Source organism: Triticum aestivum, chromosome 7D, assembly GCF_018294505.1.
Source record: "Triticum aestivum cultivar Chinese Spring chromosome 7D, IWGSC CS RefSeq v2.1, whole genome shotgun sequence".
Classification (NCBI taxonomy): domain Eukaryota; kingdom Viridiplantae; phylum Streptophyta; class Magnoliopsida; order Poales; family Poaceae; genus Triticum; species Triticum aestivum.
In genome coordinates, this window is record NC_057814.1 from 579,495,641 (window position 1) to 579,567,729 (window position 72,089).

General features: G+C 43.5%; 1 protein-coding gene and 3 long non-coding RNA genes across 10 annotated transcripts; all 4 read right to left on the bottom strand.

Annotated features, from left to right (window-relative positions):
• Positions 1–12,226: 12,226 nt before the first annotated feature.
• Positions 12,227–14,876, bottom strand: LOC123166814 (uncharacterized). The gene is made up of 5 exons (XM_044584623.1): positions 14,499–14,876; positions 14,050–14,412; positions 13,648–13,821; positions 13,025–13,078; positions 12,227–12,911 (listed from the first exon to the last, which is right to left on the bottom strand). The coding sequence occupies exons 1-5, from the start codon at positions 14,784–14,786 to the stop codon at positions 12,366–12,368; spliced, it is 1,425 nt and encodes a 474-aa protein (XP_044440558.1). The 5' UTR covers positions 14,787–14,876; the 3' UTR covers positions 12,227–12,365.
• Positions 14,877–20,217: 5,341 nt separating this feature from the next.
• On the bottom strand, positions 20,218–21,772 carry LOC123166815 (uncharacterized). The gene is made up of 3 exons (XR_006483707.1): positions 21,733–21,772; positions 20,888–20,994; positions 20,218–20,243 (listed from the first exon to the last, which is right to left on the bottom strand). It is a non-coding gene; the product is annotated as an uncharacterized lncRNA (long non-coding RNA).
• Positions 21,773–60,538: 38,766 nt separating this feature from the next.
• LOC123166351 (uncharacterized) lies at positions 60,539–65,662 on the bottom strand. Of its 7 annotated transcripts, none has more exons than XR_006483446.1 (9): positions 65,256–65,662; positions 65,053–65,177; positions 64,282–64,373; positions 63,968–64,022; positions 62,557–62,650; positions 62,372–62,445; positions 61,959–62,053; positions 61,266–61,371; positions 60,539–60,794 (listed from the first exon to the last, which is right to left on the bottom strand). It is a non-coding gene; the product is annotated as an uncharacterized lncRNA (long non-coding RNA). The 7 variants fall into 7 exon arrangements; XR_006483447.1 differs by adding an exon at positions 62,159–62,217 and having other exon boundaries at positions 61,266–62,053; XR_006483448.1 differs by adding an exon at positions 62,159–62,243 and having other exon boundaries at positions 61,266–62,053.
• Positions 65,663–68,521: 2,859 nt separating this feature from the next.
• Positions 68,522–69,182, bottom strand: LOC123164987 (uncharacterized). Its single transcript, XR_006482731.1, has 3 exons — positions 69,087–69,182; positions 68,929–69,000; positions 68,522–68,660 (listed from the first exon to the last, which is right to left on the bottom strand). It is a non-coding gene; the product is annotated as an uncharacterized lncRNA (long non-coding RNA).
• Between the last annotated feature and the right edge of the window lie 2,907 nt (positions 69,183–72,089).

The following is a 72,089-nucleotide window of genomic DNA, read 5'->3' on the forward strand; positions in this document are numbered from 1 at the left end:
AACCCTTGTGTCCTATCAAACGTTACAACGTAACTGGGTGATTATAAAGATGCTCTACAGGTGTCTTCGAAGGTGTTTGTTGGGTTGGCATAGATCAAGATTAGGATTTGTCACTCCGTATATCGGAGAGGTATCTCTGGTCCCTCTCGGTAATGCACATCACTATAAGCCTTGCAAGCAATGTGACTAATGAGTTAGTTGCGGGATGATGCATTACGGAACGAGTAAAGATACTTGCCGGTAACAAGATTGAACTAGTTATGATGATATCAACGATCTAATCTCGGGCAAGTAACATAGCGATGACAAAGGGAATAACATATGTTGTTATGCGGTTTGACCGATAAAGATCTTCGTAGAATATGTAGGAGCCAATATGAGCATCTAGGTTCCGCTATTGGTTATTGACCGGAGATGTGTCTCGGTCATGTATACATAGTTCTTGAACTCGTAGGGTCCGCACGCTTAACGTTTATTGGTTATTGATGATTTGTATTATGAGTTATGTGTTTTGGTGACCGAAGTGTGTTCGGAGTCCCGGATGAGATCACAGACATGACGAGGAGTCTCGAAATGGTCAAGAGGTAAAGATTCATATGTTGGAAGGTTGTATTCGGACACCGGAATGGTTCTGAGTGATTCGGGTATTTTTCCGGAGTACCGGGAGGTTACCGGAACCCCCCGGGGAAGTATTGGGCCAACATGGGCCTAAGGGAGAGGGAGGGAAGCCCGCGGGGGGTGGCCGCGCGGCCCCCTCCTAGGGAGTCCGAATAGGACAAGGAGGAGGGGGCGGCGCCCCCTTCCCTTTCCCTCTCCCTCTCCTTCCTATTCCCTCCGGTTGAGAAAGGAAAAGGGGGGCGAATCCTATTTGTACTAGGAGTCCAAGTAGGACTGCCCCCTTGGCGCGCCCCTCCTGGTCGCCGGCCTCCTCCCCCCCTCCTTTATATACGGGGGCAGGGGGCACCCCAAAGGCACACCAAGAATTCTATTAGCCGTGTGCGGTGCACCCCTCCGCAGTTTACGCCTCCGGTCATAGCGGCGTAGTGCTTAGGCGAAGCCCTGCGCGGATCACATCACCAAAAGCTTGAAAACTTCAATCACACAAAACTTAACGGAACTTCGTGAGATAGGTTAGTATGATAAACAGTAAACCATTCACCTTGGTACTGTCAAAGACAAGGTTCATAATTGTTCTCACACAATGCCTACTGTACCATTCATTTCTACATTTATATTGAGAAATATAAGCCATAGAAACTAGAAAACAAGCAAACTATGCAATGAAAACAGAATCTGTCAGAAACAGAACAGTCGTAATGATCCGAACAGAAACCATACTTCTGCTACTCCAAAAATTATGAAATAAATTGGTGGACGTGAGGAATTTGTCTATTATCTTCTGGCAAAAAGAATCAACTCAAAAAGCATCTTCTGTAAAAATGCAACTAATTCTCGGTGAGCGCAAAGTTTCTTATTTACAGCAAGATCACATAACTTTCACCCAAGTCTTCCCAAAGGTCTTACTTGCATTATTGAACAAAGCTATAAAACATGATTACTACAGTAGCTTTAATCATGTAAACACACAAAAACAGTAAGGGTAAATATTAGGTTGTCTCCAACAAGCGCTTCTCTTAATGCCTTTTAGGCTAGCATGATTTGATTTCAATGTGCTCACATAAAAGAAAGAATTGAAACATAAAGAGAGCTCATGAAGAATATGATAGCATATTTGAATCTAACCCACTTCCTATGCGCTAGGTGAAAGATCGAGGATGTCGCCTAGAGGGGGGGGTGAATAGGCGCTTTAAAATAATTACGGTTGAGGCTTGAACAAATGCGGAATAAACCTAGCGGTTAATTTGTCAAGCACAAAACCTACAACAACTAGGCTCACCTATGTGCACCAACAACTTATGCTAAGCAAGAAAAACTACTTAGGTGATAGCAAGATATATGACAAGAAACAATATGGCTATCACAAAGTAAAGTGCATAAGTAAAGGGCTCGGGTAAGAGATAACCGAGGCACGCGGAGACGACGATGTATCCCGAAGTTCACACCCTTGCGGATGCTAATCTCCGTTTGGAGCGGTGTGGAGGCACAATGCTCCCCAAGAAGCCACTAGGGCCACCGTAATCTCCTCACGCCCTCGCACAATGCAAGATGCCGTGATTCCACTAAGGGACCCTTGAGGGCGGTCACCGAACCCGTACAAATGGCAACCCTTGGGGGCGGTCACCGAACCCGTACACTTTGGCAACCCTTGGGGGCGGTCACCGGAACCCGTCAAATTGCTCGGGGCGATCTCCACAACCTAATTGGAGACCCCGACGCTTGCCCGGAGCTTTACACCACAATGATTGAGCTCCGAACACCACCAACCGTCTAGGGCGCCCAAGCACCCAAGAGGAACAAGCTCAAGGGTACCAAGCACCCAAGAGTAATAAGCTTCTCAACTTGTAACTTCCACGTATCACCGTGGAGAACTCAAACCGATGCACCAAATGCAATGGCAAGGGCACACGGAGTGCCCAAGTCCTTCTCTCTCAAATCCCACCGAAGCAACTAATGCTAGGGAGGAAAATGAGAGGAAGAACAAGAAGGAGAACACCAAGAACTCCAAGATCTAGATCCAAGGGGTTCCCCTCACATAGAGGAGAAAGTGATTGGTGGAAATGTGGATCTAGATCTCCTCTCTCTTTTCCCTCAAAAACTAGCAAGAATCCATGGAGGGATTGAGAGTTAGCAAGCTCGAAGAAGGTCAACAATGGGGGAAGAACATGAGCTCAAAGGATAAGGTTCAATGGGAAAGAAGACCCCCTTTTATAGGAGGGGGAAAATCCAATCGTTATGTGCTCAGCCCGCACACGAGCGGTACTACCGCTCGGGCGGAAGAAGCAGTGAAAAGGAGCAACAAAACAAGAACCTTGGGGCGGTAGTACCGCTTCGGTACTACCGCTCACCCCAGCGGTACTACCGCTGGAGGAGCAGAACACGGGACAAAAGGAGGCAGGACAGAGCAGAGTACGGTGGCAGTAGTGCAATAGCGGTACTATCGCTCGACCGGAGCGGTACTACCGCTTATGGGCGGAACTACCGTACCTTACTGTCGCGCGACTACCGCTGAACCAGACACGAAAAGAGCAGACCCAAAATCGAGGCGGTAGTAGAGCGGTACTGGAGCGGTACTACCGCTTGACGCTACAAGCGGTACTACCGCTGCCACCGCGGTACTACCGCAGGGAGAAAAACAGAACTGCCAAAACTTCTTCATATGAGCTCCGAATTGAGCAAACTCAAGCTTGTGGATACAAGACGACGAGTAGCATCAAAACAGCGACCTCAGTATAGTAAGAAGAGGCAGGGGAGGTATGCCAACAAATAGAGGAGTGAAACCTCCAACCGAGAAGAACCGGCATAACCTCCAACATCGAAAACATCATAGAAGATGCGAGTGAACTCCGTTTTCGATGAACTCGAGCTTGTCATCAAGATGACCATAAGCTCCAAAACTCACAAAGAGAAGAACCAAACAAGAACCAATAAAGATGATGCAAGGATGCAATGGTTTGAGCTCTCTATGAACGATACGATCAAGCTACTCATCGAGAGCCCCCCTTGATAGTACGGCAATCGATCCTATAACCCGGTCTCCCAACTACCATCATGAGACCGGTAAAATAGAAAACCTATCAAGAGCAAACCTTTGCCTTGCACATGGTCCACTTGAGCTAGATGATGACGATCTTGACTCCCTCAAGATGGACCACCTTTCTTGATTGCGTTGGCTCGATGAAGACTAGTTGATTGCTCCCCCATACTCCACTATGGGTGAGCCACCCTTCCGCACATCTTCACAAGTCCATTGTCACCACAATGGCTTCAAGCATTTGATCTCTTCGTGATGCTTTACTTGAACTTGCCCGCTTCACTTGAACTTGCACACCGCAACCTAACCCCACAAAGAACTCTCACGAAGACCATGGGTTAGTACACAAAGCGTAATTGACAATGCTTACCATACCATGGGATCGCTTGATCCCTCGGTACATCTTGTGCGCTTTGTGTGTTGATCAACTTGATTCACTCTTGACTTAGTCTTGATCAACCTTGACTCTTTCCAACTCTCTTCATTTGGATGATGTCTTGAAGGTAAACATGAATGATCACACAATCTTCTTCTTCAAGACATGCTTGCAATAAGCTCAACTCTCACATGACCAATCTTTGGATAATTCCTTAATAACACCTTGGTCACCACATAAACTCCTTGAAACCAACACATGGACTTCAAGAAATGCCTATGGACAAATCCTTCAAATATAACTCAAGGCAACCATTAGTCCATAGAGATTGTCATCAATTACCAAAACCAAACATGGGGGCACCGCATGTTCTTTCACTAGGGATTTTGTGAACACATAATTTATAGGAACAAGAATCAACTAGCATAGGAAGGCAAAATAAGTATAACTTCAAAACTTTAAGCACATAGAGAGGAAACTTGGTATTATTGCAACTCCTACAAGCATATATTCCTCCCTCATAATAATTTTCAGTAGCATCATGAATGAATTCAACAATATAACCATCACATAAAGCATTCTTTTCATGATCTACAAGCATAGAAATTTTCTACTCTCCACATAAGCAAAATTCTTCTCATTCGGAATAGTGGGATCACTAATTCCTAAAGATGACACTCTTCCAAACCCGCTTTAGATGATAGTATTATTCATACTCCAAAAGATATAAGTGAAGTTCATGGAGCATTATACAATTAATATATACTAACCAATATCCAAGCTCAAAATATATAAGTGAAGCACACGAAGCATTCTATAAAACCATACTCAAAAGATTTATGTGAAGCACAAAGAGCAATTCTATAAGATCATACTTAAAAGATATAAGTGAAGCACATGAAGTATTCTATAAATCAATGAAGGGCTATCTCATGCTAGCATGGTTCTTAAAGGAAAAACAAAAACACAAAGGACACAACTCATGTGAACAAAACAAAAACCGAGGTATACCGATATTTGTTGAAGAAAAAAGATGGGATGCCAACCGGGGCATCCCCAAGCTTAGATGCTTGAGTATCCTTTGAAATGTTTACTTGGGGTGCCTTGGGCATCCCCAAGCTTGAACTCTTGCCTCTCTTTATTCTTCTCATATTGATAGCTCCTCGATCTTCGAACACTTCATCCACACAGAACTTTAACAAAAACTTTGTGAGATCCGTTAGTGTAATAAAGCAAATCACTACCTTTAGGTACTGTTGCAAACGTATTCCAATTTCATATTAGAACTATATCTACTGTATTCCAACTTTACCATGGTTCATACCCCCCGATACTACCCATAGATTCCTCAAAATAAGCGAACAACTCATAGAAAACAGAATCTGTCAAAAACAGGACAGTCTGTAGTAATCTGGACGTTTAGTAAACTTATGTTACTCCAAAAAATACTAAAAATATATGATAATTTGAAAACATTTTTACAGAAGTAATGTGCAAAAAGGTTCAGACCCATTTGACCTTCCAGTAAAAAATGTAAAATCACGCGCTACAGCCAAAGTTTCTGTTTTTGTACTGCACATAGTAAACAAGCAATCTAATCATCCTAAAAACCGAAGCTTGGCACATTATTTTTATAATACAATGGATATATACAAGGGGATAATTATTTTAAGAGAAGCTTCCATGAAAAGTTTTACATTGTTTCCATGAGCATGAACACAAGTGTTCAAGGTCGACCCTCACTTCTCCAATGCATAATCTTCCAATCACTTCTCTTATTGAAAAACTTTTTAGGCATGAGAGGCAAGTAAATTTTTTTTGTATTTTCATTCTTTTAAATTTTTTTGTATGTTTCACCCACATCTAAACAGAAACAAAAAGGTAAAACAAAATCTACTTAGTGAAGAAAGCACACACGAGAATATCAACCCCACGCTATTGCTCCCCGGCAACGGCGCCAGAAAAGAGCTTGATAATCCCCAAGTGCAGGGAATCATCGTAGCAATTCCCAATGGTGGAAGTGATAAGTATGAAGTGTCGAACCCACAAGGAGCTAAAGGTAAGATCAATATTCTCTCAAGTCCTATCTGCCACTGGTACGACTCTACGTACACCGAGCGTTTGCTTCCAACTAGAAACGAGAAATAAAATTATGTTATGGGTATGAACAGGATAACTTTGCATGTTATGGGTTCAAAAGACGTAAATTTACTGAACTTTTTCTAATTTTGCTACTCTATTCTACACTTACTATTATATTCTATTCAAAAGGCCTACATTTACTAAAAAATATATTACTAGTTTTTTACCAAAAAATTATATTACCAAAAATACCCTAGTTCTAACCCTAACATCTATCCATCCATCTATCTATCCAAGCATTACTAAAGAAAATCTAGTTCCATCCATCTGTCTATCCATCCATCTATCTATCTATCTATCTATCTATCTATCTATCTATCTATGTACCCATGAATTTATGCAATGCAGGAGGGAGGGAGAGGGCCAAAGGAAGACGGAGGGAGGGAGGAAGGAGGGAGGGGTGGAGGGAGAGGGTCGGAGGAAGGGAGGGTGGAGGGAGGGATGGAGGGAGAGGGTGGGAGTGAGACATACCGGGGGAGCGACAGTGGCAGCAGGCAACGGCAGCAGCGGACGACAGCGGCGGAGCAAGGCAATACAGGGGCGGCACGGGGGGAGATGGAGAGGATGGAGAGAGTGGACAGGGAGAGTGAGGCCATGCGCCCGGAGAAAATAAGGTGGTATTTGCAGTAGCGGGGCACCAACCCACGCTGCTGCTAGGCCATTTAGCTGTAGCGCGGGTCTATAGCCCACGCTGCTGCTAAGTGGGGCCGGTGAGCTGGGCCCGGGCTGGCCGCGGTAGCATCGCGTGTAGGGTAGCCTACGCTACTACTAATTGCCTTAGTAGTAGTGCGGGCTCATGACCAACGCTGCTACTACAGGTAGGCCCGGTAAGTGAGGAGGGGACCACTTAGCAGCAGCGGGGGGTCACGAGCGGGCGCTACTGCTACACACTTACATGTAGCACTCATACAGGCCCCCCGTGCTACTGCTATATAGCAGTAGCGTTGCACCCTTACCCCGCGCTACTGTTAAGGTTCTACCTATAAGGTTTCTCCTAGTAGTGAAAGAACCTGAAATGGAAAAGTGCTCAACATGAAATTTCTTCATTTGTCGAGACGAAATATTCATATTTTGGAATAATCTCAATCAAAGGATACAGGCAAATTTTACATTCAAACAAGACCAACTTGACTATAACCAAAACAGGGGACCCGTCCCTAGACACCTATCGTCGATATGAACAACTTTTAGTTTTAAATCATTTTATTCTGGGGTCGTATGCGGCTCATGGGTCCCAAAAACTGAATTATTGTCTCAGACCCCCAAAATCTAAGTTACTTAACTATGGTAAGATTTGGAGTCCTTTTTTCTTATATGGGAAGTTCGCCCACTTCATAAATAGATGAGTGCTAATGCCTGATTAAACAAAACACAATCAACAAACACAGATATAACTTCCATGTTCTATCTTTTAGACCTAAGTTCCTTCTTCCTCGCTCTTCTTGTTCTTTATTTTTGACGACAATGATTCACGAGGCCCTACGTACAATCAGTTAGACCTAGGGTAGCCCATACCTTCCGTGAACACTGATGAGGTCATTTCCAGACGTGTGGTTTAACGTTCATTCTCTTGTCTTATCTTGATCGGAAACCAAGTTTATTTTCATGATTGCGATTCGTTAAACGTTACAGCATTCATTCCACAACAGGCATAGAGTGGATGAGAACCACACTAATGATACGCTGACATCAGTAATTACTCCACCGATGACAAGATTGTTGGTGAATGCACGAATAACAACAAAGCAACACCAGTATTAACTTATTTATACTAAATTTTTTACTTATTTTTCACATAGTTCTACCAACATATAATTTGAAATAATACATTTTCTGCTATATTTATCATAATTAATCACATTATAATTTCATGACTTATTAAAAAAATCTGCCTTAAATTTGAACAATGTCGAAAAGAGAGTAGTCATAATCTAAATTACAATGATCGTTTGTAAATTAGACTGAATCCTCTTATACTAATCAAATGGTTAAAACCGCATGTCTCCACTAATGAATTGGTACCTCTTAGATGTATTAGATCATTTGTTTATGTATGTGTGTATATGTGTGTTCTCGCCTATTTTATTGAATCTTAAATATCCTAGCAGAGAACACTATTTTTATTATCTCGTAAATATCTAGTGCATGATTGTCTATCTTAGTTGACAAAATATGAAAAAAAATCTAGAGTATAAAATGTGTCAACAAGAGGTATTTTTTAAGAGAGAAGGCCTTTGGCCTCCATATTGAGTGATGCACAGAGGCATATATTATTGTTTTCTAAAAATGAAAAAAGGCTTATAAAGAGGAAAAAGGTTGAGGTCATCTGAATAAGACCATAGTTTTAAAACCTTAATCGGCAGGCTTACCGGTTCGGTCACCGGTACGGAGTTGATCCGGATGAATCTAAATTGCAGCTCGTTTCGTCTGGTTCAACTCCAATTTGGTAGTTTTTTTTAAGAATAAAAGTCAATTAGGATGATTTTATCCATTTGTACGCCAACCAAGCATACCTCAATTGGTTATTGGGTCCGGTTTAGGTGATTACGTGCCTTGGCCCATAACCGGGGCCACATGTTTGAATGCCACCAAGTAAGCCCAAGCATTCGGTCTTTTCGGCTTACTCGGCCCAATCTTTCCGGTCTTCCAAGATTTTGGTCCTTCATAATCGATGACCAATCTTATCCTTCTCGCTAGGGGGTTTCCGACCAAAACTATTAGTTGGATCAGAAAGCTACTGGTCTCTAGCAAGACAGCACTCCTCCTAAATGGGAAGCCGGGCCCTTGGATCAACTGTAAAAACGGTCTCCGACAGGGAGACCCCATGTCCCCCTACCTTTTCATAATCATCGCCGACCTGCTCCAGCGCTTAATCTTACGGGCTTTTTCTCCGAACAACCTCTGCCACCCGATCTACATGGATCGTCCGCCTACTGTGCTCCAGTACGCTGATGACACTCTAATCATAGCCCACACCTCTACCCAAGCCGCGACCACCCTCAAAGATATTCTGGATAAGTTCGCTCTCGCTACCGGTCTCACCATCAACTTTCACAAAACTACCTTCGTCCCCATCAACACGGATACCATTACTGGCCACAACATCGCCGCCACCTTTGGTTGTGACCCCTCCTCCTTCCCCCTAATTTACCTCGGCCTACCACCCTCACACACGCGCCTGCCCTCCTCTGCTTTCGAACCTATCATCCAACGCTTCCTAAAGTACCTATCCGGTTGGGCGGCTAAACTGCTCTCCCGCGGAGCCAGACTAACACTTATTTCCTCTACTCTCGACGCCCTTGCCACTCACTTCATGTCCGTTTTTAGGATCCCAAAGAAGATCATCAAAAGATTAGACGCCATCCGTAGATCCTTCTTTTGGGCTGCCGACGAAACTTGCTCCGGGGCCAAGTGCCTTATTGCTTCGAAAAATGTATGCACACCCAAAATTCCTGGGGGTCTAGGTATCAAAAACCTGCTTCTCCAAAACAATTGCCTTCTAATGAAATTTGCTTTCAAACTTCTCCAAAAAAACAGACTTACCATGGGTCAACTGGTTTTTCCAGCACTACTCTCTAGACTTCGAAAACAAACCTCACAGCCCTTCCTACCTATGGAGAATCGTAAACGAACAAATTCGAACCCTCCGCAAAATCTCCTTTGTCCTTACCAACAATGGCACATCCACTTTCTTCTAGCTCGACGCTTGGCTTCTTCCGACTCTGCTAGCTGACACCTACCCACACCTTTTCTCCCACTCCACCTCACCCTCGGTCCTGGTTTCATATGTCATGCATTATGGTTTACTCACTACTCTGCGGAACCGCCTAACCAATGTTGCTTCTGTAGAGCTTGCGTCTGTTTTGTCTATGTTGCAGGATGTTACCACCAACGACGCGCCCGACGACAAGTTCCTCAACCACGGCTCTTCCTTCTCCTCGAGGTGCGCCTACTCGTTGCTCTCCTCCGACCATGAGATCGATCTCAACTAGGGCTGCAAACGAGTCGAGCTCGAGCGAGTTGGAGTTGGCTCAGCTCAACTCATATGAAAATTTGAGCGAGCTCAAACTGAGTGAAGCTCGAGCTAGTTTCGAGCTAAATGAGATGGTAAAAAATATGAATCTATGGATGAAAAACTAAAAAATTAAGGTGAATATGCTGGGAACTTTGCCAAAAATATAGGTTATTTAACACATAGTCGACCACGTGCCATAATGAGGCCTAAATTTTCTCTGCACTTAGTTAAGTTTCCATGTTCGTTGGTAAATAAAATGAAGAAAAATTATGGACAACATAGATGGTAATAAATTATTGTATTTCCATTTAATATAAGGCATGATTATTTAACATAATAATATTATGTCAACCTATCAAGCTGAAATCGAGCGAGCCAACATTGGCTCAAGATCGGCTCATTTCTTGATCGAGCTACATAAAGTGTTCAAACTCAACTTGTTTCTTTTCGAGTCGATCTCGAGTCGAGTCAAAAAACGAGTCGATCTCGAGCGGCTCACGAGCCTCGAGCTTTTCTTGCCGCCCTAATCTCAACGCATGGTACATCTGGAGTTCCAAGGCACCTATCAAGGTCAAGATTTTCGGCTGGCTTCTCTGTCGTGACAGGTTGAGTACGAAGGCGAACTTACATCGTAAGACCATCACCTCTGATTCGGATTGTCCGCGGTGCGCCCTCACTCATGAGAACGCAACGCATGTCGCCATCCTTTGCCTACGCGCGGCACAGGTTTGGTCCCTCATAGGGCTGCAACCCCCCCCACTCCATCGACCTTCTTTGGGATACTACTACGCCGGTCGGCCTCGACATCAACATTTGGCCTACCGTAGCCCTCGCCATCCTCTGGAAGCTGCGGGACTCCAGGAACGCTCGTGTCTTCCGCAACGAGCTACACACACCCCTAGATACTCTTCGGAACATTATTTCGGATTTTACGCTTTGGGCCTTCAGATTTAAGGACCCCGTCAGTAGGGAGGCTGCCGTGTCTTGGCGCCTATACCTCTCCTCTCGTTGTAACCCTTGATATAACTTGCCCGTTGGGCCTTTGAGTAATATATTCAGGTGGGGACCCCCCCCCCCCCCCCCCCGCCCGGTGATTGTTCAAAAATAATCGATGACCAAAATTATTTTGGTCTTCTCCATTCTCCACTGTTTAATCTTCAGTCTTTATAGGATGGTGTTCGGTTCCGACCAAATTCCATGGTACAACTCAGATTCATGTATATTATAGTAGTGATGCATGTAAGCGGAATTCAGACAACAGATATGGGTAACAGGTGTATGCAACCAAAAGTCAGATGTTCAGACAACATGTGTATATCATGTATTCAATCAGAATTGTGCCATAAACATCTGGAGAAGACCGGGGATTGCGCCACTTATGCCACAAATAGATAAAGAATTGTACGAATGCGATCTATCTCGGTTATTCGGTCATCCAGGGAAGAAGACTAATCCAACCAAATAATTTGGTCTTCCAGTTTGATAACCAATTTTAGTTCGGTCTTTATGGATTTGGACTTTGATCTTTGGATTTTATGCCCAAGCTTAGAGCATCTACAGATACGTACCTCTAATTCGACCCATCAAACGTCTGCGGACGTATCTGGTTAGTGACCGGGTGTGTCTGTTTTGAGTCCCTACTTATCCATTTGCGCAGCCACAATCCTCATTTTCTTCCTCATATATCCGGTCACTTGCACGTGATTGGTGGAGATGAAGAGAAAGAAAAAAAAGAATGAATAAAGAAAGAGAAAGAGCCCTCATATCCTCCCTACATTCATTTGAGATGGATATGAGGGTTCGCAAACAGCCCGGACATATAAAGATGATACGAGGGGTCGAGTTGGGTCACCTTTTTTTCTATTCTCTCTTGTTTGGTCACTGACCAAGCGCGTCTGCAGGCGTATGAGGCGTCCTGAGATACTCTTACCGTGTAATGTTTCAGAAACAACGGCTTCAAAAAGGAACTTCCTTTGTCAAAATTAGGCTCGAGCTCTGCAATTGCGATTGCTGTTGTGTGCGGGTACAACTAACACTAGAATTAGCAAGACGTCGCTGATCACGATCGGCTGAGTGGTGAGAGCGATCAAGTCGCCGAAAAGCAAGGCAAAATGTACATCAGCATGCATGCGTGCATGCATATGCGTGTCGTTGTTGATTGTTCTACACCTCGGCTAAGGCTAGGGGCAGGCCGGGTTGTGTCCCGGGCCACCGTAGTAGAAGTGCGTGCCCCACCCGTCCCGCTCGTCGTAGGCCTTCTTGATGTCGTAGCACCCGCCGTCCTCGGCCAGCGTCTGCACGGCGTCGAGCGACACGGGCGCGAGGCTGTTGCCGGCGTCCACCGTCTCGAGGTTGCGGAAGTAGCTGGCGCGGCCGAACCCCTCGGCGGCGAACCTCCCGGAGCCCATCTGCGTGGCGGTGTGCGCGCCGTCGGGGCGGGTGTTGACCACCTCGCCGCCCCACTCGACCATGCTGGCGTGGCCGGAGAGGTGCGTGAAGAGCTCGGCGGGCCAGTAGCCGACGAGCTGGGAGGCGCCGGCGTCGCCGTAGCTGAGCCACCAGTTGCCGAGCTTGGGGTCCTTCCAGATGAGGAGCGTCATGTCGTACTGCTCGCCGGCGAGGGAGGAGACCGGGGAGATGGCGGCGCCGATGGCCACGCGGGAGCTGGTCTGCACGAAGCCCGGGCACAGCGCGTTGTAGCAGCCCGTCGCCTCGTACGCGTCGCTCTGTCAGTCAGAGCAAGAGCAACATGCATGCAGCTGTCAGTTACTACTAATTGATTATTATGAGTAGTAGAAGGATTTAGTGGGATGGAAGAATCCTTTGAGATTTGACTCACCGTCCAGTACGTGAAGAGCCTTGGCCTGCTGTCACCGTACAGCTCAGGGCTGACCTGACTAGAAAGAAACGTAAACTGTAAGCTTTCACGCATGCAGATCGATTAAGCAGCACATGTGCATGCATGCAGTGCTTATCATGCATGTTGCTAGAGTAGATCCAAAGTTAGCGCTGAGCTGAGCGTGTCCATTACCACAACTCATTAGCACTTTTTTGAGCGATTTTTGTCTTGCACTGCAGCCAAGTGTACAGTCCCATTATATATATTTCTCCCTTTTCTGCGGGGACTACATATATATATATCCCTATATATATTTCCCACATGCATGGATTCTTCTATAGTAGTACTATATCAAGTTGGGGTACTTCTCCATATGAATGGGTTGACCTCAAATGAAGAGAAGAGGATAAACTATAGCGGCCGTCGTACACAACGGAATCGATCTATCGAGTCGAGATGTGCACGCATTTATGGCGCCATGTGCCCGCGCTGCAGATCTCAATGATTTTTTACCGTGCATGCAGATGCAATAAGTTACTACAACGGTTAATGAACATGTCAAGCGAGATGAATCATCACTGAGAATCTGAGATGGAAATATGGGATGGAAGAGTGGGAGTGACCTGCCACCCGGCCTCGATGCTGTTGAGGTCGGAGCCGTTGAAGGAGCCGGAGAGCAGCCAGAGCTGCGAGAGGCTGAAGCCGTTGGGCTCCTGGATGGCCGGATCCCAGACGTTGATGGTCGCCTTGGCGCCGTACACCTCCTGCTGCCCCACCGCCGTGTACGCGATCGCGTGCTGCACACCCGATCCAACTCACGCAAATTAATTGGCTGCAACGGACCAGTACTACCAGCAGCAGCTAGCGGCATGGATGGATGAAAGCCATGCATCATTCACCACCCAGGGCAGAGCATGGCAGCGCTACTTATTGCGCGCCACCCACCCCGGCTAGAGCTAGCCCGGATCATTCATGCCAACCAAGATCATTGATGGAGAAGAAACGATGAGGTCGACTGAGCCTACCTCGTGGCCGTTGCCGGTGACGACGTCGGGCGCGTTGGCGGCGCGTGCCGCGCGGTCGCGGCGGTGCCGCTTGCGGCCGAAGCGGAAGAGCGACCTCCCGCCGCGCAGCACGTCCTCGGCGGTGGTCCGCCGCACGGGCACCGTGCCTTTCGGGCAGTGGCCCGCGTGGTGCCACGTCTGCCACGCCGCCCTGGCCCTGGTCGTGGAGTTGCCCGACGCCGCCTCGCTAGCACGGAAGGTGGCGGTGGCGGACGCGGGCATGCGCGGCGGCGCGCTCTGGATCCTGTGGTTTTTCAGCAGCGGGTGGTCCAGCGCGTGCTGCTTGTGCCGGGGCACGCAGTCGATGGTGTCCCCGTCCATGCTCTGCTCCCATCACCAGTTCACCACATACATATTAGGGAAAGTTGTGATGGGAGATGGGACTGTGTGGGAGGGAAGTGATGGAGTACCTGTATGGTGCGGAGTGCCGGCTTGTTGGCGCGGTCCAGATGCTGCTGGATCCTTGCCATCTTGGGCGCCGACGGTAGAGCCGCACAGGTGCAGTCGAGGAGGGGGAGGAGGAGGAGGAGGGAGACAAGGAGGTGAAGATGATGAGGCTGGCCATGCCGCCTCCTCCTCTTCATGGCCGTGTGCGTCATGCATGAATGTACGCACCGGGCGCGTAAATGGGGGGCAGGGCCAGGCAGGGGATGGGGGAGGAAGATGTGGACTAGAAGAAGATGTGGGAGTGGGAGCATATCACTCACTCACGTACCTCTCCTTGGATCCGAGCCATGGTGATGATGAGCGCTCAGCAAGTGCAAGTGGGTGGAGCTGCTGCGGAATAAATTGGTTTGGAGGACTGCATTTGATGTTGACCACCTACCCTGCTGCGCACGAGTTTAATATCCTGGGCTGGGCGGGACACCGCCTCCAGTGACCTCTCTACTGTGCTACCTACACGCAACGTCCACCTCACAAGTATTTGAACCTCAGGCCATCCTGCCTCGAACATTACTTGTAATGACAAACACTACTGTTGTTTTAAACGAAATTAACAACGCCATCAACCGGTCAGAATTGTATGATAATAACTTAACGAAAAACGAAAGTAAAGATACAAAATGCTCAGTAGGACAAGTCAAAGGTAACGTGTTGTGGCCCAGAGCACACAACCCGTTGCCAACGATGCCGCTACGCCAACACCAACTACCTTACTAAGGATACGGGAGGAGGGCACCACCGTTTTTGTATTATGCTGCCGACTACCACCAAAGGACCAAAACCGGGACAAAAAATAATTTCACTCCGCCGCCGCAAAGGGCCACTACCGTTTCACCTAGGGTTGACGAGTGCCGCACCGACGGCCGGCAGAGTGGTTCTCCCTAGAACCCAAATCTAAGTGCCCAAGTTACCAAAGGAGAGACAACAGGAGCAGACCCATGTGAAACGAAAAACCGACCACACAAGCAACGTCGCATGTAGTGGCAAGGTAGAATGTCAGACGGGAGCTGTCGAACGAAGGTGATGAAACCACGGAGAATGCCAAGAGGGGGCAGCACCATGCGTCGGGCGAGGATAGGAATCACTGAAGCCCAAGGCATACTACCGGCACCGAGGAAGGGACCCCGATCCCCTCGCACCAGCGACAGGGACCCTCCGCACTTGGATCCCGGGCAGGCTATCGAAGATGAGATCAGGCCAACTCACGTCATCGTCGAACCACCACCAACTCGTCCACCACTCGAGCATTCCCCGGACGATGCCTTCAGGAAGGATCACGCACCAAGGTCTCATCGTGGGTCGGAACAGGGGACTTGAGGCTTTAATCCTAAGCTTCTTGGCAGGGTGGGAGGGAGGGGAACCCCATTGAAGCCTCCACCAAGGGGATCGACACCCAAACGCGATGTATTCGGCGTGGCCGCAGCGCCAGCTAGTAGTTGCTCCCAGAACCGCTCTAAACCACCACCCGAGAAAAGGCAACCTCAGCCACAAGGACCGGATCCGGGGCGAATCGGGGTTGAAGACCGAACTTCTTCATTGCAAGCCGACCAACCTACGAGGGACCGCCGCAACATAATTTATTTAATTCATGCACCCGTCAATTATTCAAAAGTCTGAAATGATGGAGACATGCAGGAAATATATTTTAACACTCCACCTCACGACTAGGCCTTTTTTAGTCCTTAGACATGGGATAGTGTAGGCAGCAAAAACTTTATTGAATACTTTGTCGGCGGGTCTTGAATTAGAGACTGAAGGAAATATGCCCTAGAGGCAATAATAAAGTTGTTATTTTATATTTCCTTGTATCATGATAGATGTTTATTATTCATGCTAGAATTATATTAACCGGAAACTTGATACATGTGTGAATACATAGACAAAACACCGTGTCCCTAGTAAGCCTCTACTAGACTAGCTCGTTAATCAAAGATGGTTAAGTTTCCCAACCATAGACATGTGTTGTCATTTGATGAACGGAATCACATCATTAGGAGAATGATGTGACGGACAAGACCCATCCGTTAGCTTAGCATGTTGATCGTTCAGTTTTATTGCTATTGCTTTCTTCATGTCAAATACATATTCCTTCGACTATGAGATTATGCAACTTCCGGATACCGGAGGAATACCTTGTGTGCTATCAAACATCACAACATGACCGGGTGATTATAAAGATGCTCTACAGGTATCTCAGAAGGTGTTTGTTGGGTTGGCATAGATTGAGATTAGGATTTGTCACTCCGAGTATCGGAGAGGTATCTCTGGGCCCTCTCGATAATGCACATCATAATAAGCCTTGCAAGCAATGGGACTAATGAGTTAGTTGAGGGATGATGTATTATGGAACAAGTAAAGAGACTTGCCGGTAACGGAATTGAACTAGGTATGAACATACCGACGATCGAATCTCGGGCAAGTAACATACCGACGACAAAGGGAATAACGTATGTTGTCATTACGGTACGACCGATAAAGATCTTTGTAGAATATCTGGGAACCAATATGAGCATCTAGGTTCCGCTGTTGGTTATTGACCGGAGAGGTGTCTCGGTCATGTCTACATAGTTCTCGAACCCGTAGGGTCCGCACGCTTAACGTTCGATGACGATTTTGTATTATATGAGTTATGTGATTTGTTGACCGAATGTTGTTCGGAGTCCCAGATGAGATCACGGACATAACGAGGATTCTCGAAATGGTTGAGAGGTAAAGATTGATATATAGAACGATGGTATTCGGACACCGGAAGTGTTCCGGGAAGCACCGGGTACTTATCGGTTCACCGGAAGGGGTTCCGGGCACCCCCGGCAAAAGATATGGGCCTTATGGGCCAAGAGGGGAAACACACCAGCCACAAAGGGGCTGGTGCCCCCCTCGCCGCCCCCACATGAGCTGGTAAAATTGGAGAAAGAAGGGGGGAGGAGGAAAGGAAAAGGGAATAGGATTCCCCCTTCCCCATCTTCCCTTCCTACTCCGAATAGGAATAGGAAAGGGGGGAGGCCGAATTGGGAGGTGCCCAAGTAGGATTCCTCCTACTTGGGGCGCCCCCTTGGCTGCCTCTCCTCCCCTCCAACCTATATATATGAGGGGGGGCACCGCTAGAACACACACCGACAATTGTTAGCCGTGTGCGGCGCCCCCCTCCACAGTTTGCGCCTCCGGTCATATCTTCGTAGTGCTTAGGCGAAGCCCTGTGTGGATCACTTCACCATCACCATCACCACGCTGTCGTGCTGACGAAACTCTCCCTCGATACTTTGCTGGATCAATAGTTCGAGGGACATCATCGAGCTGAACGTTTGTAGAACTGGGAGGTGCCGTACGTTCGGTGCTTGATCGGTCGGAACGAGAAGAAGTTCGACTACATCAACCGCGTTGTCAAATGCTTCTGCTTTCGGTCTACGAGGGTACGTGGAAACACTCTCCCCCTCTCATTGCTATGCATCTCCTAGATAGATCTTGCGTGAGCATAGGAATTTTTTTTTGAAATTGCATGCTACGTTCCCCAACAGTGGCATCCGAGCCAGGTCTATGCATAGATGATATGCATGAGTAGAACATAAAGAGTTGTGGGCGGCGATAGTCATATTTCTTACCACCAACATCTTATTTTGATTCGGCGGTATTGTTGGATGAAGCGGCCCGGACCAACCTTACATGATCACGTTCATGAGACCGGTTCCACCGACAAACATGCAACTAGTTTTGCATAAAGGTGGCTGGCGGGTGTCTGTTTCTCCAACTTTAGTTGAATCGAATTTGACTACGGCCGGTCCCTATTGAAGGTTAAAACAACAAACTTGATAAATAACCGTTGTGGTTTTGATGCATAGGTAAGAACGGTTCTTGTGAGAAGCCCGTAGCAGCCACGTAATACTTGCAATAACGAAGTAGCAGACGTCTAACTTGTTTTTGCAGGGCATGTTGTGATTCACTACAAGAAATATGTCAACTTGTGACCCTCACTATTGGCCGCTGAAAGGTCATAGTTTTTCATTTGCGACCTTTTTGTGACCAAAAACAGAAGGTCAAAAGCTGGCGGTCGTAAACTGAAATTAACGACCTTCTGTAAAAGGTCGTTGGTTCTTCGACCAAAATTTTGGTCACTAGCAGCCTCCCCAGACCACGTAGGATCCAGCGTGGCAAGCTGACGTGGATAAGAATCAGCCCGGTCCAGTTCGGTGTTTTAAACGGGCCGAGCCCAACAATTTAGCCCATTTAGTACATTTATTTCTGTTAATTTTTGTCAGCTACATGGGCCAAGCCCAACTATTCAGCCCATCAATTTTTATGCACGTTTGGCCTTCCAAGAATATATGTACTATTTTGTGCAGCGCATTTTTTGGTTTACATTCAGCCTTTTTATACAGTCAAATAATAATTCAATCTTGGGAGTTGGTCCAGTACACTTCTCAGCCCATTCACATATATGCGGCCCATATTCATACAAATGATTCTCAAATCATATTCCTATACAGAACTATAAATCATATGTACAACAAACATAATAAAAAAATAAATAGTTCAACAAAAATAAATTTTCTTCCTCTTCCATCTTCCAGAACACACAACACCTGGCATTGGAAGGATCAGCCATTAGAAGCATATAGAATACAAATGGAAACAATCAAAATAAAGAAATGAAAGGCACACACTATGAAAATTACGACAACACCAATATTTTTTATACTACCATAACAAACAGAAATGTAATCTGATTGCATAGGACATATGGCATTATCAACAAGACAAAGCAAAATTTATAGTGCCAGCTCATGAAGAAGGCAAAGCATATTTTACAGTGCAGGCTCAGGATGCCACCATGCACACTCCAACAAAAACTAAACGGAGGGCAAGAGAGCAGGACACAACTGTACCTGGAAATGCTGCTACCAGCGACAAAAGTAAGTTGGTCGGAGCCAAAGAGGGGTCTGCCAAAGGAGCCAACCATGCCGACGAGGATGAGGTAACCGGTGATCGTCTCCTGGTTCTCCTTGATCTTGTCCTCGAAGTTCTTCCGCTACAGGTTGTCCTGCTGCAGCTCATCCTACACCGCCCAGAAACAAACAATTCAGATCAACAACTGCATAGATCATACCTTGTTTGCTTATCTAGACCAGACACTACTACAGTACTTGTTTGCTTATCTAGACCAGACACTACTACTATTTGTGAATATAGCAAATGTAAAAACAATGTAAATGGTAAACAACACTTGAGAATATAGCAACAGATTAAGAGCGTATTGTTTAGCATCACACAGATAGTAGCACAATGCTACATGCAACTGTTAGGATAAAGTAGAGCTTCTACATTACATAGTCAGATATGAAGGACCAAGCAAACTGTTCCGGAAAAGACAAGTTACAGAGCAATCATGTATAGACCATTGTACTGGTAGCAAGGGCATAAAGATAATCACTTAACAAGCAGTACCAACATGAGTAAATCACATAAAGAAGTGCAATCTAATATCCCAGCTGCCAAAACACCATATCAAGATTCCGTATAGACCGAAAAGAGCATGCGCTGCAGGACATATAAATATACCATGAGCATTATTTCTACAAGTAAAATCCCTGTAAATATTACAAACATGCCACTGGGTACTAATCAGCCAGAGTAGTGTCATGGCTACCCGAGGAATCACCTAAACACAGCCTCGAAGAGGATGGCCAACGATGCCTGTGCTAGATTCACCATGTTGCCTATAATTCCATCAAGACAAATACAATCAGTATCAGGATCAGAGGTTCAGAGCAAGAATAGTGAAGGCGTTTATGCTATAAACGACAAGGAGATGATGCAAACTGTAACGAAGTAGGCATAGAGTAACAAAACAGCTCCATTACACTTAAGCTGCTACTACCTGCATATACTAAATGGAACCAGAAGTATGTCGACTACTAGACAGCCATGAATGATGCCCAGGAGTATTGATTTGGAAACAATCAATCCTCCAATACTGATAAATTTTGGAGTATTAATTCGAAAGATGACCTATATTATAGTACAGTGCAGTGCGAAAGAAGGAATGAATCCATTTTCACAATCTGAGGAAGAATAAGAAGGAACCAAGCATATGAAGGAGTATTCAGTTTACTCATGTTGCTGCTACAATACAGTACTGCTGCTATAGTACAGTGCTCCAAGAATAATATGAAATGTGGACTAATCGGAATAATCTGGTCTAATGTTAGACAAATGTGGACTACCCTACTCCAAGATGCTACTCTAACTATCAGTATTGGAGTACGTACTGTTTAGTCTATTGGAGTACAACAATACTCCAAGATGCTAATCCAGTTTCAAACTTGCAAATACAACAAGACAAGATATGTACCCATTTTACCTTTGATGTTAGATCTTGGGATAACAAAGAGTGCTCCCAGTACAAGAAGCACAACAAGTGAGATGAGAACTAGCAGTACTGGATAGTGTATTAACTGAAGTAGTGTTCTGCACAGCAAAATTGGCTGCAGTCAGGAAAATTCACAAAAATATAAATATCTTCTGTCTAGAAATGATAGAAATCGAGCCGGAGCTTCCAAAACTACACCAAATTAATTGGGAACATCACTAATCCTCACTGTCAAACTACTCCACCAATGACAAGTACTGGCATGCTTTGTTGTAACTGGATTCACTATTTAGTCACAGGAATACAACACAGTTCAAGAAATACTCCACCAAAGACAAATCATAAATTAAACTACTGCAAGCAAGAAGAGATAAGAAGAGGGAACTACTGCTTGCAAGCACTACTGCTTGCAAGTCCCAACTTAACAACAGCTATCATCAATTTAGTTAATCGAAGATGCTACTCTAACTACTCCAGTTTGCAAGATGCCACAGTAACTATCAGTACTGGAGTAATCGAATGTGTTGCAAGATGCTACTCTAACCAGATGCTCCAAGTTGATACTCCAAGATACTGCAAGCAAGTTCATACTCCCACAAGAAGAGAATTCAGACAAGAATCTGTTCCACACACACTGTTCATTCGAGCCTGTGCTCTCTGCAAAACTTGAAACAGTACCACACGGACGTCCAACTAGCGGCAGAGAGGCCAGCCACAGCACAATAGACCTAGAGCTACAACCTGACAGTAACAATAACCGCACAACACAGCCATTCCTCACGCATGTGACTGAAAAAGTAACAGAAATTCGTTTAACGGTGCTATGGTAGGCGTACCTCTCGCCTAAGCTCCTCATCTGTGTCATCGCCATCTACCAACTGTTGGTTCGGCAATGTGCTCTCTACAAAACCTGAAACAACCAGCAGCAGAGAGGTCAACCACAGGTACACAGCACACCAAACCAATACCGCGAAATCACAAATCTGACCGAGAAACCCAGGGCACCTTTCTCTTCGTCCGAGGCCGGGAGCGCCTCCCCTGTCCAGTCCTTGGGCACGAGCGGATCCTGCACAGACACGAACGCACCAAAAAATAAAAACATCACCGCCTGGGATCAAAGAACGAACGAACCAAGGAGTCGGACGCGAGGGAGAGGGAGAGGGAGAGGTAGGGTTGGCTTACCCGATGGGCGGAGGCGGGGCTGTCGGGGCGGCGGCGGTGGCGGCGGAACCAGAAGAGGAAGCAGTCAACGAGGAAGGCGTCGAAGAAGGCCACCACCGCCCTCACGAGCGCCTCCGCACACCCGCACATAGAGCTCCTCGAAGGAGAGACTTCGACACGGTGCTTGATGGGCTAGATCTTGGGGATGCGCTTCCGCCGCCACCCCTTCCCGTGCGCCCGCGCAGCGGCGATCCGCCCTCCCTGCTTAGGGTAGGGGCCGCGCCCGGTTGATCTGGCCGAAGAGGATGAAGGCTCGGAGCGAGGGGAGCGTCGGGGAGAGGAAGGGAGGGGGTTGGGGTGGCGATGCGGTGAGGAAGGGCGCGGGGGAGGCCATGGATGCTGATGGAAGGGCGTGGGGGATGCCATGGATGGGCGCGGGGGTGGCGATGCGGTGAGGAAGGGCTCGCCGGTGGAGCTGATGGGGCGGCGGCGGCGATCTGGAAGGGGAAGGGAGGAGGGGTTTGCGGTGGGGTGGAGACAGGTAGGGGTTTGCGGTGGGGAATGGATGGGTGGATGGATGGATGGATGGATGTGGGATGAGGAGATGGATGGATGGATATGTGCCATGTCATCGATCCATGGCACAAACGTCTCCACCAATCGGAATTAAGCGCATGTAATTGTATTTCTTCTTTAGTTTCTCTTATATATTTTCTCATCAATACAAAGAATCTATCAAATATTTACTGCAAAATGGCACCATTTTATTTTTCAAAAATATTAGACCATATTTATGTCCAATTAACCAGATGATTGTGTGTTAAAAACTTTTCATCAACCTCCCATCAAATTGACAAATTTTTGCCGATTCAGCAGGAAACGGGTCAAATTTGAACTACCCCCATCACACAATTTGCTATTTATTTTTTTGAAAAATCATTTCTAGGTACATAAGTATCTATTTAATCAGAGAAACACAAAAAAATTTCCAAGATTCAACCACTACCTAGGAACGGTCATGCCCGCCGTTTTGACCGCATTTTGAAACGGACATAAAAAATTCAAAAAATTCAAAAAATTAAAAACCTTCGCATTGTGTCATTATAAATGACCAAGTTACCAGGAAAAATAATAAACTTGTAATACGGTAATTATTTTTAAAAAGTGTTCTCAGAAATGAGCTATCATGCGTGAAGATGCATGGCTTTCAAGCCAAATGATCAATCTTATGGCCACATTCATGGCATAGTTTGTTAAAATGATCACATATTGTGCACAAGGGTGCATATTGGAATGGAAAACAATGTTGCCTAAGGAAGTATTCATTTTCTTTGGACGAAAAAACCATTTTCCATTTTTCGGGTGCCCAAAAGGAGGTTTTTTTGTGAAGGACCTCCCAAATAATTGTTGCAAAATTGTACCAAATAAATTTTCTAAAATACTAGGACATATTTAATGCACAATTGACAAAATGGTTGGGTGTAAGTTTTGATCCACCTCTCGTGAAAAAGACAAATTTCCGCCGATTCAGCTGGAAGCGAGTCAAATTTGAACTACGGCTGCCTCATAGTTTGCTATTTATTTTTTCCAAAAATCATTTCTAGTTACATAAGTACCTATTTAACCATAAATACATGGTTTGGTGGCGATACGTCGAGGTTTGGGCGGTGGCCGAGGGCCCCAACTCTAGAGCGAGTAAACTCGCATGCCCGCCGCGTGGTCACCGCGTGACTGTGGCGTTGCCATGTGTTCTGGGAGGCCTAGGCATGTCTAGTGGGTTGGGCACTCCCCGGGTAGGTGCTAGGAAGAAAATTACAACAAAATATTCTCACGAGGAGACCGATCGATGCTCAAACATGAATTAGCAGCCAAGTGTTTGATTAGCGGTACGGGAAATGTACATGGCTAATGGGCGTGAGTTTTGGCTGAGGATGATCAGTTACTAAGAAGACCGTCTTCACAAATTTTTAGCTCAAAAGGAGGAGCCTAGGTGGTACTTGCTTTGCAAAGTACCACACTGGACATAAATACGAATGTTGAAGCTGGGCTCAAAATAATGAATGGATTGAGCTGGCATTTGGTGGAGGATGGTTATTTGGGCATAGGAAAGCACTGTAGAAAATGGATACTATTTGGACACGCCAAAGTGGTACTTCCTTCACAAAGTGTTGTTCTGAACAGAATAGGAAAATGAATATTGTTGAATTATTTTTGAACTAGGCAAGGAAGGTTTTTTACATATTTGACGAAGATATGACCCAAAGAATTTATGAGATTTTTTGGGAATTTTGGGAATGACAAAAATATAGGTTGCTTCACAACCTGGGGCAAAAAATGACACATAGGCAAAACTGATGAGGTGGCGCCTAGTCATAGCAACCCACCACAATTTACAAGGTTATGACCATCTATATTGGTCGTGATCAGCTAGAAATAAGGCAGCGGACCAGTGCTATCTGCTTTATGACCATTTCGTGTAAGGAAATTACGACCTTTCTGACCAAAATGGTCGTTATAGTTTAGGGTTTGGAGCCCCCCGAACAGCTTTTGACCAATTGGTCTGAAATGGTCATAGATCTATGACCAGTTCTTCCAGGGTCACTGACAGAAGGTCACTAGTTGACATATTTTTTGTAGTGATTTGATATGGTCAAGACAGGATGTGATATACGTTGTTGTATGAGATGATCATGTTTTGTAAAAGTTATCGGCAACTGGCAGGAGCCTTATGGTTGTCGCTTTATTGTATGAAATGCAAACGCCATGTAATTGCTTTACTTTATCACTATGCGTTAGCGATAGTTGTAGCAGCAATAGTTGGCGAGACGACCACGACGATACGATGGAGATCAAGTTGTCAAGCTGGTGACGATGGAGATCATGACGGTGCTTTGGAGATGGAGATCAAAAGCACAAGATGATGATGACCATATCATGTGACATATTTTGATTGCATGTGATGTTTATCTTTTATGCATCTTATTTTGCTTAGTACGGCGGTAGCATTATAAGATGACCCCTTACTAAAATTTCAAGGTATAAGTGTTCTCCCTGAGTATGCACCGTTGCGACAGTTTGTCGTGCCGAGACACCACGCGATGATCGGGTGTGATAGGCTCTACGTTCACATACAACGGGTGCAAGACAATTTTGCACATGCGGAATACTCGGGTTAAACTTGACGAGCCTAGCATGTACAGACATGGCCTCGAAACACTGGAGACTGAAAGGTCGAACGTGAATCATATAGTAGATATGATCAACATAGAGATGTTCGCCATTGAAGACTACTCCATCTCACGTGATGATCGGACATGGTTTAGTTGATTTGGATCACATGATCATTTAGATGACTCGAGGGATGTCTATCTAAGTGGGAGTTCTTAAGTAATATGATTAAATTGAACTTAATTTATCATGAACTTAGTCCTGATAGTATTTGCATATCTATGTTGTAGATCAATAGCTCGCGATGTAGCTCCCCGTTTATTTTTTTGATATGTTCCTAGAGAAAAATAAGTTGAAAGATGATAGTAGCAATGATGCGGACTGGGTCCGTGATCTGAGGTTTAGCCTCATTGCTGCACAGAAGAATTATGTCCTTGATGCACCGCTAGGTGACAAACCTATTACAGGAGCAGATGCAGACGTTATGAATGTCTCGCAAGCTCGATATGATGACTACTTGATAGTTTAGTGCACCATGCTTTGCGGCTTAGAACCAGGACTTCAAAAACGTTTTGAACGCCACGGAGCATATGAGATGTTCCAAGAGCTGGAATTGGTATTTCAGACTCATGCCCGAGTCAAGAGGTATGAGACCTCTCACAAGTACTTTGCCTACAAAATGGAGGAGAATGGCTCAACCAGTGAGCATGTGCTCAGAATGTCTGATTACTACAATCGCTTGAATCAAGTGGGAGTTAATCTTCCAGATAAGATAGTGATTGACAGAGTTCTCTAGTCACTATCACCAAGTTACTGGAACTTCGTGATGAACTATAATATGCAAGGGATGACGAAAATGATTCCCGAGCTCTTCGTGATGCTGAAATCGACGAAGGTAGAAATCAAGAAAGAGCATCAATTGTTGATGGTTAACAAGACCACTAGTTTCAAGAAGAGGGCAAAGGGAAAGAAAGGGAACTTCAAGAAGAATGGCAAGCAAGTTGCCACTCCCATGAAGAAACCCAAAGCTAGACCCAAGCCTGAAACTGAGTGCCTCTACTGCAAAGGAAATGGTCATTGGAAGCGGAACTACCCCAAATACTTGGCGGTTAAGAAGGATGGCAAAGTGAACAAAGGTATATTTGATATACATGTTATTGATGTGTACTTTACTAGTGTTCATAGTAACCCCAGGGTATTTGATACCGGTTCAGTTGCTAAGATTAGTAAACTCAAAACTGGAGTTGCAAAATGAACAGAGACTAGTTCAGGGCGAGGTGACGATGTGTGTTGGAAGTGATTCCAAGGTTGATAAGATCACCATCGCACACTCCCTCTACCTTCGAGATTAGTGTTGGACCTAAATAAATGTTATTTGGTGTTTGTGTTGAGCATGAATATGATTAGATCATGTTTATTGCAATACGGTTATTCATTTAAGTCAGAGAATAATTGTTGTTCTGTTTACATGAATAAAACCTTTTATGGTCATACACCCAAAATGGTTTATTGAATCTCGATCGTAGTGATATGCATATTCATAATATTGATGCCAAAAGATGTAAAGTTAATAATGATAGTGCAACATATTTGTGGCACTGCCGTTTAGGTCATATTGGTGTAAAGCGCATGAAGAAACTCCATGCAGATGGGCTTTTGGAATCACTTGATTATGAATCATTTGATACATGCGAACCATGCCTCATGGGCAAGATGACTAAAACTCCGTTCTCCGGAACAATGGAGCGAGCTAATGACTTACTGGAAATAATACATAGCAATGTATGCGGTCCGATGAGTGTTGAGGCTCGCGGTGGGTATCGTTATTTGCTGACCTTCACAGATGATTTGAGCAGATATGGGTATATCTACTTGATGAAACACAAGTCTGAAACATTTGAAAAGTTCAAAGAATTTTAGAGTGAAGTGGAGAATCATCGTAGCAAGAAAATAAATTTTAGATATGGTGAGATCTATGATGTCTCTTACCGATTTACAACTATCATTTTGGGGTTATGCATTAGAGACAACTGCATTCACGTTAAATAGTGCACCATCTAAATCCGTTGAGACGACACCATATGAACTATGGTTTGGCAAGAAACCTAATCTATCGTTTCTTAAAGTTTGGGGTTACGATACTTATGTGAAAAAGCTTCAGCCTGATAACCTCGAACCCAAATAGGAGAAGTGCGTCTTCATAGTATACCCAAAAGAAACTGTTGGGTACACCTTCTATCATAGATCTGAAGGCAAGATCTTTGTTGCTAAGAATTGATCCTTTCTAGAGAAGGAGTTTCTCTCGAAAGAAGTGAGTGGGAGGATAGGAGAACTTGATGAGGTAATTGTACCTTCTCTCAAATTGGAAAATAGCTCGTCACAGAAATCAGTTCTAGTGATGTCTACACCAACTAGAGAGGAAGCTAATGATAATGATCATGAAACTTTAGATCAAGTTACTACCAAACCTTGTAGTCAACCAGAGCATGTTCCGCACCTAAGTGGTACGGTAATACTGTTTTGGAAGTCATGTTACTAGACCTTGACGAACCTACGAACTATGAAGAAGCGATGATGAGCCCAGATTCCGAATAATGGCTCGAGGCCATGAAATCTGAGATAGGATTCATGTATGAGAACAAAGTATGGACTTTGGTGGACTTGCCCAATGATCGGTAAGACATTGAGAATAAATGGATCTTCAAGAGGAAGACGGACACTGATGGTAGTGTTACTATCTACAAAGGTCGACTTGTCGCAAAAGGTTTTCGACAAGTTCAAGGTGTTGAATGCGATGAGATTTTCTCACTCGTAGCGATGCTTAAGTCTATCCGAATCATGTTAGCAATTGCCGCATTTTATGATTATGAAATCTGGCAAATGGACGTCAAAACTGCATTTCTTAATGGATTTCTAAATAAGAGTTGTGTATGATGTAACCAGAAGGTTTTGTCGATCCTAAAGGTGCTAACAAAGTGTGCAAGCTCCAGCGATCCATTTATGGACTGGTGCAAGCATCTCAGAGTTGGAATATATGCTTTGATGAGGTGATCAAAGCATATGGTTTTATACAGACTTTTGGAGAAGCCTGTATTTACAAGAAAGTGAGTGGGAGCTCAGTAGCATTTCTAATATTATATGTGGATGACATATTATTGATTGGAAATGATATAGAATTTCCGGATAGCATAAAAGGATACTTGAATAAGAGTTTTTCAATGAAACACCTTGGTGAAGCTGCTTATATATTGGGCATCAAGATCTATAGGGATAGATCGAGACGCTTAATAAGACTTTCACAAAGTATATACTGCTACCTCTTGAGCACTGCGTTGGTTTTCCCTTGAAGAGGAAAGGGTGATGCAGCAAAGTAGCGGAAGTATTTCCCTCAGTTTTGAGAACCAAGGTATCAGTCCAGTAGGAGGCTACACGCAAATCCCTCGTACCTGCACAAACAAATAAGAACCTTGCAACCAACGCGATAAAGGGGTTGTCAATCCCTTCACGGCCACTTGCAAAAGTGAGATCTGATAGAGATAATAAGATAAATATTTTTGGTATTTTTGTTGTCTAGAATTAAAAGTAAAGATTGCATAAATATTACGGTGGGTGAACAAATTATTGTCGAGCAATTGATAGAAAAGTGCATAGTTATGAGAATATCTAGGCATGATCATGTATATAGGCATCACGTCCGCGACAAGTAGATCGAAATGATTCTGCATCTACTACTATTACTCCACACATCGACCTCTATCCAGCATGCATCTAGAGTATTAAGTTCATAAGAATAGAGTAACGCATTAGGCAAGATGACATGATGTAGAGGGATAAACTCAAGCAATATGATATAAACCCCATCTTTTTATCCTCGATGGCAACAATACAATACGTGTCGGTTCCCTTTCTGTCACTAGGATCGAACACCACAAGATTGAACCCAAAGCTAAGCACTTCTCCCATTGCAAGAAAGATCAATCTAGTAGGCCAAACCAAACTGATAATTCGAAGAGACGTGCAAAGATAACAAATCATACATAAAAGAATTCAGAGGAGATTCAAATATTGTTGATAGATAATCTTGATCATAAACCCACAATTCATCGGATCTCGACAAACACACCGCAAAAGAATTACATCGAATAGATCTCCAAGAAGATCAAGGAGAACTTTGTATTGAGATCCAAAGAGAGAGAAGAAGCCATCTAGCTAATAACTATGGACCCGAAGGTCTGAGGTAAACTACTCACACATCATCGGAGAGGCTATGGTGTTGATGTAGAAGCCCTCCATGATCGATTCCCCCTCCGGCGGAGCGCCGGAAAAGGCCCCAAGATAGGATCTCACGGGTACAGAAGGTTGCGGCGGTGGGAATAGGGTTTCGTGGTGCTCTCGGATGTTCACGGGGCATATGAGTATATATATAGGTGAAAGAAGTCGGTTGGGGGAGCCACGAGGAGCCCACGAGGGTGGGGGGCGCGCCTCCCTATCTCGTGGCCGCCTCGTTGCTTCCTTGACGTCCACTACAAGTCTCCTGGATTGAGTTTGTTCCAAAAATCACTCTCCCGAAGGTTTCATTCCATTTTGATTCCGTTTGATATTCCTTTTCTGCGAAACACTGAAATAGGCAAAAGAAACAACAATTTGGACTGGGCCTCCGGTTAGTAGGTTAGTCCCAAAAATAATATAAAAGTGTATAATAGAGCCCATTAAACATCCAAAACAGATAATATAATAGCATGGAACAATAAAAAATTATAGATACATTGGAGACGTATCAAGCATCCCCAAGCTTAATTCCTGCTCATAGAGTATTCTAATAAATTCCGATTCATGTGTGTCTCTCCCAGAAGGTGTGTACAACAAGGATGATTGTGGCAAACTAAAAAGCAAAGACTCAAATCATACAAGACGCTCCAAGAAAAACACATTTCATGTGGTGAATAAAAATATAGCATCAAGTAAAGTTACCGATGGACGAAGACGAAAGAGGGGATGCCTTCCGGGGCATCCCCAAGCTTAGGCTTTTGGTTGTCCTTGAATTTTACCTTGGTTTGCCTTGGGAATCCCCAAGCTTAGGCTCTTTCCACTCCTTATTCCATAATCCATCAAATCTTTACCGAAAACTTGAAAACTTCACAACACAAAACTCAACAGAAAATCTCATGAGCTCCATTAGCGAGATAAAACAAACCACCACTTTAAGTTACTGTAATTAACTCATTATTTATTTATATTGGTGTTAAACATACTGTATTCCAAATTCTCTATGGTTCATACCCCCCGATACTAGCCATAGATTCATCAAAATAAGCAAACAACACACCAAAAACAGAATCTGTCAAAAACATAACAGTCTGTAGTAATCCGTATCAAACGCAAACTTCCTGTAACTAAAAAATTCTACCAAAATAGGAAGACCTAGATAATTTTATTATTGATCTACTTCAATTGGAATCAGTATTTTATCACATTCTGGTGATTTTTAACAATTGTTTTCGTGAGCAGAAAGTTTCTGATTTTTTCAGCAAGATCAAATAACTATCATCTAAGAAGATCCTATAGGTTTCACTTGGCACAAACACTAATTAAAACATAAAACCACATCTGAAAAGAGGCTAAATGAATTATTTATTACTAAACAGGAACAAAAAGCAAGGAACAAAAATAAAATTAGGTTGCCTCCCAACAAGCGCTATCGTTTAACGCCCCTAGCTAGGCATAAAAGCGAGAATAGATCTAAGTATCATCTTCTTTGGTATGCAATCCATAAGTGGATCTCATAATAGATTCATAAGGTAATTTAATTTTCTTCCTAGGAAAGTGTTCCATGTATTTCCTTAATGGAAATTGGAATCTAATATTCCCTTCCTTCATATCAATAATTGCACCAATCGTTCTAAGGAAAGGTCTACCAAGAATAATAGGGCATGTAGGCTTGCAATCTATATCAAGAACAATAAGATCTATGGGCACATAATTCCTATTTTCAACAATAATAACATCATTAATCCTTCCCATAGGTTTCTTAATGGTGGAATCCGCAAGGTGCAAGTTTAAAGAACAATCATCGAATTCACGGAAACCTAACACATCACACAAAGTTTTTGGAATCGTGGAAACACTAGCACCCAAATCACATAGAGCATAGCATTCATGATCTTTAATCTTAATTTTAATAGTAGGTTCCCACTCATCATAAAGTTTTCTTGGAATAGAAACTTCTAATTCAAGCTTTTCTTCATAGGATTGCATTAAAGCATCAACGATATGTTTGGTAAAAGCTTTATTTTGACTATAAGCATGAGGAGAATTTAACACGGATTGCAACAAGGAAATACAATCTATTAAAGAACAATTATCATAATTAAATTCCTTGAAATCGAAAATAGTGGGTTCATTGCTATGTAAAGTTTTGACCTCTTCAATCCCACTTTTACCAATTTTTGCATCAAGATCTAAAAACTCCAAATCACTGGGACGCCTTCTAACTAAAGTTGACTCATCTACAGTCCAATCATTATCAGGATTCATATTGGAAAACAAATATTTAATAGGAGACACATCAATCACTTTTAGATATTCATCCCTATTATCATGAAAACTAGAAGAACACGCTTTTACAAAGCAATCTTTCTTAGCACGCATCCTAGCGGTTCTTTCTTTGCATTCATCAATGGAAATTCTCATAGCTTTGAGAGACTCATTGATATCATGCTTAGGTGGAATAGATCTAAGTTTCAAAGAATTAACATCAAGAGAAATTCTATCCACGTTCCTAGCCAATTCATCAACCTTAAGCAATTTTTCTTCAAGCAAAGCATTGAAATTGTTTTGTGAATTCATAAACTCTTTAACACTAGTCTCAAAATCAGAGGGCAACTTATTAAAATTTCCATAGGAGTTGTTGTAGGAATTACCATAATTATTAGAGGAATTACTAGGGAACGGCCTAGGATTAAAGTTTCCTCTATACGCGTTGTTACCAAAATTGTTCCTACCAACAAAATTCACATCTTCACATCCATAGGTTCATTATTATTCTCAATCAAAGTAGACAAAGGCATATCATTAGGATCAGAAGAAACACTCTTATTAGCAAACAATTTCATGAGTTCATCCATCTTCCCACTCAAAACATTAATCTCTTCTATCGCATGAACCTTTTTACTAGTAGATCTTTCGGTGTGCCATTGAGAATAATTAACCATAATATTGTCTAGGAGTTTAGTAGCTTCTCCTAAAGTGATTTCCGAAAAAGTGCCTCCCGCATCCGAATCTAAAAGATTTCTAGAAGCAAAATTCAATCTGGCATAATTTTTTTTATAATCATCCATAAATTCAAACCATGTGTAGGGCAATTACGTATCATTAATTTCATTCTCTCCCAAGCTTGTGCAACATGTTCATGATCAAGTTTCTTAAAATTCATAATATCGTTTCTAAGAGAGATGATCTTAGCGGGAGGAAAATACTTAGAGATAAAAGCATCTTTGCACTTATTCCATGAATCAATACTATTTTTAGCCAAAGACGAAAACCTAGTTTTAGCACGATCTCTAAGTGAAAACGGAAATAGCTTCAATTTAACAATATCATTATCCACATCTTTCTTCTTTTGCATATCACACAAATCAACAAAGTTGTTTAGATGTGTAGCGGCATCTTCACTAGGAAGGCCAGAAAATTGATCTTTCATGACAAGATTCAACAAGGCAGCATTAATTTCACAAGATTCAGCATCGGTAATAGGAGCAATCGAAGTGCTAAGAAAATTATTGTTGTTGGTATTGGAAAAATCACACAATTTAGTATTATCTTGAGCCATCGTGACAAACAAGCAATCCAACACACAAGCACACAAGAAGCAAGCGAAAAAGAGGCGAACGGAAAAAGATGGCGAATAAAACGGCAAGGGTGAAGTGGGGGAGAGGAAAATGAGAGGCAAATGGCAAATAATCTAATGCGAGGGATAAGAGTTTGTGATGGGTACTTGGTATGTCTTGACTTGTGCGTAGACTCCCCGGCAACGGCGCCAGAAATCCTTCTTGCTACCTCTTGAGCACTCCGTTGGTTTTCCCTTGAAGAGGAAAGGGTGATGCAGCAAAGTAGCGTAAGTATTTCCCTCAGTTTTGAGAACCAAGGTATCAATCCAGTAGGAGGCTACACACAAATCCCTCGTACCTGCACAAACAAATAAGAACCTTGCAACCAACGCGATAAAGGGGTTGTCAATCCCTTCACAGCCACCTGCAAAAGTGAGATCTGATAGAGATAATAAGATAAATATTTTTCGTATTTTTGTTGTATAGATTGAAAAGTAAAGATTGCAAAATAAACGGCGCAAGAAATCGCTAGTTGTTGGGAGATTAATATGATAGAAAATAGACCCGGGGGGCATAGGTTTCACTAGTGGCTTCTCTCAAGTTAGCATAAATATTACGGTGGGTGAACAAATTACTGTCGAGCAATTGATAGAAAAGTGCATAGTTATGAGAATATCTAGGCATGATCATGTATATAGGCATCATGTCCGCGACAAGTAGATCAAAACGATTCTACATCTACTACTATTACTCCACACATTGACCGCTATCCAGCATGCATCTAGAGTATTAAGTTCATAAGAACTGAGTAACGCATTACACAAGATGACATGATGTAGAGGGATAAACTCAAGCAATATGATATAAACCCCATCTTTTTATCCTCGATGGCAACAATACAATACGTGTCGGTTCCCTTTCTGTCACTGGGATCGAACACCGCAAGATTGAACCCAAAGCTAAGCACTTCTCCCATTGCAAGAAAGATCAATCTAGTAGGCCAAACCAAACTGATAATTCGAATAGACTTGCAAAGATAACAAATCATACATAAAAGAATTCAGAGGATATTCAAATATTGTTCATAGATAATATTGATCATAAACCCACAATTCATCGGATCTCGACAAACACACCGCAAAAGAATTACATCGAATAGATCTCCAAGAAGATCAAGGAGAACTTTGTATTGAGATCCAAAGAGAGAGAAGAAGCCATCTAGCTACTAACTATGGACCCGAAGGTCTGAGGTAAACTACTCACACATCATCGGAGAGGCTATGGTGTTGATGTAGAAGCCCTCCGTGATCAATTCCCCCTCCGGCGGAGCGCCAGAAAAGGCCCCAAGATGGGATCTCACGGGTACAAAAGGTTGCGGCAGTGGAAATAGGGTTTCGTGGTGCTCTCGGATGTTCACGGGGTATATGAGTATATATAGGCGAAAGAAGTCGGTTGGGGGAGCCACAAGGAGCCCATGAGGGTGGGGGCGCGCCTCCCTATCTCGTGGCCGCCTCGTTGCTTCCTTGACGTCCACTCCAAGTCTCCTGGATTGCGTTTGTTCCAAAAATCACTCTCCCGAAGGTTTCATTCCGTTTGGATTCCGTTTGATATTCCTTTTCTGCGAAACACTAAAATAGGCAAAAAAACAGCAATTTGGACTGGGCCTCCGGTTAGTAGGTTAGTCCCAAAAATAATATAGAAGTGTATAATAAAGCCCATTAAACATCCAAAATAGATATATAATAGCATGGAACAATAAAAAATTATAGATACGTTGGAGACCTATCATATACCTTGGCAAAATTTTGAAGAAGTTCAAAATAGATCAGTCAAAGAAAGGGTTCTTGTCTGTGTTGCAAGGTGTGAAGTTGAGTAAGACTCAAAACCCGACCATGGCAGAAAATAGAAAGAAAAAGAAAGTCATTCCCTATGCCTCAGCCATAGGTTCTATAAAGTATGTTATGCTGTGTACCAGACCTATTGTGTACCTTGCCATGAGTTTGGCAAGGAGGTACGATAGTGATCCAGGAGTGGATCACTGGACATCGGTCAAATTTATCCTTAGTTACCTAAGAGTACTAAGGAAATATTTCTCGGTTATGGAGGTGATAAAGAGTTTGTCATAAAGAGTTACGTCGATGCAAGCTTTGACACTGTTTCGGATGACTCTGAGTCTCAATCTGGATACATATTGAAAGTGGGAGCAATTAGCTAGAGTAGCTCCGTGCAGAGCATCGTAGACATAGAAATTTGCAAAATACATACGAATCTGAATGTGGCAGACCCGTTGGCTAAACATCTCTCACAAGCAAAACATGATCACACCTTAGTACTCCTGGGTGTTAATCACATGGCGATGTGAACTAGATTATTGACTGTAGTAAACCCTTTGGGTGTTGGTCACATGGCGATGTGAACTATGGGTGTTAATCACATGACGACGTGAACTATTAATGTTTAATCACATGGCGATGTGAACTAGATTATTGACTCTAGTGCAAGTGGGAGACTGAAGGTAACATGCCCTAGAGGCAATAATAAAGTTGTTATTTTATATTTCCTTTTATCATGATAGATGTTTATTATTCATGCTAGAATTGTATTAACCGGAAACTTGATACATGTGTGAATACATAGACAAAACACCGTGTCCCTGGTAAGCCTCTACTAGACTAGCTCGTTAATCAAAGATGGTTAAGTTTCCTAACCATAGACATGTGTTGTCATTTGATGAACGGGATCACATCATTAGGAGAATGATGTGAGGGACAAGACCCATCCGTTAGTTTAGCATGTTGATCCTTCAGTTTTATTCCTATTGCTTTCTTCATGTCAAATACATATTCCTTCGACTATGAGATTATGCAACTCCCAGATACCGGAGGAATACCTTGTGTGCTATCAAACGTCACAACATAACTGGGTGATTATAAAGATGCTCTACAGGTATCTCCGAAGGTGTTTGTTGGGTTGGCATAGATCAAGATTAGGATTTGTCACTCCGAGTATCAGAAAGGTATCTCTGACATCATAATAAGCCTTGCAAGCAATATGACTAATGATTTAGTTGCGGGATGATGTATTACGGAACGAGTAAAGAGACTTGCCGGTAAGGAGATTGAACTAGGTATGAAGATACCGACGATCGAATCTCGGGCAAATAACATACCGATGACAAAGGGAATAACGTATGTTGTCATTACGGTACGACCGATAAAGATCTTTGTAGAATATGTGGGAACCAATATGAGCATCCAGGTCCCGTTGTTGGTTATTGACTGGAGAGGTGTCTCAGTTATTTCTACATAGTTCTCGAACTCGTAGGGTCCGCACGCTTAACGTTCGATGACGATTTTGTATTATATGAGTTATGTGATTTGGTGAGCGAATGTTGTTTGGAGTCCCGGATGAGATCACGTACATGACGAGGAGTCTCAAAATGGTCGAGAGGTAAAATTGATATATAGTATGATGGTATTCGGACACCGGAAGTGTTCAGGGAAGCACCGGGTACTTATCGGGTCATCGGAAGGGGTTCCGGGCACCCCCGGCAAAAGATATGGGCCTTATGGGCCAAGAGGGGAAACACACCAGCCACAAAGGGGCTGGTGCGCCCCCCATATGGGCTAGACAAATTGGAGAAGGAAAGGGGAAGGAGGAAAGGAAAAAGGGAATACGATTCCCCCATCCCCCTCTTCCCTTCCTACTCCGAATAGGAATAGGAAAGGGGGGAGGCCGAATTGGGAGGTGCCCAAGTAGGATTCCTCTTACTTGGGGCGCCCCCTTGGCTGCCTCTCCTCCCCTCCAACCTATATATATGAGGGGGGCACCGCTAGAACACACACCAACAATTGTTAGTCATGTGCGGCGCCCCCCTCCACAGTTTGCGCCTCCGGTCATATCTTCGTAGTGCTTAGGCGAAGCCCTGCGTGGATCACTCCACCATCACCGTCACCACGCCGTCGTGCTGACGAAACTCTCCCTCGACACTTTGCTGGACCAATAGTTCGAGGGACGTCATCGAGCTGAACGTGTGTAGAACTCGTAGGTGCCATACGTTCGGTGCTTGATCGGTCAGAACGAGAAGAAGTTCGACTACATCAACCGCGTTGTCAAACGTTTCCGCTTTCGGTCTACAAGGGTACGTGGACACACTCTCCCCCTCTCATTGCTATGCATCTCTGAGATAGATCTTGCGTGAGCGTAGGATTTTTTTGAAATTGCATGCTACATTCCCCAACAGAGACCTCCTAGCTCGGAGAGCATATTGAATTCATGCACTAGCCAATTCATCCAAAAGTCGAATGAACCACTGTCAACTTCCGCGCCCTCCTCTCCTCCCAAGCCATGTAGTACTCACCTACCGCCTGTAAGTGTTAGTCCACCTGAGAATGCACACATGGTGACAACATGTGGGAAATCTGGATATTTCGTGCCTAAAATAAATTATACTAACAAAATAACTTCCCCTATTTCGCCTTATCCTGCCGCTTACAAATCCACACTTAAGAATGTGAATTAGCATAATGCAATGCAAGACGAATATAATGCCTTAATGTGGAATGACACTTGGTCTTTCCTTGTCCTACATGTGTGAACATTGTAATGCAAATGGATTTCTCGCCACAAGCTCAATCCCTATGGTTCCCCTGCCCGGTACAAGCCTTGTTGGGTTCTTCCTGATTTTTATGCAGCGGAAAAGTGTGGACCATGGTGAGACTTTCGGTCCCGTGGTAAAGCCCCCAACCATTTGTGTTGTTCTCGACCTCGCCACATCCCAGTCATGGGTATTGCACCTATTGGATGTAAAACATGCATTCTTGGACGATAGTATCCAAGAGACGGTATATTGTCTATAACCTCTGGTTTCATTGATTCCACACATCCCACTCATGTATGACACAATATTAAATCACTCTACGGTATAAAACAAGTACCGCATGCATGGTTTTCTTGTTTCACCACTTTCCTCCACACAATCGGTTTTGTAGCATCTAAATGTGATCCCTCTTTATTGATCCTACATCATGGTACACACATTGCATATTTACTTCTTTATGTCAATGATAGTATTCTCACTGCCAATACCACCGACCTACTCCACTCTGTCATTAATTCTCCCATGAGTGGTCTTGGTGAGATTCATCATTTTTCAGGCATCGATTTACACCGCAGCATCCAAGGTCTTTTTTTGTCCCAAGAACAATATCCCTCGAAATTCTGTACTGTGCCAAAATGCTCAATTGCAACGCCATATCTACACCCATTGGCACTCTCACTAAACTATCCTCCACTTGTGGACCACCTTACATTGATCCTTCCTTCTAATGAAGCATAGTTGGCGCCCTCCAATATCTTACATTAACACCTCCCAACCTCTGATGTCATGCAACAAGTTTGTCTTTTTCACGCATGATCCTCGTGACTCTCGCTATCTACTCATTAAGCGGATCTTACGATATATTTGTGGCACTCCTCGCTATGGCTTACAACTATACCACTCCTTGTCACATGATTTGATTGCTTATTCGGACGCTGAGTGGGTTGGTTGTCTGAACACACGAAATCTAGCTCCAGCGTTTGTGTCTTCCTAGGTAACAGCCTTGTGTCTTAGTCTTTCAAGCGGCAGCATGCCGTTTCTCACTCTAGTGACGAGGTTGAGTATCGGCAGTTGCTAATTGTGTGGCGGAATCATGTTGGCTATGACAACTATTAAATGATCGACACCATCCTCCCACAAGTGCTACAGTCATATATTGTGACAATGTAACACCCATGTATTTGTCCTCTAACCTTGTGCATAATAAAAGGATAAAACATGTTGAGATTGATCATCACTTTGTTCGGGCTGTGTCAACCTCGGCGAAGCTCGCGTCCTTCACGTGCCAATGACTTCACAATTCTGACACATTCACCAAAGGGCTCCCTTCTTCATTGTTCTCGGATTTTTGGTCCAGTCTAAACATCTTGCCAGGCAAATTTCAGACTGCTGGGGGTTGTTAAAGATCGGTCTATACATGTACCTATGTTGTAACAATCAGTTCCTAGTCTTTAGGCATGTACCCACATAATTTGTTACTCGTGCTCCTGTCATTCTCTCTCTGTTTCTCTCTTTCTCTCTCCCCCTTATGTAACAGAACGCATCATTGTACTGAAATCTGTACGGGAGACTTGAACTTTCTAGCTTTGCGTCGATATCATATTTAAGTCATGCTCTAGCCAGTTACTCCAAAAGTCTGAACTGATGGAGAGAGACAAGCAATATATTTCCAACAAAATTTACTACTGGAACCGCAGAAAAAAAAGGCGTGCCTCTTAAGAACATATTACATTATACTCATGAAGAAAATGCCCTTTCCAATGTTTCTCTTAATGGAATTATAGCATGCTGCTTTGGTGGTTGATTTGTGCTTATCATATGATCAATACTCTTATTTTTTGGAGCAGGTTCATGTTCAGTTGGGTCATGTTCATGAACAACATCAATTGGGGATGGTTCAGGAACAACATGGGTGATGGGGGGAGGGGTGTTCGAACAACTTGCAAGCCATGCAAAGTCCTTCTATTCATGTGCAAATCTACGAAGAATTAAAAAAATTACTTCATGGATTACAAGCTTATAACTAGAACTAGCTACTACAGTGATTATAAACACTTGAATTTAGTAAAAATAGCTAGAACTTTCCACGCCTCGCTCGATGCACCAGTCTCCCCTGGTGTGTTGGCGTACTGGGCATGGCCGGTGCCTGCTGACATCCTCCTTTTGGCAACTAGCGGACGGCGCACTAACTTCGGGGCTACCTTGCCTCATTTCCTTTTTTGAGAATAACCTGCCAAGCTTTATTACTCCACTGCAATGTTCATCGGTACAATAGTCGGGTTATGAGGAATACCCAACCACACATGTCTACCCCGATCTAAATTACAAGCAAACTTGGCAAGTTTGTGAGCCTCGAAATTATGGTTTCTACGCTCATGAATAAAAGAGCAAAACTGAAAACTCGTCTTCCGACCTATGATTTCATGTACTATGGCAGCATGGGGGCCCCTCGTCCCTCTGTTGATGTCGTTGATCACCTCTTGACAGTCCGATGCAACAATGAAGTTCTGAATATTGAGGTCTTCTGCTAGTGCCAGAGATTCTCTGCAAGCGTAAGTCTCTAGCATCACCGGATCAAAAACTCCTGGGAAGGCCACCGAAGATGACCCCAAGTAGGCACCACGATGATCTCGGCATACCGCTGCCACCGTTCCTCCTCCTCTATGCCGGGCTATCGCTCCATCGGCATTGATCTTACAATAGTTGGCTGGGGGGGGGGGGGGGGTTAGCCATCTTTCTTCTTGACGCTGCGGTTCCACACCTCGAACCGTAGTCTGAGCTCTGGGCCGTTGTAACTGCTGCAGCTCATGAATATACGACTCAACAAAGGATATTGTTTGCGCCGGGCTTTGAAAAATCGCCTCATGTATGGCTTTTCGACAAGCATACCATACTGACCATAGTGTGACTACCATTTTCGTGAACTGCTCATGGTCCATGGATTCATAAAGCTCGAACATCTAGTGCTTGGCATTTGGTTCCTCATTCATTGTCATGGCCGACACCAACTGCTCATCCAAGAGGGCCCAAACACTGAGACATCGTACAAGAAATGAGCGCATGCCTCCATGAATCTTGACAGCCATAGAGAGGATAAGCATCCCGGACTGACATGTTCCGATTCTGAAGCACATCAGTAGTTGGGAGTGAGTGCCTCGCCAATATCCACATGAAGACCTTGACCTTTGAGGGAACAGTTAAATTCCAAAGCGAGGACCATCCCGTACGTTCTGCCTCTTCATTCGAAGTTCCTCCTCTTCCCTCTAGCCAGGTTTCTCGTTGGAGTTTTGTCTTTACCATAAACTTATAAGCTGAACTGACAAAAAATCTCCCCTTTTTGTCCGGAGCCCACGCCCAGAAATCTTCGATGTTACGAGTACAAACTGGAATACGGAGAATGGCTTCCGCATCAATTGGCAGAAAAATGGAGCGAACTAGCTCCACATCCCATGAAGCATTGGCTGGCTGCAATAAGTCTGAAACCAAAACAGGTGGATTCGGGATAAGTGATGTGATCGGTCTTGGCACCGTTTCTTGGGGAATCCAGTTGTCGTCCCAAATGTTAGTGGTCCTGCCATTACCTATTCTTCGTATAATTCCCTGTCTGAGCATGTCCCTTCCATCAAGAATTGCTCTCCAAACCTGGGAAGGTCGAGAACCAAGTTCAGCTGTTAGAATAGAGCTGGTGGGGAAATATGACGCCTTTAGGATCCTTGCACTGAGAGATGAAGGTTCTTGCAGAAGTCTCCACGCCTGCCTTGCTAACAAAGCAAGGTTAAACAACTCCAAGTCCCTGAAACCGAGACCCCCCAAATACTTTGGCCGTGTCATAAATTCCCATGAGACCCAAGCCGGCTTCCTTTCACCTTGCTTACAGCCCCACCAGAATTTGCGAATGATAGACTTGATATGATCGCATAAACCTCTAGGAAGTTTGAAACAAGACATTGAAAACACCGGAATAGCTTGTGCCACAGACTTAATCAGTACCTCTTTGCCTCCCGATGAAAGACACTTGCTTATCCATCCCTTCACCTTATCCCATACACGATCACTCAAATACCTGAACGTGCCTTTTTTAGAATGCCCTACATCAGTCGGCATCCCTAAATACCTATCACTCAAGGACTCATTTGGAACCTGAAGATGCCCCTTGATGGTTGTTTTGACAATCTCTGGGGTCTTTTTACTAAAGAAAATTGATGACTTCTCCTTGTTAATTCTTTGACCTGAAGCCATGCAATAAGTATCCAACAGGTGTGACACCTTTTCAGCTCCATCTATACTTGCCCTGAAAAACAGCAGGCTATCATCCGTGAATAAAAGGTGGTTCACCTCCGGAGCCGTCGGTGCTACCTTAATGCCGCAAAGTTGGGATGACTGTTGTTGGGATTTTAATAGGCACGAAAGGCCCTCTGCTGCCAACAAGAAAAGATATGGAGAGATAGGATCTCCCCGACGAATACCACGAGAAGGTTTGAACTCCTCCAACTTACTTCCATTGAACATGACCGAAAAAGAAACTGAGCTCACCATATTCATAATCACTGAAACCCATGGTGCAGCGAAACCCAGCTTCTCCATGATAGCTTTCAGATAACACCATTCCACTCTGTCGTAAGCTTTCATCATGTCCAACTTGAGAGCACAATAATTGTTGCTTTTTGATCTGTTCTTTTTCATAAAGTGCAAACACTCATAAGCAAAAATTATATTATCAGAGATGAGCCTCCCTGGGACAAACGCCGACTGTTCCTCAGATATGATCTCCGGTAGAATGACCTTCAGTAGGTTAGACAGGACTTTTGATGCAATTTTATAAAACACATTACATAGAGCAATGGGTCGGAATTGTGATAGAAGAGTGGGGTTGGATACCTTCGGTATGAGCACCAGTAGGGTATCATTAACACAGGCCGGGCTCTCCTCTCCTCGAACAATTCCCAAAACAGCCTTAGTAACTGCAACACCACACACATCCCAGTGCCTCTGGAAGAAATGTGCGGGAAACCCGTCCGGACCAGGGGCCTTGGTCGGAAACATTTGGAAGAGCGCTATTTTGACCTCCTTTTCCTCATATGGAGCCAACAGTTGGTCGTTCATGGCTGCTGTAACCTTGACTGGGACATGTGCTAGCACTTCCTCCATACCCTGGACACCCTCTGATGTGTAGAGAAGTTGGTAATCCTCGTGGGCAAGTTGTTGCATCTCCGTCAAGTTTTCTGTTACCTGTCCATCTGGCTTTTGCAACGCCTTAATCAGGTTCTTGCGCCTGCGCATAGACGCCTGAAGATGGAAGAAGTGGGTATTCCGGTCTCCTTCTGATAACCATTGTACCCTAGATCGTTGTCTCCACATTAATTCTTCCCTCAAATAAAGCTCAATCAGACGATCATTAATCTTAATCTCCACATGACTCAGGCCCGTTCTGGTGGGACTGCTACGTAGCCTTTCCAATTCCTTTTTTAGTTTCCGTATCTCCCCTCGGACACTGCCAAAGGTAGTTTTACTCCAGTCCCCAAGATCACCAGCAAGGGCTTGCAGTTTCGCTCGGACCTCCTGAGTCGTGAGTGTTGGGGAACGTAGTAATTTCAAAAAATTTCCTACGCACACGCAAGATCATGGTGATGCATAGCAACGAGAGGGGAGAGTGTTTTCCACGTACCCTCGTAGACCGAAAGCGGAAGCGTTAACACAACGCGGTTGATGTAGTCGTACGTCTTCACGATCCGACCGATCAAGTACCGAACGCACGGCACCTCCGAGTTCAGCACACGTTCAGCTCGATGACGTCCCTCGAACTCCGATCCAGCTGAGTGTTGAGGGAGAGTTTCGTCAGCACGACGGTGTGGTGACGATGATGATGTTCTACCGACGCAGGGCTTCGCCTAAGCACCACTACAATATTATCGAGGTGTAATATGGTGGAGGGGGGCACCGCACACGGCTAAGAGATCAATAGATCAATTGTTGTATCTATGGGGTGCCCCCTGCCCCCGTATATAAAGGAGCAAGGGGGAGGCCGGCCGGCCCTTGTTGGCGCGCCAGGAGGAGGAGTCCTCCTCCTAGTAGGAGTAGGACTCCCCTCTTTCCTACTCCTACTAGGAGGGGGGAAAGGAAGGGGGAGAGGGAGAAGGAAAGGGGGGCGCCCCCCCTCTCCTAGTCCAATTCGGACCAGAGGGGGAGGGGGCGCGCGGCCCCTCCTGGCTGCCCCTCTCTCTCTCCACTAAGGCCCATAAGGCCCATTACTTCTCCTGAGGGGGTTCCGGTAACCCTCCGGCACTCCGGTTTTCTCCGAAATCACCCGGAACATTTCCGGTGTCCGAATATAGTCGTCCAATATATCAATCTTTATGTCTCGACCATTTCGAGACTCCTCGTCATGTCCGTGATCACATCCGGGACTCCGAACAACCTTTGGTACATCAAAACATATAAACTCATAATATAACTGTCATCATAACGTTAAGCGTGCGGACCCTACGGGTTCGAGAACTATGTAGACATGACCGAGACATGTCTCCGGTCAATAACCAATAGCGGAACCTGGATGCTCATATTGGCTCCCACATATTCTACGAAGATCTTTATCGGTCAGACCGCATAACAACATACGTTGTTCCCTTTGTCATCGGTATGTTACTTGCCCGAGATTCGATCGTCGGTATCTCAATACCTAGTTCAATCTCGTTACCGGCAAGTCTCTTTACTCGTTCCGTAATACATCATCTCGCAACAAACTCTTTAGTTGCAATGCTTGCAAGGCTTAAGTGATGTGCATTACCGAGAGGGCCCAGAGATACCTCTCCGACAATCGGAGTGACAAATCCTAATCTCGAAATACGCCAACCCAACAAGTACCTTCGGAGACACCTGCAGAGCACCTTGATAATCACCCAGTTACGTTGTGACGTTTGGTAGCACACAAAGTGTTCCTCCGGTAAACGGGAGTTGCATAATCTCATAGTCATAGGAACATGTATAAGTCATGAAGAAAGCAATAGCAACATACTAAACGATCAAGTGCTAAGCTAACGGAATGGGTCAAGTCAATCACATCATTCTCCTAATAATGTGATCCCGTTAATCAAATGACAACTCATGTCTATGGCTAGGAAACATAACCATCTTTGATCAACGAGCTAGTCAAGTAGAGGCATACTAGTGACACTCTGTTTGTCTATGTATTCACACAAGTATTATGTTTCCGGTTAATACAATTCTAGCATGAATAATAAACATTTATCATGAAATAAGGAAATAAATAATAACTTTATTATTGCCTCTAGGGCATATTTCCTTCAGTCTCCCACTTGCACTAGAGTTAATAATCTAGATTACACAGTAATGATTCTTACACCCATGGAGCCTTGGTGCTGATCATGTTTTGCTCGTGCAAGAGGCTTAGTCAACGGGTCTGCAACATTCAGATCCGTATGTATCTTGCAAATTTCTATGTATCCCACCTGGACTAAATCCCAGATGGAATTGAAGCGTCTTTTGATGTGCTTGGTTCTCTTGTGAAATCTGCATTCCTTTGCTAAGGCAATTGCACCAGTATTGTCACAAAAGATTTTCATTGGACCCGATGCACTAGGTATGACACCTAGATCGGATATGAACTCCTTCATCCAGACTCCTTCATTTGCTGCTTCCGAAGCAGCTATGTACTCCGCTTCACACGTAGATCCCGGCACGACGCTTTGTTTAGAACTGCACCAACTGACAGCTCCACCGTTCAATGTAAACACGTATCCGGTTTGCGATTTAGAATCGTCCGGATCAGTGTCAAAGCTTGCATCGACGTAACCATTTACGATGAGCTCTTTGTCACCTCCATAAACGAGAAACATATCCTTAGTCCTTTTCAGGTATTTCAGGATGTTCTTGACCGCTGTCCAGTGATCCACTCCTGGATTACTTTGGTACCTTCCTGCTAGACTTATAGCAAGGCATACATCAGGTCTGGTACACAGCATTGCATACATGATAGAGCCTATGGTTGAAGCATAGGGAACATCTTTCATCTTCTCTCTATCTTCTGCAGTGGTCGGGCATTGAGTCTTACTCAATTTCACACCTTGTAACACAGGCAAGAACCCTTTCTTTGCTTGATCCATTTTGAACTTTTTCAAAACTTTGTCAAGGTATGTGCTTTGTGAAAGTTCAATTAAGCGTCTTGATCTATCTCTATAAATCTTGATGCCCAATATATATGCAGCTTCACCGAGGTCTTTCATTGAAAAACTCTTATTCAAGTATCCCTTTATGCTATCCAGAAATTCTATATCATTTCCAATCAGCAATATGTCATCCACATATAATATCAGAAATGCTACAGAGCTCCCACTCACTTTCTTGTAAATACAGGCTTCTCCAAAAGTCTGTATAAAACCAAATGCTTTGATCACACTATCAAAGCGTTTATTCCAACTCCGAGAGGCTTGCACCAGTCCATAAATGGATCGCTGGAGCTTGCACACTTTGTTAGCTTCCTTTGGATTGACAAAACCTTCCGGTTGCATCATATACAACTCTTCTTCCAGAAATCCATTCAGGAATGCAGTTTTGACATCCATTTGCCAAATTTCATAATCATAAAATGCGGCAATTGCTAACATGATTCGGACAGACTTAAGCATCGCTACGGGTGAGAAGGTCTCATCGTAGTCAATCCCTTGAACTTGTCGAAAACCTTTCGCAACAAGTCGAGCTTTATAGACAGTAACATTACCGTCAGCGTTAGTCTTCTTCTTGAGATCCATTTATTTTCAATGGCTTGCCGATCATCGGGCAAGTCAACCAAAGTCCATACTTTGTTCTCATACATGGATCCCATCTCAGATTTCATGGCCTCAAGCCATTTTGCGGAATCTGGGCTCACCATCGCTTCTTCATAGTTCGTAGGTTCGTCATGGTCTAGTAACATAACCTCCAGAACAGGATTACCGTACCACTCTGGTGCGGATCTTACTCTGGTTGATCTACGAGGTTCAGTAATAACTTGATCTGAAGTTTCATGATCATCATCATTAACTTCCTCACTAATTGGCGTAAGTGTCACAAAAACTGGTTTCTGTGATGAACTAATTTCCAATAAGGGAGCAGGTACAGTTACCTCATCAAGTTCTACTTTCCTCCCACTCACTTCTTTCGAGAGAAACTCCTTCTCCAGAAAATTTCCGAATTTAGCAACAAAAGTTTTGCCTTCGGATCTGTGATAGAAGGTGTACCCAATAGTTTCCTTTGGGTATCCTATGAAGACGAATTTCTCCGATTTGGGTTCGAGCTTATCAGGTTGAAGTTTTTTCACATAAGCATCGCAGCCCCAAACTTTAAGAAACGACAACTTTGGTTTCTTGCCAAACCACAGTTCATAAGGCGTCGTCTCAACGGATTTTGATGGTGCCCTATTTAACGTGAATGCAGCCGTCTCTAAAGCATAACCCCAAAACGATAACGGTAAATCAGTAAGAGACATCATAGATCGCACCATATCTAGTAAAGTACGATTACGACGTTCGGACACACCATTACGCTGTCGTGTTCCGGGTGGCGTGAGTTGCGAAACTATTCCGCATTGTTTCAAATGAAGACCAAACTCATAACTCAAATATTCTCCTCCACGATCAGATCGTAGAAATTTTATTTTCTTGTTACGATGATTTTCAACTTCACTCTGAAATTCTTTGAACTTTTCAAATGTTTCAGACTTATGTTTCATTAAGTAGATATACCCATATCTTCTCAAATCATCTGTGAAGGTGAGAAAATAACGATATCCGCCACGAGCCTCAATATTCATTGGACCACATACATATGTATGTATGATTTCCAACAAATCTGTTGCTCTCTCCATAGTTCCGGAGAACGGTGTTTTAGTCATCTTGCCCATGAGGCACGGTTCGCAAGTACCAAGTGATTCATAATCAAGTGGTTCCAAAAGTCCATCAGTATGGAGTTTCTTCATGCGCTTTGCACCGATATGACCTAAACGGCAGTGCCACAAATAAGTTGCACTATCATTATCAACTCTGCATCTTTTGGCTTCAATATTATGAATATGTGTATCACTACTATCGAGATTCAACAAAAATAGACCACTCTTCAAGGGTGTATGACCATAAAAGATATTACTCATATAAATAGAACAACCATTATTCTCTGATTTAAATGAATAACCATCTCGCATCAAACAAGATCCAGATATAATGTTCATGCTTAACGCTGGCACCAAATAACAATTATTTAGGTCTAAAACTAATCCCGAAGGTAGATGTAGAGGTAGCGTGCCGACCGCGATCACATCGACTTTGGAACCATTTCCCACGCGCATCGTCACCTCGTCCTTAGCCAATCTTCGCTTAATCCGTAGCCCCTGTTTCGAGTTGCAAATATTAGCAACAGAACCAGTATCAAATACCCAGGTGCTACTGCGAGCATTAGTAAGGTACACATCAATAACATGTATATCACATATACCTTTGTTCACCTTGCCATCCTTCTTATCCGCCAAATACTTGGGGCATTTCCGCTTCCAGTGACCAGTCTGCTTGCAGTAGAAGCACTCAGTCTCAGGCTTAGGTCCAGACTTGGGTTTCTTCTCCTGAGCAGCAACTTGTTTGCTGTTCTTCTTGAAGTTCCCCTTCTTCTTCCCTTTACCCTTTTTCTTGAAACTAGTGGTCTTATTGACCATCAACACTTGATGCTCCTTTTGATTTCAACCTCCGCAGCCTTTAGCATTGCGAAGAGCTCGGGAATCGTCTTAACCATCCCTTGCATATTATAGTTCATCACGAAGCTCTTGTAGCTTGGTGGCAGTGATTGAAGAATTCTGTCAATGACGCAATCATCCGGAAGATTAACTCCCAGTTGAATCAAGTGATTATTATACCCAGACATTTTGAGTATATGCTTACTGACAGAACTATTCTCTTCCATCTTGCAGCTATAGAACTTATTAGAGACTTCATATCTCTCAATCCGGGCATTTGCTTGAAATATTAACTTCAACTCCTGGAACATCTCATATGCTCTATGACGTTCAAAACGTCGTTGAAGACCCGGTTCTAAGCCGTAAAGCATGGCACACTGAACTATCGAGTAGTCATCAGCTTTGCTCTGCCAGACGTTCATAACATCTGGTGTTGCTCCTGCAGCAGGCCTGGCACCCAGCGGTGCTTCCAGGACGTAATTCTTCTGTGCAGCAATGAGGATAATCCTCAAGTTACGGACCCAGTCCGTGTAATTGCTACCATCATCTTTCAACTTTGCTTTCTCAAGGAACGCATTAAAATTCAACGGAACAACAGCACGGGCCATCTATCTACAATTAACATAGACAAGCAAGATACTATCAGGTACTAAGTTCATGATAAATTCAAGTTCAATTAATCATATTACTTAAGAACTCCCACTTAGATAGACATCCCTCTAATCCTCTAAGTGATCACGTGATCCATATCAACTAAACCATGTCCGATCATCACGTGAGATGGAGTAGTTTCAATGGTGAACATCACTATGTTGATCATATCTACTATATGATTCACGCTCGACCTTTCGGTCTCCGTGTTCCGAGGCCATATCTGTTATATGCTAGGCTCGTCAAGTTTAACCTGAGTATTCCGCGTGTGCAACTGTTTTGCACCCGTTGTATTTGAACGTAGAGCCTATCACACTCGATCATCACGTGGTGTCTCAGCACGAAGAACTTTCGCAACGGTGCATACTCAGGGAGAACACTTATACTTTGATAATTTAGTGAAGGATCATCTTATAATGCTACCGTCAATCAAAGCAAGATAAGATGCATAAAAGATAAACATCACATGCAATCAATATAAGTGATATGATATGGCCATCATCATCTTGTGCTTGTGATCTCCATCTCCGAAGCACCGTCATGATCACCATCGTCATCGGTGTGACACCTTGATCTCCATCGAAGCATCGTTGTCGTCTCACCAACTATTGCTTCTACGACTATCGCTACCGCTTAGTGATAAACTAAAACAATTACATGGCGATTACATTGCATACAATAAAGCGACAACCATATGGCTCCTGCCAGTTGCCGATAACTCGGTTACAAAACATGATCATCTCATACAATAAAATTTAGTATCATGTCTTGACCATATCACATCACAACATGCCCTGCAAAAACAAGTTAGACGTCCTCTACTTTGTTGTTGCAAGTTTTACGTGGCTGCTACGGGCTTAGCAAGGACCGTTCTTACCTACGCATCAAAACCTCAACGATAGTTTGTCAAGTTGGTGCTGTTTAAACCTTCGCAAGGACCGGGCGTAGCCACACTCGGTTCAACTAAAGTGAGAGAGACAGACACCCACCGGTCACCTTTAAGCAACGAGTGCTCGCAACGGTGAAACCAGTCTCGCGTAAGCGTACGCGTAATGTCGGTCCGGGCCGCTTCATCTCACAATACCGCCGAACCAAAGTATGACATGCTGGTAAGCAGTATGACTTATATCGCCCACAACTCACTTGTGTTCTACTCGTGCATAACATCGACGCATAAAACCAGGCTCTGATGCCACTGTTGGGGAACGTAGTAATTTCAAAAAAATTCCTACGCACACGCAAGATCATGGTGATGCATAGCAACGAGAGGGGAGAGTGTTATCCACGTACGCTCGTAGACCGAAAGCGGAGACGCTAACACAACGCGGTTGATGTAGTCGTACGTCTTCACGATCCGACCGATCAAGTACCGAACGCACGGCACCTCCGAGTTCAGCACACGTTCAGCTCGATGACGTCCCTCGAACTGCGATCCAGCCGAGTGTTGAGGGAGAGTTTCGTCAGCACGACGGCGTGGTGACGATGATGATGTTCTACCGACGCAGGGCTTCGCCTAAGCACCGCTACGATATTATCGAGGTGTAATATGGTGGAGGGGGGCACCGCACACGGCTAAGAGATCAATAGATCAATTGTTGTATCTATGGGGTGCCCCCTGCCCCCGTATATAAAGGAGCAAGGGGGAGGCCGGCCAGCCCTTGTTGGCGCGCCAGGAGGAGGAGTCCTCCTCCTAGTAGGAGTAGGACTCCCCTCTTTCCTACTCCTACTAGGAGGGGGGAAAGGAAGGAGGAGAGGGAGAAGGAAAGGGGGGCGCCGCCCCCCTCTCCTAGTCCAATTCGGAACAGAGGGGGAGGGGGCACGCGGCCCCTCCTGGCTGCCCCTCTCTATCTCCACTAAGGCCCATAAGGCCCATTACTTCTCCCGGGGGGGTTCTGGTAACCCTCCGGCACTCCGGTTTTCTTCGAAATCACCCGGAACATTTCCGGTGTCCGAATATAGTCGTCCAATATATCAATCTTTATGTCTCGACCATTTCGAGACTCCTCGTCATGTCCGTGATCACACCCGGGACTCTGAACAACCTTCGGTACATCAAAACATATAAACTCATAATATAACTGTCATCATAACGTTAAGCGTGCGGACCCTACGGGTTTGAGAACTATGTAGACATGACCGAGACATGTCTCCGGTCAATAACCAATAGCGGAACCTGGATGCTCATATTGGCTCCCACATATTCTACGAAGATCTTTATCGGTCAGACCGCATAACAACATACGTTGTTCCCTTTGTCATCGGTATGTTACTTGCCCGAGATTCGATCGTCGGTATCTCAATACCTAGTTCAATCTCGTTACCGGCAAGTCTCTTTACTCGTTCCGTAATACATCATCTTGCAACAAACTCTTTAGTTGCAATGCTTGCAAGGCTTAAGTGATGTGCATTACCGAGTGGGCCCAGAGATACCTCTCCGACAATCGGAGTAACAAATCCTAATCTCGAAATACGCCAACCCAACAAGTACCTTCGGAGACACCTGTAGAGCACCTTTATAATCACCCAGTTACGTTGTGACGTTTGGTAGCACACAAAGTGTTCCTCCGGTAAACGGGAGTTGCATAATCTCATAGTCATAGGAACATGTATAAGTCATGAAGAAAGCAATAGCAACATACTAAACGATCAAGTGCTAAGCTAACGGAATGGGTCAAGTCAATCACATCATTCTCCTAATAATGTGATCCCGTTAATCAAATGACAACTCATGTCTATGGCTAGGAAACATAACCATCTTTGATCAACGAGCTAGTCAAGTAGAGGCATACTAGTGACACTCTGTTTGTCTATGTATTCACACAAGTATTATGTTTCCGGTTAATACAATTCTAGCATGAATAATAAACATTTATCATGAAATAAGGAAATAAATAATAACTTTATTATTGCCTCTAGGGCATATTTCCTTCAGTGAGCACTTGACTTTCTGGCTGCCATGATGATCGAACGGTGTCTTTTAAATCTGCATGTGTATCCCACATCGTCTCATACCTGAAAGGCTTGGTCCTTTTGTTGCGATCTGCTTCAAGCTGCAGAAGGATGGGAGAGTGATCCGAGGTCGCGGCTGTTAAGTGTTGCACTGATGCAAGCGGTAAGAGCTCACACCAATCCGCTGTCGCATGGGCCCTATCCAGTCGGACCCTGGTGAAGGAGCCGCCTGTGACCTTCTTCTCATAGGTCCATCTCGTACCACTATTCCCCAGGTCAAGTAAACCACACACATCAACTGCCTCTCTGAAACTTTCAATTTGTGACTGACTTCTAGTTCCAATGCCATCATGCTCATCATGGCGCAAAACCTCATTAAAGTCACCTAGGCAGACCCACGGGAGGTTTTTTGTCGTTGATAGGTTCTTCATAGTACTCCATGTATGGTGGCGAAGATGAGTCTGCGCCTCACCATAGAAACACGTAAGTCTCCAGGAGGAACCCCCCAGATCAGAAATTTTTGCATCTAGATGGTACTTCGAGTAACCCAAATTTTCCACCTTTATTTCATTGTTCCAAAAAATACATAGTCCACCACTACGACCAGTGGGATCAACACCAAAAGAATTATCATAACCTATAGTGCCTGTTATTTTTTCAGCTCGAGCTCTACTAATCTAAGTCTCTACAATGCAAAGCACCTTCGGGGCAAACTTAATCGCGAGTTCTCGAAGCTCTTGAATTGTTGGGGCGTTGCCAATACCTCGACAATTCCAGCATAGAAGATTCATTGGGCACGGTGGTCCTCCGCCGGGGAGAACGCCACACGCCCATCAATAATTTTTCCTCCTCCTCCTACTGTCTTCTTCACGTTGTTTGAGCTGATCTTGTCCGGACCCAATTTCTCCACTTGCTGGCCTGTCCTGACCCTCTTCGGGTCCTGTTTCGGCGGTGGGCTGAGAGGATCACCACTACCCCCTTTAGCTTTTCCCAATGGCACTATTTCCAAGCCCGTAGCTGGACTTGCAACCACTTCATCAGAACCTCTTCTCCTGCTAGGGTCAGAAGCGTCATGTGCTTCCATCCCAACATCATCTTCCTTATCGCTGGAAGGTTGGCTCTTAAGATTAGCTCCTCTTGGTTGATCCTTCTCCTTCTTCGTCTGGTTATTGTTGCGGCGTCGAGTCCCCAGGCTGTGGTGGCTAGGGAACGAAGATTCTTGAAGACGAGGGCCGATGGAGGATGGAGACCATCCCCCCGTGCTCTTTAAACTCATGACCCATCATCCCACACACCTGGCACCAATCTGGTAGACGCTCATACTTTACGGCAAAGATCTCCCGTTCACCCCCGCGAACAATCGAAGTTGCTTTCTTCAAGGGGTTGCGAACATCTAGTCTCACACGGACACGGTAGAAATTGCCTTCAAAATCAAAGGAAGAGGGCTCTGAATCCACAAACTCGCCAAGTTTTGAGGCCAAAGCTTTGACCTTGCCATGATACGCCATGGGCAGATCAATGATCCGTGCCCATATGTCAAACTTGAAGAGTTCAATGGTTGACGGCTTAGTATATCCGTCGTAGGGAGCAATGATCACCGGATTACCTCTGAAGTGCCACGGCCCGCCTTGAGTTACTGTCTCCCAGTCCCCCAAGCAATTAAACTGCATGATGAACAGGTTGATTTCCAAAGTCTTGATCTTGACGTTCCTCGCCAGGTCCCATGCAAATCTCATGTTCTTGAAGAACCGGTACGTGCTAAAATCTTTATCCATGTGTACACGGACCACAATCATCCACCGAAGATCCTCTTCCGGTGGGGCATCATCTTCTTCAAAGATCACGTCGTCCAGATCATCCTCCCCTAGGGCCAACTCCTTCATCAGATCATCGATCTTGCCCTCGGATTTGTCCCTAGTCCCGGAGGTCCTGCCCTTGTTCGCCATGATCCCGATGCGAAGAACCCCCAGCCGCCAAAGCGCTGGTGGAGAAGGCCACCCTAAACGCCAAAACCGATCGCCTCCCTCCGTCCAAGGTCGGGCAACAGCACTAGGCTGTCCCTAACAGCCCGAGAGGAGGAAAGATCAGTGGGAGGTGAGGGAATAAGGTAGAAAAGTCTCAACGTCGCCAGCGGCGGCGAGAGAAAAGATAAACCCTAACAGGAGGGAACTGTTGGCTTCCCCAGCAACTGTCCTTTGACAAACGCTTTGCCTCATTTCCTGGGAGACTACCTTCAAGACACTTAGACCTCCCATCCTCCCGCTTGCTGGCATGGGGCTTGGAGTGAACCCCTCCCTTCGGTCCATCCAACAGCATCTGGCAGCCCAATGTGCGCTCCGTGGCATCCACGTTCGCATAAGCGACGTGCATGCAGTGCTATTGAGGCTTCTGTTGTGGTATTTCTCTATGAGCTTAGGCAGCTCCTGCACGAGAGCTATATATGACCCGTTCCAAGTCCGAAGTAGGTCTCGCCTCTGGCGGATGATATGGGCCAGCCCAATACGGGTCCTAGGGATTGGTTTTTTAGGGAAGTTTTTGACCGGTTTCCGCATGTTTTTTTCTATTTTATTCTCGGATGGTTTTGATCGATTTTTTGAGTGGGGTTTTCCTTTTTTTTGGGTGATTTGGACTGGTTTTTCACGTGTTATAATCTTGTTTGTTTTGTGGTGTTTTTGTGCTTCTTTCATTGGTTATTCCGGGTTCCGGTGCGTCTTCATCAGCTTTCTCTGGTTTCTCAATTTTTTTTTCACATGTGTCTATTTTTTCAATACACATTGTACATTTTGCGTATACATGTTAAATATTTTTTGATACATGTTGAACATTTTCCAAATACATGATGTACTTTTTTCAAATACATATTTTGAAAGATCTTGAAAATACACATTATACATTTTCAAATACTCGTTGAGACATTTTCTCGATTGATAGAAAATACTTTTTTAAACTAGGTGAATATTCTTTTACATTGCGAACCAACCTGTGGTTGAGATGGTTAGGTGGACAGTGGTATCCCCGACCCATCAGGGTTCAAATCCTGGTGCTCGCATTATTCCTGGATTTATTTCAGGAATTCCGGCGGTGCGCTTTCAGTGGGAGGAGACGTTCCCGTCGACGAGGCGCCTACGGTGACTTCGTAAATCTCAAAGATGATATGCCGGCTCAGTCTCTCGGAGGTGCTCATAGGGGTAGGGTGTGCGTGTGTGCGTTCATAGGGGTGAGTGTATGCGCGTGTATATGAGCGCTTGTGTCTGTACTGATGCTAAAAAAAAGAATATTCTTTTACATTGTATAAGCAATGTTTTTAAAAATGTCATGAGCATATTTTTTGAAGTGCGTTTTTTTACGGTGAGAGGCACCTTTTTAAATGTATGAAATATTCTTTTTATTACGAAAATATTTTCCTGAAATGCGTGATATTTTTTATGTACATCTTTTTGAATGGGATTAACATTTTTTAAAGTTATGGGTCATTTTTTAACATTGCATAAGCATTTTCTAAACATAAACATATTAAACTATATTTTAGGATGTTTTAGAACATAAATAAAATTATAAAAAATCGAAACATACGAGCGATAAAAAAGGAAGCGAACGAAGTAGCGGGAGCTCCAATACAGTGCTATAAGCGCCGATACAGCACTGTAAGCACACCAGCTACTAGGCCAACCTCACCACGCTGTTTATTTTGAGGACAAATAACCTTACTATATACCCAACCTATTATGCTTATTATTTTATGATAAAAAGAAAAAAAGAAAAATGAATGCACAATAAAACGTGAATTTCAAAGAAAGTTCATGAAATTGAAAAGGTTCGTACAAACTGAAAAAATCGTGAATTTGTGAAAACTTCACAAAATTTAGGATAAATTTCATGAAATGTCGAAAAAAGTTCACAAAATTGGAAAAAGTTCATCGATTTTGAAAATAGTTCACCAATTTTGAACAAAAAGTTCACCAACTTAAAAAGTTCATCAATTTTGAATAATAAAGTTCATCAAATTTGAAAAAACAGTTCACTAGTTTTGAAAAAAGTTCCCTGATTTTGAAAAAAGTTCATCAACTTAGAAAAAGTTCATCAAAATTTAAAAAAGTTCATTGATTTGAAAAAAGTTCATCGAAATTGAAAAAAAGTTCATCAATTTTAAAAAAAGCTAGTTGATTTTGAAAAAAAGTTCATGAAAATTGAAAAAAGTTTCATCAAATTTGAAAAATCTCATAGAATTTCAAAAAAGTTCATCAAATTTGAAAAAAAAGTTCATCAAATTCAAAGGGGTGCAGGGGGAACCTGGTCGTCCAAAAAGGAAAAAAAACAGAATACAAAAAAAGGAAAAAGGGAAAAAAGAAAAAAAACATAATAAAAGAGAGGAAAGGTTGTAGGTTTTCAGAATCAGATGCGCAGTGGGGGTGGTAACAGAAGCATGTAGCAACGAGCGAGGTCCCAGGTTCTAGTCGCAACCCGCTCCGTCATTTTTGGCGTTCTAAAAACATAGAAAAAAAAGAACCTCAGGCACCCCTACATGGGTCGGCCCATCACGGAGCGCTGTAGGCGCCAGTTTGTGAAAATGCACACAAACGGGCGCCTGCAGCGCAAAATAGAAAATGCCCAAACGGGCGCCTGCAGAGGTAAATAGGAACTGCCCGAAGTAGCACACCACGCAGCAACATTTCTTGGGCCAGCCCATTTTATAGAGAGCTGCAAAGCCACTTTGCGCTCGGGGTCGCTGTAAGCGATACATAGCCGCGCCCAGACATGGCTATGTAACAACGCAGAAGCTCGGCCGGAATTCATCCCTCCGGTCCATCCAATGGCATTTAGTGGCCCAGCGTGCTCCCTGGCCTCCAGGTTCATGTAAGTGGCTTACGCGAGCTGCTACTGGAGTGGAAGCTTATGCTGTGTTTTAGCATAGGCTGCTGCTGTGCAGAAGAGCTATATATTGCCCGTTGCGAGTTCTAAGTAGGTCTCTCCTTGAGGGAGGCAGATGGGCATGCACAATACATGTCCTTGGGGAGCGGTTAGTCATGGAAGTTTTTGTCCGGTTTTGCACTTGGTTTTTTCCATGTTCGTTTCCATGGTAATTGTGTGAATACATCGTCGATTCCAAACGTTGTTATGTGTCAGCATGGGGCTCACAGTGAAATCCTCCCACCGGTCCGTCCAGCGGCCCAGCGTGCTCCCTAACCTCCACGTTCACGGAAGCGGCATACAGGCATTGCTACTGGAAATGGGGGCTTCTGCTACATTTTTTGGGAGCTTAGGCACTTCTTGCACGAGAGCTATAAATCACCACCCAATACGGGTCTTAGGGATTAGTTTTTCAGGGTAATTTCTGACTGGTTTTTCTAGTGTTTTTTTTCTTATTTGTTTCTGTGGTCGTTTTGATCAGTGTTTTGCCTGGTTGCTTTCTGTTTCTTGTGGTTGTTAGTTTTTTGCATGTTTGTTTTATTGGTGGTTTTGTGCTTCTTTCATCGTCTTTTATTTTTTCAACACATATCTACTCTTTTCAATACAACATCTTTTATAATTTCACGAGCATATATTTTTAAACGTGTGGACATTTCTTTGGAATTTCACGTACTCTTTGAATAGTATGAAATACTTTTTTTGAATTACGCAAACATTTTCTTACACGTTAACATCTTTTATGTACATTATTTTGAATGGTTAGCATTCTTTAAAAGTTGTGCGGACATATTTTTAAAACTACATAATTTTTTAAACACTGTATAAGAAAATTTAAACACTGCATGAAAATTTAAAATATAATTTTTTATATTTTAGGATAAAACATAGAAAAAATGAAAAACAAACGAGCAATCAAAAGGAAGTGAACGAAGCAGCGTCCACACAACTATGTTTTTAGGTCGGGCAAATTTAGAGGGTGTTGCAAGTGACGCTACTCGGGGTCGCTCTAAGTGATACATAGTCACATCCAGACATGGCTATGTATCGGTGTGAGGCTTGGTGTTTACTCATCCCTCTTGTCCGACCAGCGGCATTTGGGGGACCAGCGCGCTCCCCGACCTTCACGTTAGTGGAAGTGGGATGCGTGCGCTAGTGCTAGAACAAAGGCTTCTACTGTGTTTTTTGAAACTTAGGCAGCTCCTGCGCGCGAGAGCTATATATGGATGTTGCGAGTCCTAACTAGGTCTCCCTCTAGAGGGAGGGGGGGATGGGCTGGCTCAATACGATTCCTAGGGATTGGATTTTTAGGTATTTTTTGACCTGTTTTCCCTGTGGTCTTTTTCCTGTTTGTTTCTGTGGTGGTTTTGATCCATTTTTTCATGTGTTTTCTTTGTGTTTCTGATCAAGTTTTTTTTTTGTGTTTTTGTGGAGGTTCATGTGCTTCTTTTGCCGGTTTTCTTTATTTTTCTGTGTTTCTTCATCATTTTTCTTTTTCAACACCCGTGTACATTTTTCATGTACACGTGGGACATATTTGACACACGCTGAACATTTTTCAAATACATGATGTATTTTTTAAATATACTTCTTTGAATATTTTCTTGAATACTTGTTAAACATTTTCTAAATACCCGTTGAAATATTTTCGCGAAAGATACAAAACATTTTTGTAAACTAGGTGAACATTTTGTTTGCATTATATGTACATTCTTTTAAAATGTCATGATCTTTTTTTATACACATGAACATTTTCTAAAATGTCACATGCATTTATTTGATTGGTAACAAATAGTGTTTGTGAACTATGTAAACATTTTCTAATGTCTCGCACACCTTTTTCGAAATGCGTGAACATTTTTTGATGTACCTGGCATTAACAGTTTTTGGAAGTTGTGCGGACATTTTCTTAACACTGCATAAATATTATAAATTTAAATATTTGTATTTTAGGATATTTTGGAATATACATAAAAGTATAAAAAATAATAAATCAAAATAAATGAATGAAGCAGCGCCCCAGGAAGCTACATTCGTAGGGCCAGCCCATTTAGAGAGTGGTTCAAGCGACACTGTGCTCGGGATCACCGTAAGTGATACATAGCAGCGCCTAGATGTGGCTACATATTTGGTGTGGGGCTCGTCATGAACTTCTCCCTCTGGTCCGTCCTGTGGGTTCTAGCAGCCCGTCGTGCTCGCTGACCTCGACTTTTGCATAAGCAGCGTGTGTGCGTTGCTGCTGGAGCAAAGTTTTTTTTAGCTTAGGCTATTGCTACGCGCGAGCTATATATCACTACTTACGAGTCCTAAGTAGGTGTCACCTTTGGCGGGACACAGATGGGGTGATGCAATACAGGTCCAGGGGGAGCGGTTTTTCAGGGAAGACTTTAACTGGTTTTTCACGTGGATTGCCCCCTGTTTGTTTTTGTGGTCGTTTTGACTGTTTTTTCACGTGTTTTTTTCCTATTTGATTTTGTGGATGTTTTGATTTACTTTTCCGTGTTTTTTTACTTATTTATTTCTGTAGTGGCTTATGTTTCTTCATGTTTATTTTCTGCGATGAGCTTATGCTTCTTCATCATTTTTTATTTTGAACTTTGTTCGTTCTTTTCATTTTTCAACACAGGTCCACGGCAAAAATACACCTTGTATATTTTTCATACACGTTGAACATGTTTCAAAACCATTGATTTATATATTTTCAGATACACGTTGCAACATTTGCTTGAATGATACATTAAGAAAACTAGGCGCACTCTTTTGTACCCGTGGCAATTTTTTAGAACATTCCTTACATTTTTCTGAGAGGTATGACACATTTTTTTCAAAAGGAGTGAACATTTTTTTATGTAAGTATTGAAAATGTCATTATATTTATTTGTTAAAGCAGCACACACCTTTTTAAACACTGCACCAATTTTTTGAATAGAAATATTAAAATTTTAGGATAAGTCTGGATATAAATGAAAGTATAAAAAAAGAAACAAGCAATCGAAAGGAAGCGAAGAAGCATCACAACTCAATACGCTTCTTGGTCTGGTCCATTTATATTATGCTGCAACCACGGTGCGCTCCGGATGGATGCAAGCGATACATAGCCGTGCACAGATGTAGCTATGTATTGGCGTGGTGCTCGATGTGATCTCCTCCCTTCGGTCCATCCAGCGGCATCTAGCGGCCTAGCGCGCTCGCCGGTCTTCACATTCGCTAGATCGGCAGCGCGCCTTGACGCGAGGGTGCCGGTCCCAACGTTTTGGTAAAGCAAGTAGTGCTAAGTTAGTAGAAATCTTGGTTTAGCGTATGAATATAAACATGATAACAAAATAAAGTGAAGAAGAAACATTCGTTTGTGACGGAAGAAACACATAATTCAGTTCAATACCGTTATGAGATTATAAGGCAACATCGAGTTCAGCGTATTCATAAGACCACAAGACAACCACTTGTCATTAAGTTTGATAAAAGTAAATAAAAGTAGGAACATGATGGATTAGTAGGCGATATGAGCATGCTGCTGGAGAGTGCATTGGAATTTTACCTTTGCTTTCAATATAGTAGCTCAAATCTTGACGCATCAAGTTTGGCAAAATGCAATAGATCAAAAGCTATGCAATATGATAAATCAGAATTAGAGCGGGTTATTTATATAGAAAGCAACACACTCCACAGGTATTTCATAATAATTAGACCAAGTCATTTGTGCAGAAAGAGACAGACTGAAGTCTGAGAAATGCATTAGAGGGTAGCCGTACAGTACAGAATACATATCCCATTGCTCTGGACAGAAGTGTAGAAAAGCACAACCACACTGATTGTGTTCTGTGAGTACATCCTTAGACGATAAATTACTCTACAAATTCCAAGATGATCCAACATGATATAAAGAATGATCCTGGCCGAGATTCTCACAATACTATGGTCAACCTGAGTCATCGAAAATTGTTTAGAGACAACTTAGATAAGTGGTTGAAATATATAAGCAATAAAGAAAGTACATGCACATGACAAGAGACCAATTCCAATTGGATTTCTTGCACAAACAAAGATACATGATACAAAGCCTTTTTACAAAGCAAGTTGATAACTTTCGGCAAACCTTGTGGATGAACCCAATAAGAAACTAAAACTTTGAAACCATATTCTGCTAGGTTTCTTTAATCCTTTTCAATATGAGAATGCAAGAAACTCATTTCCTTGTGAAACCTTAGACGTTAATGGATACCCCATCAAGCTAGCATACACAGTTCATCTATAAAATCTACTCCTATTAACTAAATCAAGCTAGCATAGACAATTTATATCCAAATAGGATTACATCTCTTGGGGTCTGGTTACCCAAATCCAACCAGAGATCCTCACATGAGTTGGGGGTGTAGAAGAGCAAAATGAGCTTACTTGCAAGAAGAAGCCAGAGTCCAGGGTCAGGCAAGTGTTAGACATGTCGTCACGCGCACCATTGCGGCTTCTGATCCATATCCCCTGCTTCGCCGTATGATGCCACCTGAAAATAGTGTAATTTACTGGGAGGGAAAAAACACTGCCCTTCATACCCGGGTGGGAGGGAAAAAGTCAATTAGTGTAGAAAAGAGAGACTCTTCTTGAAAGAACATCCAATTTTACGGGTCAGTGGCAAAGCAACAGTACAAACAAAACAAGGAATAAACAATTAGTGCAGAAAAGATAGAAATTAATATCTTGAGAGTACTTAATTGCACTACCTATATATTCACACTCACATATGTAGTCGATTTTTTTTTAAATTGAAACATTATTGGCATCACTACATAAAAGTGAAGAAATGAAACTTTTTGATGCAATGAACTTATATCTGCAACTTCAATAGACCACATATGCAATCTCGTTGGTGCGAACTTACTGACCAAGTGACAAATTGAAATAAACCGCCACTAAATTCAGATAGCATATATAGGTTCATATGGTTGTACACAGGTATGAATAGAAGTCAAATACACTATGGAAAGTATAGGTTCATTCTACGCCACCATATATTATTTTGCATCTACTGAGACACGCCAGCGTCACCAACTTTCCTTGCAACAATGGCAGTAAAAATTGTTCAAAATTTACCTTTAGTAGTACAAAGAGCAAGCAGATCAGCGGCCAATTGCTTGCATGATGACAACCGCTGAACTGACAGTGTTCTTGACAGCAATTACATGAGTCTGCAGAAAGTGCAAATAAGAATTGTTTCACATTTTTTAGACAAAACATGAGTAATTCATTGTCATCGACAAATAAAACATTCAGTGTGTTGCAGGTTTCCATACGAGAGCAGAAGAAATTCCATTATAGTGTATAGCTTCCAATATCTATGTACGTTCCTTGACTGAATACAACAGGAAGAGCATAAATCTGCTGTTAATCAAGAGAATGAGGCTAAGACTGACCATGGACTTTCAAATAGTAAACCACGATTCCAGATTTATGACCCTAATAGATCAAGAAAGACGGGAGAATAGGGTTTTGCACGAGAATAATACCTTCCATAGGAGCCCAAAATAATAATTCTTGCATCGCATGGTTCAACATCTTCAGCTTGAAGTCGTTCGTGATCCTGCGACAACAACCATGAAACGAAAAAAAAATCAAAACCCAAAGTAAAGGATTGCAAAAATGCCACTACAAGCAGAAATGTACACATACAAAAAATACGATGCCATCTCACCGAGGCTGGAAGGGACAAGAAGTTACTGGAGTTTTCCGTGTGGCGGCGATGCTTGCTGCTTCTACACCCATCCAACCAAAGCAAGGGAACATTTCTGTAGGTCAAATAAAATAGTCTAAGAAAACATGCAACTATATACAACATCAGTGGGAAGTAAACTAACATAGTCCTCTCTGAAGCAAGCATGTAGCAACAATGAGCATAAAAGAGACACGGGAGATGCATAACTGAGATTAAAATCAACCTTTTCATCTTATTGGCTCTGCACTGGAAGAGGAAAACACAACATCCAATTTTCAAGCCTTAGCTAAATTACTTTTGTGGTACCAACTAATGCTAGACCAAAGTCAGTTAATAAGAATTGTTGTCTGATGAAACTACACCATATGGGGACAAGAGCCAACACCTCAGAACCAAAACATTAACATTTCACATTTGTGTTTCTACCTTTCTCTATTGGCTTTAGGAGTTTATGTACCTGAACTGTGGCCCTATAATTCCTATAATTAATGCAACTATTAATTTTTTGCCTCTGCTCTAGTGTGAGGATTCAAAATCTGTGCCGAAAACATACTGTCGGATCTAGTGTGAGGATTCAAAATATGTCCCAAAAACATACTATAAGGTTGTGTTCTATGAGAAAAGAGAAGTGTCTGACACACAAATAGATGCATTATAGACAAACATTTTCAGATTCTCAACTTCTCAATTAATCAACTTTCAACCACATGTTATATTCTTTAAAAGGTGTGAGTTGAAATGTGTAAACTGAACCAGGACATTCCTTTTTCTGTAGTACAAATAACTCCCTATGCACTCTTGGCCTTCTTCTGTCCATAAAAATTATCAAGCACTTTCAGATTTCTCAAGCTCTACTTCTCTCTGACAACATGGGCATTACCCTACTGATTCAATCGATTAACCCTGAACATGTTGCCAAAATCATCCAACGAATGGCAGCAAGTCGGGCAGAGAGGATGGCGCTGGTCTCACCCATTTGTTTTCTTACCGAGGAAATCTTTGTCATGTGAAGCAAAGAAAGGAAGATGCAAACAATCACTTGACGAAACGAATTAAACCAACAGATTTATTTTCTCGAGCACTTGCCTTCCAGATTAAAGTCTAAAATTTCAGAATCTTAGGGCGAGTCTAAAACCACCCTCCCAGCTCTTGACAGATCATGTCCATTTGACAATGTGTCAAGGAAAACATGAGTACGTGCCTAACAGATCAGTGGCAAGCCGTCAGGTTAAGGGCCAAATAGTATCTATGCGTGAACAACTAATATTTGTAGCTTGATGGCTAAATATATATCCAGTCTGCTATTATCCATATCAAAAAAATCGTTACCTGATTCAACTATAAATTGCATGATCACAACCAAAAAAGGAATAGAAAATATTAAACTCACCTTATTTGTATCTGCTTCCAAGCTGCCTGACCAAATTTAACAACACGTATGCCACCTAGTCAAATAAGGCAAGCACCAATTAGTTGAGCCGCAAACATGATAATAATTCGGTGTGACAGAATTCATCCTACTTTCCCAAATATAGTGAATATAAATCATACATTCAGTTAATGTTTATCATACTGCAATAAATCATACGCCCACGTATGACTCATGAAAAACTATATATAGGAAGCAACAATGCTAGAGACAAAACCAAATCGAGAGAGACAGGTAGAGAGATATGGAAGAAGGGTGGAGTGTTGAGATCTAACCGGTATTCCAGGTGAAAATTTCAACTGATGAGAGATGGAAATCGTACAACCCACAGCAACTTGTCACCTAACAATGCATCCACGGACATTTTCTGCAGGAAAAATCGAAGAACGCCCACCCATTACAATGTGAGAATCACCAATATTGCCATTAGAGATAACAGAAGGGACAATACATGTAACCAACGCTGGCTCAACTAAATCATGTGCATCTCAGAAGGATAGAATACCAACCTGCGGGCGGACGTCACACAGAGGGATAGAATATCAAGAATGATTATTAAGTAACCAGGTACATAACAAAAACAAATAATGTCTACATAGTAGCTCATCTCTCTGAATACAACCACACTGATTTCGATGTACATTTTAGGAGCAATGGAAAACCAGAAAAACAGAAACAACTCACTGCTAACATAAGGAAAAAGGAGATCACCATATAAGAAAAAAAGAACAAAGCAAAATGAGACAAATAAGCATGTTAGAGCAACACCCAGCATTCACGGCGACATGGAAGTGCTCTCTGAACTACAACCCAAAATAAAAACATGTAGTTTTCTCTAAATGTTAACAGATGCATGGTTTGAAAATTTACTAACCCAAACAATAACTCAAAACCAACCCATCTGGATCTAGGACAACACATTTAAATCCTAACTAATCAGAGTAATCATTCTTAACAGTAATCCACAACTACAAAAACAAAAAACCATAGTGGTCCTAACAGGCATGAGTGATTAGCAAAAAGGGGAACGGGACTGAGATACTTACATAGAGTGAGAGAGACATAGATCCTCACAATAGCACCACCATGCTCAGCGACTTGCAGCTACGGCTTGCTCCTCATCCAGCAGACAAGACAGCCAGCTCTCACTACATCGAAGACTGTTGGTTTCCTGTATGGAGCAGCAGAAAAAGGGATCAAAACTATGTGTGTATGTACGTCTGAGAGAGAGAGGAACCGGATGCATTACCTGCACGCACACAAACACGAGGACGACGGCCGCACGATGATGAACCCTACGGACACACGGCTAGGGTCTGCATCGTGCCCGTACCCCCGCTCGACGGCGCCACTGCTCCGTCAGTTCTGACGCCTCGTCAACGAATGTCGGAGAGGAGAACGAGAGGACGCGGAGGAGGAGGGTGGCCATGGGAGAGGATGGGGAGGAGGAGGGTGGTCACGGCAGATCGAGGGAAAAGAGTGCGAAGAAAGGGGCTCTGCTGCCTGACCACGGTGGCTCGTTCAGATCCGGCGTGGGAGGAGAGGAGACGTGCTGGGGGAGGAAGAACGCAGCGCGGGAGCCGCCGCAGCCACCGTCGTAGCCGTCGCCGGATTGGGGCGGCTGCGGGAGGAGGGGATGAGGAACGAGCGAGGGAGGAGGCGGCTAGGTCTTGAGCACGGGAGTTGCCTTCCTTTTTTATAGCCTTACGGGAAATGACTAAAATGCCCTTGGTGAGCTCTGAGAATAACACGCGGTGGTAGCCCAGTTTAGACACTGTTTCGATCTACAGTTCTCTTTTTATATCTGACGGCTGTTGTCATCCAGGAGGCGATCGCACAACCGAGAACACATCAAGGACCAGATTCGACGGCCTGAAATCGCTAAACTCCAAGGAGGCTGGCTTCCTCCCATTATGTATCTTTCTGGATGTGGGTGATATTCTCGGCTTCTTGACTGACACCACAGAAACCGCAGGCTGCAATTGGAGAAGAACTTGGAAGGCAGATAGCCAACTACAACTTTGCCAATAGGATTTTCAGAACTGTATATATCATCAGCGTATCAACCTCATCCTTTGCTTAGGCTCCGGACTTGTAGATCCTTCTTCCCCAGTTTTGTCTTCAGGGCCCTGACCTTTCTGTCCCGAGATTTCGTTCTGTCCCTATCATTGATATTGCTCAGAGCCATTTGATCTTGTTCTTCGTCTTTTTTACTCGTGGGCAATCGAACTCAACCTCCATGGTGCCTGCAAGATGTTCCAAACATTAAGTTGCAACACTTTGCATGGCCTCATCAATTTTTGTAGCTGCTGGTCATGAGTTTCTGTTGGATCCGATGATGGCCAGAATTAGACAGTGGCACCCACAAGGCCACAATGACATGCGTAAGTCTTGTATCTGGCCTCGGACAAACCTATCTAAGCAACAATGGCATTGAGCATAGCCTTTGGGCCGACCTTGAAGGTTATAATGCAGTTAGTAGATTGAAGATAAATGTGTGTATACATATTTATGAGTAACTTGTCTTAAAAGGATAGAAGAATGAGAACAATAAACTGTATGTGGTGTCTTAACCATGCACATGGCTGCTCTATAATTTAGTGGTGACTTAATCATGGAAAAAGTATTGTGCGATAACCAAGGTGGTTCTGCAACACAATTAGAGAGTACAATAAATGTATCCATATGACTGCAACAGGCAAAAAACAAACTGGCACAACGAAGTGGCGATAGGCAACCCACAAGGCACTATACATCAGACAGACCAATATATTTTCCATTGGTATGATGGAGCATTTAGATGATGGCAAAAACAGTATGGTGTTGTAGACATGTGTTGAGTCAGATGAAATGTGTTCTGCAGAAAAGAGTGCACTATCTAGAAATAAAGTGTCAAGTCACCTTCTGTTCAGCATAAACAAATAGCCTAGTTCTGTGTATTCTACCTTGCTTGCTGGGGAGACAGTCGAACGGAGATCCTGTGCGCTAGCCACTGGCATTGCGGAGAAGAGCTCCCTTTATGCGCCTGAGTTCAAGCACAACAGAAGAGACAATGTAAAGACACTTTGAGGCACATACTCCAACTATGCCTAGCATTAGCTTAAGATACACAAGAAACATTATACCACTGGGAAGGAAGTTATCTAGAAATGATTGCCTTATGTCAAATTATGCTACATGTGACCCTTTGCTTCACTACAACATTTAATCAATGCAAGATGTAGATTTCCTGGAACATAATGGCTTGTTAGATACATATTTAGACATGAAACTTGCCTGCCACATTTACTTATCGTGGCTAGATCTATGCTTGGTGCCATCACTGTTATTATTTTATAATTAATAGACCTTCTAGCAGATACATAGTATCATATCAAATTAACCTAATTCACCCAAGGCAAACAATAAACTCCATTGCTTCACAAATCAGTCCAATCTTGTAATTCTCACAATCAAATCTGCAAGCATAATAGAGCAAACCTCTTGGAATCTCGCCTGCAACTAAAGCTCACGGATGACATGTCTGTGCCAATGGCCACCTGGACTCGTTGCCAAAGTCAAGCTTCAGCAGCCACCATCGACATGTTTGCAGCGCGCTTCCACGAGCACTCACTCATGTGCAGGTTGAGCGTCTAGCTTCAGCAGCTCCACTGAGACGCTCTATCCATTGAGGGCACCAATGAGGAAACTGATGACAACCCTGCAAGCTGAAAATGATCTGCTCAATTGGAACTACCAAAGGAGATGGTGTGCTTATACTGAGCACAAACATCGATATTTATAGAACCAGGTCAGAGAGTAGATAGGTGGTTGCAAGAATTGATTTGCACAGACCTATTAACTAACCTGATGCAAACAAAGTAACAAACAATGCAGTTATATCACAATCTATACAAATGTGCAAGAAACAGTTTTTCCTACATAGTTTTATATGTACTGTCCAGCTCCCTCCAAAATTCAATACCAAGCAGGCGATAAATGTCATGTGCAGAATACAGTCTATTACTCTGTTTTCGATAAGTTCTTTACACATATTAGTATGTTAGAACAATGTAATAAGCTAAAAAGATTCTTAAAATGACGTGAAGTTTCTAAACTGATCATCATCAATGGAAATTATTTGCATACTAGCATATATGTTGAGCCGTACCTGCAATTTATAAAGGAAAATAGCGATTAAACTTCGGATACTTTATTATGCTGCTGACGACCTTATACATCAAGTAATCTGAAGTTATTCTGTTATCAAGCTCCTGATTAAGAATGCCATGAAGAAGTGTGATAAAACTTGTTCCCACAAGAATATATGTACATTTGAAATATATTAAATTGGTGATAGCTAATTCATTGACGATTTACTGGTTCAAAATAATAGTATAATCAGAATGCCTATAAGCTACCAATTCGGCAACCTGAACCCTTGCAACTGTCTCTCTTCGCTCAATCTTCTAAGTAGGTTAAAAAGCTCTGTTTCCATAAAATATTTGAATCACAACCACCATGGCCCAGATATAAAGATGACCCATATAAACTATGAACACAGAGCCTCCAATCATCCACAAATTGAATACGTACATATAAGAATTGACTTGTTCTTGTTTTGGTCGCTGACAAGCAAAACCAGTCCACTGGCTGTATTCCCATTGGTGGCAACCTGAAGAAAAATATAAGATTAGCTCCAAAAAAGATACTCAACAGATACTCCATTATCAACAAAATAGGTGAATGACTGGTACACAGCAGCACAAGATTTTGACAGCAAACATCCTGCCACAAACGATGAAAACTGAACATAAGCAAACCCCACACAAAAAAGAAAGCCTGACAATAATAGTAGATAGATCTATTAAGGCACAATCCTTGCTTAAAATACAGCCGCTCAACTAAAACACAAACAGAGAAAGATGGGAGAAGACGAGCACCTGCAACGGGATGGCCGAGCATGACATATTACCAGCTCACAGCAGTCACCAATCCAATAGAAAATCCTAACCCTAGAACATCAACGGGGCAACAGAAGACCTAGATGAGCACCTAGAGATAACAAATCGATCAGAGAGAGAGGGGGGGGGGGTAGAACCTGGAGTAGAACTGCGGCCAAGTGCAGCGCCTCACGATGGAGGAGGAGGAGCGACGGGGGAGCACCAGCAGTGGGCATAGAAGGAGGAGTGACGGGGGAGCCGCATCAAGCGCCTCCGACGGGTGCTCCTCACCCTGCGTCTCTACCCCCGCTGCTCTTCGGTCGAACTGACGGCGCGCAGTGGACGACGGATCTCGCAGCGTGGTGCGAGGGAGACGAGGAGAGAGGTCCACGGCGGCGCGGTCTGAGGGGCGTCGGCGGCGGCGAGGTCTGCGGGGCGTTGGTGGCGGCGAAGTGGGCGGGGCTGCGAGGTCTGGTGGAGGGAGAGGTCGGGGAGAGGGCAGGGGCGAGCGGGGCTGGGATGCGGGAGGACGGGGGTTGAGGGCGCGGGTGCGGGGGAGAGGCGGCTAGGTCATCTACACGGAGCGGACGCAATTTATATGCGTAAGCGTGAAATGACGAAAATGCCCTCGGCGGGGCAAGCTATTTACAGGCGGTGGCACGAATGCTTCTATACTATTCATTGTAGCAGTGTCCGTTTTTTATCCAAAGCCCAGATCTTCCAGACGCGAGATCGAACGGTTCACAACGCATCAAAAAACCGATCCGACGGCCGAGAGTCGCTAAGCTTTGAGAAGCCTCATGTTCTCCCAACTAACATATATCTGGATGTAAGAGTGTACGTGCGGTGTTGTTTGAACGAAGTGTTTTTTTAGCTTAGGTCATTGCTGCGCGCTAGAGCTATCTCTGACCTCTGGTGGAAGGCAGATGGGCTGGTGCAATATGGGTCCCGGGGAGCGATTTTTCAGAGAAGTTTTTGACATGTTCTTCGCGTGGATTTTTCCTGTGTTTTTCCTGTCGTGGCTCATGTGTTTCTTTCACTGGGTTTCTTTGATTTTCTGTGTTTCTTTGTCAGTTTTTTTGTTCTTTTTATTTTTCAGCAGGTGTCAATTTTCGCAATAAGTATTGTATATTTTCCGTATACACGTGGAACATTTTCTGATACACAATACACATCATGAAGAAACATGATTTACATTGTTTTCAAATACACATTGAAACATTTTTTCAATGATACAATTTTATTGCAACTAGGTGAATATTTTTTATACATTTTACAAACATTTTCTAAAGTGACACAAACATTTTTTATACATTTTACAAAGCTTTTTGAATTTACGTGGAGTATTTTACATTAAAATAAATATTTTTAAGAAATCTCATGAACATTTTTGCGAACTGCGTCAAGAAGTTTTGATGTACCTTTTTTAATGCCATGAACATTTTTGAAAGTTGCACGGACAGTTTTTTATACTAACGTAAATATTTATATTTTATGATATTTTGGAATATAAATAGAAGTATATAAAAATATAAAAACCAAAACAAACAAAACCAAAACAAACAAGCGATCGAAAGAAGCAAACGAAGCAATGTCCCCACGCAGCTGCGTTTCTTGGGCTGGTCCATTTAGATTGCGCTCGGGATAAATGTAACCGATACATAGTTGTGCCCATACGTGGTTATGTATGGGCGTGGGGATCAGCATGAACTCCTCCGTTTGGTCCGTGCAGCTGTGTCATGCAGCCTAGCGCGCCTCTCGACTTTCATGTTTGTGAAAGTGGTGTGTGCGCTACTACTCGAAGGGGGCTTCTGTTTCGTTTTTCTTTGAACTAGTTAAGTGTTACCCCTTGCAAGTGTCACTCTGACTTCCTATGGTGATTGTGACAAGTGACAAGAAACAAAATCTCATGTAATATGTTTGGACAGACAATTTTATTTCAAAAAGCAAATAAAATAGATACCGAAAAAACCCTACAAAAAGGGAAGTAAAAAAAGGTTGGAAACCCAAAAAACCAAAAACTAAAAGTTTTATTCCAAAAAAAACAAATAAGATAGATACCAAAAAAAACAAAAACTTACAAAAAGGGAACTGGAAAAATGGAAGTCAAAAAAGGATGGGAACCCAAAAAACCAGACTGAAAGAAACCAGTAACAGAAAAAAAAACATATTTTGTTCTTTTCCAATTTTTGGGGGCATAATCGTGCTTCGTGCGGCAGCACATATGTGCTTCACCCTGATGCAAAATTGTGCATTTCACATTTTGAGAAGCACAACTTTGCTTCACCGTGAACTGGGACTGTACTTTTTCACTTTTTGAGAAAGCAGAACTATGCTTTTCGTTCTTTCGAGAAGCACGGACGTGAAAGCACATATATGCTTTGTTAGGAAGAAGGCCTAGGAAACTCTTGGCCCGTCTCTTCCTAACAAGGCCTAGGGTTTCCTCTGCCTCCTCCCGGTGCTGTCGTCGGTCTACCTCATCTCCGGTGGCCTAAGGGCCACAGCGGCATGGTAAATCCCGGCCCTTGCCGGCGGGAGGGCTCCGTCTTTAGATGTTCCGTCGATTTTTGTTAGAGTTTGTGTCCCGATCAGGAAGACAAGACGGTGGCGCCTTCCTGAAGATGGAATAAGGTTCTCCCCACCTAGTCCCTGTCCGGTGGTGCGTCTAGCATCATCGGTGGGCGTATGAAGATGTGTCTTTGGCAAATCTGACATTGGTGGATTTGCTCTGATCTGGTCATAGTTCGTCTACATTCGTGTGTCTTCAAGTTGGATCCTTCCGATCTACACTACTCTTCAACGACGGAGGTTGCTGTTCTGGTGTGCTGGTTGTTGGGTTCTACGGTAGGGTGCGTCGACTGCAAATTAAAATTTTGCTACGCGCAGAACATCCAAGGAACATGCTACGGGAATGGATCACAGATCGTTACCACTAGACGCGCAGTGCCGTGCAGCGGAAGAAGAGTTGGGGCAGCGTGTGTGCGTGGTTTGTCTCCCCCTCGTCCGATCTCCCTCGAACAGCCGGTCATCGGATCCCATGTACAAGTTCGCTGGAGCGGCGCAGGTGCACCGCCTCTAACGGTATCCGCGCATGCAGGAGGAACACCGTGCGGCGGACTGCTAGGTCCGATCACACAGTCAGCAGCGAGTGAAGGTGTCTA

Excerpts from the sequence above, each read along its gene's own strand:
- LOC123166814 (XM_044584623.1), bottom strand. The coding sequence starts at position 14,786 with ATGCTCCCACTCCCACATCTTCTTCTAGTCCACATCTTCCTCCCCCAT. Across the intron at positions 14,413-14,498 it reads CGGCACTCCGCACCATACAG|AGCATGGACGGGGACACCAT; the intron begins GTACTCCATCAC and ends TGATGGGAGCAG. Across the intron at positions 13,822-14,049 it reads TCACCGGCAACGGCCACGAG|CACGCGATCGCGTACACGGC; the intron begins GTAGGCTCAGTC and ends TCGGGTGTGCAG.